The sequence below is a fragment of the Myodes glareolus genome, chromosome 5 (assembly GCF_982192425.1).
Source record: "Myodes glareolus chromosome 5, mMyoGla1.1, whole genome shotgun sequence".
Classification (NCBI taxonomy): Eukaryota; Metazoa; Chordata; class Mammalia; order Rodentia; family Cricetidae; genus Myodes; species Myodes glareolus.
Window position 1 is genome coordinate 14,596,510 of NC_142030.1, and position 60,948 is coordinate 14,657,457.

The 60,948-nt window shown below is 43.3% G+C and overlaps 1 protein-coding gene, 1 non-coding gene and 1 pseudogene across 2 annotated transcripts; 1 reads left to right on the forward strand and 2 right to left on the reverse strand.

Moving 5' to 3' along the window:
* Positions 1–587: 587 nt before the first annotated feature.
* Acbd3 (acyl-CoA binding domain containing 3) lies at positions 588–30,695 on the reverse strand. The gene is made up of 8 exons (XM_085687619.2): positions 30,377–30,695; positions 22,310–22,451; positions 21,340–21,480; positions 18,375–18,533; positions 16,344–16,518; positions 8,959–9,145; positions 7,050–7,334; positions 588–2,585 (listed from the first exon to the last, which is right to left on the reverse strand). Exons 1-8 carry the CDS (start codon positions 30,657–30,659, stop codon positions 2,374–2,376), a joined length of 1,584 nt encoding a protein of 527 aa, XP_085543745.2. The 5' UTR covers positions 30,660–30,695; the 3' UTR covers positions 588–2,373.
* A 5,774-nt stretch (positions 30,696–36,469) lies between these two features.
* On the forward strand, positions 36,470–36,706 carry LOC125401939 (large ribosomal subunit protein eL39 pseudogene; annotated as a pseudogene).
* A 5,023-nt stretch (positions 36,707–41,729) lies between these two features.
* LOC125402019 (U6 spliceosomal RNA) lies at positions 41,730–41,836 on the reverse strand. Its single transcript, XR_007232520.1, has one exon. It is a non-coding gene; the product is annotated as a U6 spliceosomal RNA (small nuclear RNA).
* Positions 41,837–60,948: the final 19,112 nt, after the last annotated feature.

Genomic DNA, 60,948 nt, shown 5'->3' on the forward strand with positions numbered 1-60,948 from the left:
ACAACCATTTGTTATCTGGGGCAGCTGCTTCTCTTCCATGAGATGGTGGTTCAGACTCTGAAGCATGGCCTCCAAAGTAAGCCGAGATCACAACAGCTTCCTTGTTCTTGGGTTTGATTTCAAGGTACACCACATGGCACAGGGATCAAGACAATCATCTCATTCAGTCTCTCCAAATTTCAAAAGAAAAATTAAACAAAAATCAATAAACAGAAACTAAAAACAAACTCTGGACCTTGCATTCAGTGTGATCTTAAGCTCTGTAACCATCTGTCCCAATCAGAGGCTACACACCCCAGGAGCCATTATAAAATAGACCATCACCCCATGCCACAGCAAAGGTCACACAGGGCAGCTCTGGAAAGTAACTTTATAACCTGGTCATCTGCAGGCTGAAATTCCAACATGACTTGTCAAGTCTGGACAATTTAAAATCTATTATAACTCACAGGGAAAACCAGCTAATCAGAAAGAGTTTGGTATTTTTCAACTCGTTAAACAGAAAAAAGCATCTAAGGCATTTCTTCTTATTTTATCTGACTGAAAAGAGACAGTTAAATGCTTCAGGGAATAGAAACATCAACAAGTTACAGATAAACATTTTAATTGATTAAATATATTACTTTCAAGATCTTTTGAAATCGCACTTATACGGTACTAATCAACAGCCAAAGGCGATAAAAAAGTTTAGAACCAACTGTTCGGATATGAACACGTGACAGAAACTGCTACGTAAAGTGATATACACTGCTCCCAAGAACAATATTTTTAGAAGATAATTTATCTTAACATGTGCAAGGACAAAATTGTAATCAAAGGCTGAAAGAAATATATATTAGTGCCTGCTTTTTAAAAGTTTATTTTACATTTTAAATACAGTACTTTTTCATTTAAAAAAATCCTAACTCTGTGGTTTCTATATATACATAAGAGCTGTGGGGCAGCCTAATGAATATTCTGGATGTAACAGCATAGACATTTGACTACTTCCAAATCAAAATCCAAAAACACAGATTAAGCACTGGTTAGGAGAAAACAATCCAGTTTCTTAACAACCAAAAGAGAACAGAATTAAATACCTATAAAACCAGGTATTAAAAACAAAGAAATGCAGCATATGAAAACCTCAAATATCCTGAATGTAGTGAACTGTGAACACTGCGGCTAGCCAACAGGATCGTGGTGGAAGTGGTCTGTGATGTTAAAATTAAACCTAAGGTTTCTTTTTTTGTGACAAATGACGCAAGGCAGACACTTCTTTGCCACTACCTATCTACACCGCCTTCCCTCTGGGTACTTAACCACTTTCACAAATTGGAAATAATAAATGTGGACTTCTTTTCCTAAGAAAACCAAAGACGTACCTTTCCCCACCAGTAAGATATAACACAGATTAAAGCTCTAACATTTAAGCACAGGCTATGCATTTTCCATTTTCTCTAGTGTGTAATTCCAAACTGGGATCGTGAAATTTGTGCCCTAATAATAAATAGAAAGAAATCTGAACTGTCCCTGGCAGTGATTTTCTATTAATGCAATGGTACTCCTCAAATGCTGAATTGCATTAAAGTGATTTTGCATATTTTAATTCAGTAGGTGTCAATTTGGGTTCATAAAACTCCTGGCTGTATGTTTTTTACAGAAAACATTTCAATTTGAGATGTTTCATAAAGCTGTATCAAAACAAAATTAACTAGTTGTGTTACCAGTAGTGTGAATAGCAAATGGAAGAAAAGGCCTGAGAGTCTGAGGGACCTGGTATAGAAGGATACTGAGGTGTTTATCTGTCTTTACATGTCAATTACCTACTGAGTTTGAATGTTCTAAGTTTAAGATTCTCAGAAAATAATTCTCTGTAACATAACTAATTAAACAGCTGTATAGAAAGCAAAAATAACCTGGGTCACTCAGGTAAGACCAAGTTGAGGCCATTTCTTTTTCTACTATAATCTGTGAAGTCTTGAGTTTTAAAGTTTCACGTTGTTGAGCTTCATTCAGTCAAAGCTGATGTAGACTACAAGAGAAGCAATCCCAACAGAGCTGTAACTGTGGGCTCTGGGAGAACACAGAGCTGACAGCAAAGGACTAACCAGCAGCCAGATCTGGTCGACGCTAGGCCATTTATTGTGGAGACTGAGTATTCACCTCTCTGCTGGTCAACACCCAAGGCCTAGATGAGTCTTCAGAGCCGCTTTTAACCTCACAGCGTCAATGCTAAAGAGTCTCAGGAAATCCTGGTTCCCGGCAAGAGTTCATAAACCATCGCAACAAGATCAAGAGGGTAAACACCGACTCCAATGCCACACAAAAGTCAAAAGAATCTAAATGTCATCTTCTGCCCAATCTTAGACTCCAGGCTCTGTAACATCTGCTTTATCTAGTATAATAGACTCTGTAGTAGACTGACTTGGACCTCCACAAAGAGTAGGAGTTATCAAACTTGAGGAGATAGACTCCCCTCCCTGGATATTGGTGGCTGCCTGCATACACTTCCTCATGACAGTCCCGCCGGTACACAGGCACAATCTCATCCAGCAGAGGTTTGTTGGCATTCTTTTTGGCTTTCTCTTCAGAAGTAACATTTTCTGTGAGAGAGTGAGAAAAAGACACAAGTCAAACGACAGACTCAGGAAAATCACCTCACTCATCAAGTATGAAACCACATTCTCTGAGAAATTGGCCACTAGGACTTAAGTCAGTCTCCAGCTCTGACCTCCACTGTGTACAGCTGCTGGGCTCTGGGAATCCAGGGTAGTGACAACCTGTACCCCAGCCCTTTGGTTACTACTGTTCACATTTCCCAGCCTTACTGTTCCTATTCCATAGCCATCCGAGTCCGAACTCCTACTTATATAAAACCAGCGTGCGCATGCAGCACCAGACAATGCTCTGCCAATTCTTTCACAATGAGCTAGGCAGACTACTGTTTCTGTATTATCTTCATATAGAACTCTCTGGTAGAGAAGGGTTCAGAGAGCGGTTTAACACAGAGATGATACAAGGGGATAAAATATCAGCTCTGAGCAGACTGTCACTGCTAATAGCTGTCTGGGCTATAATATCAGATTAGGGAAGAAACACATCTTGTAAGAATGAGGTAATTATGCCAAACTGTCTCAGTCTAAAATATTAAATATAAACAACCTCAAGGAAAATAGATCAAGAGCACGCCAGTACAGAAGACAAAAGACTACTAGGTTATAACATGAATAAATACAAATTTACCAACACCATTATCAATAATGGTTAAGATAAATACATTGGGGGCTGGAGAGATGGTTTAGCTGTTAAGAACACTGGCTGCTCTTCCAGAGGTCTTAAGTTCAATTCCCAGTAACCACATGGTGGCTCACAACCATCTCTAATAAAATCTGGTGCCCTCTTCTAGCATGCAGGAATACATGCTGGCAAAACACTACATACATAACAAATAAATAATAAACAAAAATAAAATAAAAGCTGAAAAAAAAGGGCAGGAGACCCAGACATAGTGACTCATATCTGTAATTCCAGCACAAGGGAAACTGAGGCAGGCCTGGTCTACAAAGTGAGTTCCAGGAATGGTATACGGGTAGGCAATGCCACTTTCTCTTTGGGGGACACAAAGTAGAGCTAAGGCCAGGGATTTCAACTATCTTTTACCAGTTTGGTTGGTTGTTTGATTTTTGAGACAGGGTTTCTCTGTGTAGCTTTGGAGCCTTTGCTGGAACTCGCTCTGAAGACCAGACAGGCCTCTACTAGTTACTTATCTAATCTTAAAATTTCCTTATATTTCAATTTTTATTTATGTATACGTGCCCTGCTTGTCAGAATGTGTACCATATATAAGCAGGTGTGTGAGGCCAGAAGGTGGTGTCAGAATCCCTGAAATTGAAGCTGCAGGCAGTTCTGAGCCACATCAGTGTTGGGAACTGAACCTGAGCCCTCTGCAAGAGCAGGAAGTGCCTGAGCCACCCATTACGCCAGCCCTTTAACCAGTTACTGTCCCAATGTCAATAGTTCCCAAACTTATCAGCTAGGGGTTCAGAACAGAAAGTAGGAAGTAATTTTCTTTTTAAAAAATCTCTAATGGGCAAAGGAAAAGAACATCAACCACGAAACCCCAGAGCAATTTTATTTTCTTCCTTCTTACGTTTTAAAAAATATTATTTATTTTATGCACAGACTTTTGACCTGTATGTATATATGTACAGAGCATGCAAGCCTGGCACCCACAGAGGACAGAAGAGGACACTGGTTCTTCTGGAACTAGAGTTATGAGCACTTTTAAACAACCATGTGGACGCTGGGGTCAAGCCTGAGTTCTCTGCAAAAGGGAATGCTGTTAATGCCATCTCTCCAGCCCTTTCTCCTTAGCTTTGTGAGACATAGTCTCTTTTAGCCCAGGCAGAACTAGAATCACTATATAGCCCAAGCTAGCCTCAAACATATAATGAATGATCTTCCAACCTCAGTTTCCTCAGTGCTGAGATTACAGTGAGAGCAATCACATCTGGCCAGAGCCAAGAAAAGACTTTGTCTCTTTTCCACTATGGTTTCTGCAGTGCTGGGGACTTGTTCACACGGAACACAAGCCCTACCACTGAAAATACCCCTCAGCGAGACTCTTATACAGTGGTCACAAAACTCTTTCAGAAAAACTCAAACTCTTGTTTTTTCTTTTTCTTTGGGGGGGGGGTGTTGAGATATGGTTTCTCCATGTAGCCCTGGCTGTCCTGGAATTCACTCTGTAGACCAGGCTGGCCTCCAACTCACTAGACCCAAAAATCTTAAACACTGAGCTTTCTTTCCAGCCCAACATAAAAGACATTTAATCGAAGGCATTGCTGTGGTAAAGCAAATTTTATTTGGGTCTCCTTTATGAGTGCTGTATCTTTAATTTTTGTTATTTTATTATTATTTTTGTTTCTTTGAGACAGGGTTTCTCTGTGTAGCCCTGGTTGTCCTGGAACTAACTCTGTAGACCAGTTTGGTCTCAAACTCACAGAAATCTGCCTGCCTCTGTCCCCTGAATGCTGGAATTAAAGGTATGGGCCACTACTGCCTTATTTAAAAGAAAAAAAAAAAAAGGCTTTTCAAGACAGGGTTTCTCTGTAGCTTTGGAGCCTGTTCTGGAACTAGCTCTTGTAGACTGAACTTACAGAGACCCGCCTGCCTCTGCCTCTCGCCTGCCTCTGCCTCTCGGGTGCTGGGATTAAAGGTGTGCGCCACCACTGCCCGGCTTAAAAAAAAAATCTTAGAAACAACATAATGCCAAGGTAGAGGTGGTGCACATTTCTTTGAGTTCGAGGCCAGCCTGCTTTACATGATGAGTTCTAGAGTAACCAGGGCAACATGGTGACACCTAGCCTTAAAAACAAAAACAAACAAACAAAACAAAAAACAAACAAACAAACAAAAAACCAAGACAAAGCAGCAAATGCTTTGATATTCACCAGGTCAAACCTGGACCTGTGATATAAATAAAGACTTGAATCTTCTGGGATAACTGTCAGTCTGAAGGAGGTACAGAATTTCCTGGGACACTCTTAGGGTTCATACAGAAAATGGTACAGAACAAAACAGACTGACTAGTATAAATTGTTAAACTATGTAATAAATGACTTTCAAGAAATGCTTATGGTCTAACTGCTCTATATGTTCCCATATGTGACCTCAATGGTGTCAAAGTGTGCAATGTGATTAAGAGCAGTCTATTTTAATTAATTAATTAATTTTTATTTTATGTGCACTGGTGTTTTGCTTGCATGTATGTCTGTGTGAATGTGTGGGATCCCCTGGTATTGGAGTTACAGACAGTTGTGAGCTGTTAAGCTTGAACCTTGAACTTGGATCCTCTGTGAAAGAAGTCAGGGCTCTTCACCGCTAAGCCAACTCTCCAGCCCCAAGAATGATCTATTTTTAAAGTCATATGGACTCATGTCCATTCCATGTACTTCCACGAATAGTTTCAAACCAATTTTAATACAACTGTCATGAAACACTACAGTACTCTTAACGAGAACAAGGACTACTCCCGAGTCACCCAACAGATCAGATAGTCTTGAGAGATGGAACCAGAGATCTTCCACTCTCACGGGCTGGGCATTACAGTCCCTGTGTCCATCTACATCTGGTCAAAAGGACATGCTTACTTGTCTTGTATGTTACATGTCCTGGCTTTTCCAGCTAACAAAATTAAGGAGAGCAGCTTTTCAAAGATCAATCCATCATTTAACTTATTTCTTAAACCAAGATGGTCACTAAGGTCTTTCAAAACTCCCAGTTCTGTCTACTGAGACGAAACAAGAAGTCACTCTTGTGACAGTGTTTCCAGAGGGAAGAGCAGCTGAAGTGTGCGTAAGGGGGCACTCAGCTGAGTTTTCTTTACTCACAACTGTTCTACCCAGAGTTTGGGAAGTTCAAGGCCATCCTTGACTACAGAGTAACTAAGTCAGTGCTGGCTGTGTGGAACCCTGTCTCACCCCTTCTCAAAACAAACAAAAAAGGAAACACAGGAGAGGAAAAGCCAGCTGTGGTTGCTCACGCCTATAATCTCAGCACTTGGGACTAAAATGGGAGGACCTGTCTCTAAAACAAACAAAAATGCTATTATCAAAAAATAAATTCAAATAAATTCCTTTGTTGACAAGAATTCTTACGTGGTCTTTCAAATATTTTCAAAATGGGGCATGGCGGCATTCCACTGGCGGAGTCCCAGCTACTGGGAATGCTGAGGCAGAGGAATGGTTGAGACCACCAATTCAAGAACAACTCGGGCAACAAAGCAAGATCCTGTTTTAAACAAAATATACAACAAATCTCAAAATGATTTCATACATTCAGCTTGTCAATGCATAAAGGCTGTAAGTAAAACACTACCCAGAAAGTAGTAAAATAACAAACTGCCAAACAGATTTTCCTAGCATTTAGAGAAATTCATGCTCAGAGCCTTCTTCGTGAGAGACTGGTCTTTCAGTGAATATCCCACTACTGAATGGAACATCCCCATCCTGAAGTATTCGGCAGGAAGTATACTCAGTAGCTACTGCATATGGACAAAGCCCTACCTTCTTCCTCCTCATCATCGTCACTGGACTCGCTGACATGCACACTGACGGCAGCATTTGGAGAGTCTGTCCATTCAAAATAAACCCCAAACCCAATGTCATAACTGTCTGTAGCAAATTCCCAGAAGAGGTATGATCCTTCTTCATGAGTGGGGACTCGAACAGTGACCACTTCTCCTCGGCGTACTGTAATCACAGAATCTGCATCCTGCCGAATCTTCTCTTTGAAGTCTTTGATCTGTGGTCTTGTCCACATGGATGGAGCGGCAATCACTGGAAGAGATTCTAAAGGCAACAGGATTTACAAAAGCTGAAGAGAAAATGTTCTTACATCTGCATAGGGCTACCTGTGTTCTGACACCAATGGCACACAGCTCAACCAAGGATGGAGGGAAATAGAAAAGTCTCTCAGGTTATTATGGGACCCAACAGGTACTCAGAGGTTATCATACCTTATAAGTATGTTTTCCTAACAGTCTACTCCCTCACACCCTGAGACAGGGTTTCTCTGTGTAGCTTTGGAGCCTGTTCTGGAACTTGCTCAGTAGACTAGGCTGGCCTTGAACTCACAGAGATCTACTTGCTTCAGCTGGGATTAAAGGCATGCGCCACCACGGCCTGGCTTAACATTCTACTTTCATTTCAGTCTATCTGTTGAAAAGTCTTAGTTTCTGAGCATCCTGAGGCTCTAAGGGCATTTCTGAAAAGAGCCTATGAGAAAGAGAAAATCCTGGACAATCTCAGAACCACCCGGAAAGGACAAACGTTTTGTTACTGAGCAATACTCATGTGTACTGCAGGACTCAGCAGGCTTTCCAGTTAAGTTAGTCAAATTTACTAACAAAAAGATTTCCTTCCATTTGTAAACACTGGGAGGGCTGGGGATGTAGCTCAATTGAGAGTGCTTGCCTGGTACTCACAAATCCCTGGGTTCAATCACTAGCACTTCATAAACTAGGATCTGGAGTTCAAAGTCATCTCCAGCTACGTAGTGAGTTTAAGGCCACCCTGAGCTGTCTCAAAACAGTAATTGTGGTGGCGCATGCCTTCAATCCCAACACCAACTTTGCGGCACAGGTAGACACATCTCTCTGAGCTGGAGGCCAGCCAGGGCTACACAGTGAGCCTGTCTCAGAAACCAAACCAAAACAAACAAAGTCCAATGAGATGCTTGAGCAGGTATAGATACTTGCCACCAAACTTGGTAACTTTAGGTTATTCATCAGACTCCACATGGCAGAGAGAGAGAACAAAAATTTCTAAGTTCTCTTCTGACCTCATTGTATACACACACATACACAGAATAAATAAACCAGGTGAAACAAATACTGGTATAAACTCTTGGTAAGACCAAAGAAGGTCTTTCTCAAAGCTGTTTCTCTGTTACTTGTTCTAAAAGGTCAAGGAAGAGCAGAATGGGTTTCAGAAATCTTCCTTGTCTAACTATGCTTATACCCAGCACGGCACTCAGAGGCTGAAGTGAAAAAACGAACCAAAACAAAACATTTGAATCTCTCCCACCCTCACCTGCTTAAAATTAAAATCAGAAAAAAATTTTACTTCAAGGAAACGAATGGTCACAGAATATTCACAAAAATGGAAGCTGTAACTGGTGAATATGACAGATGTCTACAGCAACAGATCTCTGCCAGGATGACAGGCATGTACCGTCACACCCAGTTTTATGTGGAGCTTCAAACTGAACCCAGGGCTTTGTGAGTGTTAAGCAACTATCATCTATCCCAAGCCCTGATCTTCTGTCTATGTCAACAGAAGCATCAGATTCAGATTTGGACTCTCATACACATTAAGTGCTCTCAAAAGCTAGTCAGCCTCTCTTCCTGATTTCTGCTTTCCATGAGGTCTAGGGAATAACATCTGATGGACAAACACATATGCTAAACTATACCTTTTGGTCCATTTTCCAAGGCTTCTTCTGCCACTTCTGGCTCAATTTCTTTCTCAGAACTGACAGTGTGGGTTTTGGTCTGTCCATTAACTGACATCATATCACCGGCTCCAGCTGCATTCGCTTTTGACGATGCAGGTAATGAAGCCCCAGCCACTGCTACTTCCTGCTGCTTCTGTAATGCTGCCTAAAATTGAGAAAAAATTAAAATACTCTCATCAGAAAGGCTAACATTTGCCTCGACATGAAGTCTGATGTCATACATTTGCTCTACACTAAAGCATTCTAAGAAATTACTAATCAACTTTTGCCAGTTTTTATCATATCTATAATAAATATTAGTATAATACCAACTGATATCTAAACATGATTAAACTATCAATCACAGATAAAATTACTAAAGGCAGCCGGGCGGTGGTGGCGCATGCCTTTAATCCCAGCACTCGGGAGGCAGAGGCAGGCTGATCTCTGTGAGTTCGAGGCCAGCCTGGTCTACAAGAGCTAGTTCCAGGACAGGCTCCAAAGCGACAGAGAAACCCTGTCTCGAAAAACCAAAACCAAAAAAACAAAATTACTAAAGGCAAAATTTAGTATAGTAACATGCCACTGCCTCCTGAGTGTTGAGATTAAGGGCATATGCCACCATGCCCAACAGTGATGTGTGTGTGTGTGTGTGTGTGTGTGTATACACTTAAAACTGCGTAGTTTTAAGGAAACTCTCCTTTCCTTCCTTGGATTTATTTATTAATTATATATACAGTGCTCTGCCTACATGTATGCCTGCAGGCCAGAAGAGGGCACCATGTGGTGGCTGGGTATTGAACTCAGGACCTCTGGAAGAGCAGCCAGTGCTCTTAACCACTGAGCCATCTCTCCAGTCCCCCTCCCTCTTTCTTTTTAAATTCAACTATACACAGTGCATAATGGCACATGTCATTAACCCCAACACTCAGGCAGATCTCTGTGAGTTTGAGGCTAGCCTAGTCTACATAGGGAATGCCAGGCCAACCAGGGCTATAAACTGAAACCCTGTCTTTCAAACTACAAAACTGGGCACGCTAAGAACGCCTGTACCCAGCACAGCAGTCAGGCTGAAGTGGAAAGCAACAATAGCAGCAGCAGTAGCAACAACAAACCAACCACTGAACCGCCCCACTTTCAACTACTGAAAATTAAAATTAGGAAAATCATACTTCAAAGAAACAAACGACCACAGAAGATTCAGAGACAGAAGCTGTGTAATTGCTGAATACGACAGCTGTCTACAGCAACAAACTAACCCTCATATATGGACAACTATTCTAATAAGGGTGAAAATAAATATTCACAGAAAGAGCATGAACACAAATTTAATTTTTTTTTAAATTTAGATTTTAGGGTTTTAAGAGACCAAACCCAGTACTATTAGCTTCAGCAGGTGCTCTGCTCATTCACTGAATCATACCCTCAGGCTCTAACTAAAATTTAATAAAACTGTCAATCACACTGCAAAAAACACAGGTCTAAAATAATGAAGGGAGCCGGGCGGTGGTGGCACATGCCTTTAATCCCAGCACTTGGGAGGCAGAGACAGGTGGATCTTTGTGAGTTCAAGGCCAGCCTGATCTACAAATGCTAGTTCCAGGACAGGCTCCAAAACTACAGAGAAACCCTGTCTCAAGGGGAAAAAAAAAAAAAGTAAGAAGGGTTACAATAATGAAGTTAGAGGTCAAAGTATTTACTCACTTAATATTTTATACTAGCCTAGGTACAGTAGTACATGTAAAAATCCCAGCACATAGGAGAATGAAGCCTCCTTGAGCTTGAAGCTAGACTGATCTACATATCAAGGCAGGGAAAGAGAAAGCACAAAGAAAAGAAATTTGCTAGGCCATGGCATGGGTCATTAACTCCAGATACTCAGAACGTTGACGCAGGAAGATTGCAAGTTCACGAACAGGCTGAGATACTGAATAAGTTCTATGCCTGCACGGCACTTTAGTGAGACCCTGTCTTTAAGGTATAAAGAAGGCTGAGAAGATAGATCTCCGTGGTACAGCACTTGCCTAGAACTCAGCTTTTTAAACTGTGTTACAAACCCATAATGGGGCCACATAACTGAAAAAATCTGGCAAGAGTACAAGGTTTCCGAACGCACAAGGACTACAAATTCATTCCAAATCAAAGTATAATAAATCCAAGGTGTTTCCGACAGTGCTCAACTCCTCTGCATCAAGACAACTTCCACACAGCCTTGGTTCTGAATACACAACACATACACTCTTGCCCATGGTTGCCTTGACACACAATACCAATGAACGCTGCCTCATACACCTTGGCTCAAATCCAAGATTATTTTATGCTATAAATTGCAGTGTTTTTATTGCACAAAGTTTTCTGAACTATGGAGAACAAAGACACCTACTTTACTGCTGTCACTCCTCAGCATGTGGACTATTAAACTAGTATGTATTAGATCGTAAAAGCTGGAGAGATGGTACAGTGGCTAACAGCGTTGACTACTCTTAGAAAAGACCTAGGTTCAGTTCTCAGCATTCACACAGGGCTTGCAACCATCCACAACTTAAGTTTCAGGGTTCTTATGACCTCTTCTGGCCTATGCAGGAAGCAGGAATGTATATACGCATAGACATACATTCAGGTAAAACACCCATACACATAAAATAAATAAATCTTCCAGAAAAAAATTGTTTACTGAGGGCTGGAAAGCTGATTCACCATACAACAATCTAGAATCTGCTAGGAATAAAGTCTCAACAAAACACTGCTTATATCAGATTGGGCTGTGGGAATGTCTGTGAGAAGCTGTCTTTATTTCATCAGTTGATGTGACCCAGCCCATTGTGGGCAGCACTACTCCTGAGGCAGGGTCCTGAACGGTGTGAGTTGAAAAACCCAGCAGAAAGCAACATTCTTTTATTTTTTTTAAGATTAATTATTATTTTATGTATACAGTGCTCTATCTGCATGTACACATGCATACCAGAAGAAGGCATCAGATCTCATTATAGATGGTTGTGAGCCACCATGTGGTTGTTGGGAATTGAACTCAAGACCACAGGAAGAGCTTCCAATGCTCTTAACTGCTGAGTCACCTCTCTAGCCCTGAAAGCAATAACGATGCACTCACTGCTCCTGCTCTTGACTGTGGAGGTGGCATGCCCAGCCGCCTCCAGCTCCTGTCGCTGTGACTTTCCCAAAGGGAATTGTGAGCTAAAACAAGCCCCTGCTCTCTCAATTAAATTTTCTCAGGGTATTTTATCACAGCAACAGGAACAAATCTAGGGTAACAAATAAGGGTGTTTGCTACCCAACTGGCTGACCTAAGTCTGAACTCTGGAACCCACATGATAGAAGGAGAAAACTGGCTCCAGCAGGTTCTTCTCTGATGTCTATATGCATACTATGGCAAGTGTAACCCTATCCTATACACATAAAATAAATAACATATATTTTTTAAATGTCCTGAATCAGAATGGAGAGTTAGTTGGGCACATGTCTTTAGTCCCAGTATTCAGGAAGCAAAGTAGGAGAATCTCTGAGTTCCAGGCCAGCCTGGTTTACAGACTGAGTTCCAGGAGATCTAGGGTTACACAGAGAAACACTATCTCAAAAACAAAACAAAACAAAACACCCTAATAAGTAAATTGTGTCTTTAAAAAAAGATTTATTTCCTTTTTAACTATATAGGTATGTGAGTATACACATGTAGTCTGGATGCCTGCAGAAGTCAAGACAGGGTACTGGATCTGCTGAATCTGGAGTTATAGGCAGTTTGTGAGCCACCTGATCTAGGGGTTGGGAACTACAAAATCAGTACATGCTCTTATCCAGTGAGCCATTCCTCTAACCTGCTACTAACTTTTTGAGGAACTTAAACGTGCATCATAATATACATGCAGAAAGATGTACAAACACAGTGACTACTAGCATGCACACAATCCTGCACTCACTCTCCACCACAAGTATGGTGATCTAAGCCTGTAATCCCAAAACTAAGATGTGGAGGAAGAACGGTAAGATGTTCAATGTCAGTCTTGGCTGCACAGTAAATTTGAGGCAAGCCTAGGCTACATGAGACCCAATTTCAATTAGAAGTGTGCAAATCATAAATTTAAAGCTCAATCAACTTTCATATATCAAACATATCTATTTAACCATCATCCAAAATGAGAAATTATTTATACCCAAGGTATTTATACCCCTCTAGTTCCTTCCTCTAGACACCTCCTCCAACAGTATTTTCAGACTTTATAGATATGCTTTGCCTACTTTAAAACCGCACACACATGCGTGCGCGCGCACACACACACACACACACACATCTCATTGTATAATTTGTACTTTAAGAAAAAGTCTACCTTTTCCTTAAAGAAGCTGGGCAATGGTGGCATAGGCCCTTGATCTCAGTACTTGGGAGACAGAGGCAGGTGGATCTCTGCAAGTTCGAGGCCAGCCTGGTCTACAGAGCTAGTTCCAGGACAGTCAGGGCTACACTGAAAAACCCTATCTCAAAAAAAAAAAAAAAAAAAAAAAAAAAACCCAAAACTTTCCCTAAAATAAATGTATTTATTTTTATTAAAAAGACAGGGTCACACTATGCAACCTTGGCTAGCCTGAAACTCAAGAGAAAGATTCACCTGCCTCTGTCTCTCAAGTGCTGGGTTTAAAGCCACACATCATGTCTGGCCCCTCAATGCTAATTTTGTAAGGCCTATCTATTAGGGGCACAAATAAGGGTATTTGTTTTTAATGCTGTGGTATACTGCACTGTGAAAATATAAAATTTTCCCCTACAACTACTCATTGGCATTTGGGGATATATGGGGAGAAGTCCTGAATGACTGGTGCTGACTTTGCTGTGGATGAGAAATGCACTGAATTTCCATGCTGCTGCTGGAGTGCCTCCATCTGAGAGCACAGCACTCAATCCCAGCTTTACATTACTGATGTGGGTCTCTTCTTACTCCCACAGCCTTCGTCAGGTCAAGGACAAAGCAGGTGACAGCATAAGGACTTTGTAAACACTTAGCCTCTGCCAGAATGCCAAGGATTGATGCTACTCTTTTAACAGAAATATTAAATCATACATTTACAAGATTACCAAGAGAGACATGCATGTTGACCTATCTATGCAGGTAATTCATATAAGAAATCATTTCTAAGGAAAAACATCTCTTTCTGCTGCTATATAAAACACGATATATTTCTTTGTGTGTTTGGTTTTCAAGACAGAGATTCTCTGTGTATCCTTGGCTGTCTTGGAATTAGCTCTTGTAGACCAGGCTAGCCTCAAACTCACAGAGATCCACCTGCCTCTGCCTTCTAAGTGCTGAAATAAAAGATATATGATACCATCACCCAGTCAAAACACAAGATATTAAAATATACTCTAAGGCTTAGACTCTAAATCACTTCTAAGGTTAGTTTAAAAAAAAAAAAGCACCAGCTATCACAAATAAATACAATCAAAACAAGTCAGCACATTCAAAACATTACATGATGGTAGAAGACATTCTTGAAATCATTTCTTGAAACTCTACAGTAAAATCAATAAACTTCCTTTTCTGGATTCTACTGCCCAGGACTCTTATCTAATACACAGAGTAGGCTGCAATTATTTACATAGCGCTCTCTCCCGCGCGCGCGCGCTCTCTCGCTCTCTCTCTCTCTCTCTCAATGCTTTGGGAAAAGTTTTAAAAAGCACAGGAAGATCTGGGTATGGCAGTGCATGCTTTGTAATCCCAGCACCTGGGAGGTAGTGTGTCTCAGTCTCAGCCACACAAGACCCTGCCTTAAGAACAAAAGCAGAAAGGTGCAGAACAGACACCAGCACAGCAGTTTACCAAAGTTCACACTTTAGGAGTAAAATTCTTTCTTCCTCCCTCTTATGTAAAATTCATTAGTAACTGTTAAAAAAAAAAAAAAAAGAACTTACGTGGATATGAAGCTGTAAGACTGAGTTCTCAGGTAGCCTACTGTACCCATCTATTCCCAGAAGCAACCAATTAGAGTTTGATCATACTAACTCTGAGACTTCTAATTCCATTATTCCATTTCTTGGATTTATCCTACCAGAATGACTTTCTCCACATAAAGTGATAGTGGCCTATGAACAGGACAGTATGTAACAGCAAACCTATTATTTCACTGCCTATTAAGTGGAAAAAAAAAAAAACTGGGGGGAGGGAGGAGGGTAAAATACTAAAGTAGAAACAGGCTATAGAAGAGGCAGAAGCATCTCTCAAAAAATGCTTATTAAACTATGGTTTAGTATGTTTCTGATCCTCTCATGGGTTATAAACAATCTTTAGGGCCTTTTAACATCTCAATGATTTCTAAAAATAGGAGAGATAGGTTATTTCATTTAAAAATATTTTATCTTCCTAAAAAATATTATTATATAATATTTATTATTATGTAATTAATAACGTGTGTATGCTGATTTTGTCTGTCAAAAACTGTCACGGCCCAATATGGTAAGCATTTATAAGTTAATTAATTTACCTTCCTACTCTCCCTGGTGCCCCCTCCATCTCTCTCCCTTTTCCACTTGGAAATAGGGTCCTTCTAAAGTTGCCCAGATTAGTCTGAACTCTCAGTCACCTGGGTAACTGGTATTACAGGTTTGTACCACCAGACCTAGTTATTCTCTTCCTTTTATAATCCTGTGAGATCAGGAACCTTGCTCTTGTGTCTTATATTCACAGAACTTGAGAAAAAGCAGGAAATCAGAGCAATAGTAACATGTCAGAAAATCCAATGATAATGGCAGAGTCAGGACAGAATCCAAGTACCATGTCTTTCACTTAAACTGCATTCTATATGGTTGTGAGCCGAGCCTTTAACAGCGGAGCCATCTCTCCGACCCAAGCTTTCTAAATGTTGAAGCAAATATTTAGAAATGGAATGCTGGAGAAGTATATGCTGTCATGAGTTATAATAGATCTGGCCCAGTTTTGAAGAACCAGCCTATGGACTCATGGGAGGGAAGTAAATCCCTTAAAGCTGTCTGACCTTGACACTGCATGTTCTGCCTAAAGGATGTTCTTACACTAGGGCTAGCTACCCAAGCCCTTACAGTTTCAGGGGCACTACTTCAGTCCATACCAGACTCATTGTTATGACACTAGACCTAGACAACTCTCACACAATAATATAAACATAAACATCCTATAAAAATATAAAAGTACATCCTTGGAGGTTCAAGATCCTGTATTTTCTCTTGTGACTGCCAGTATAATGCTAAATAGACTGCCTAAAAGATAAACCGAAGAGTTACTTTATACCTTAGAGGGTAGCTAATGCAAAATTCATTTGCAACTGATAGGAAAGAAACCGGGTTCCATGGAAACACAACACCTTCTCTAAAGCTGCTGTCATACCTGTTGCTGTGCAAGCTGAACTTGATACAACTGTTGCATGTACTGCTGATAGTGCTGCTCCTGCAGCTGGCGGATGAGAATCTGCTGCTGCTCGTAGTTCCCTGGATACTGCTGGGCTGCATACTGCTGGAATTGCACGGCAGTCTGCGAGTTTAAAGCTGCCATTATCTGCTGCCTAAAAACATTAATAAATACATGCCAGTCTGACAACAGGAGACTGTTTATAACGAAATAAAATGTCCTGCTCATTCTTATAGTTTATAACTTAAAAAAAGACTAAACTAATAACGTTTAACAAATAGCATGTGCTCCAGGCACAGAATTTTCAAGGAAAAAACTGACCTCTAACTTTTAGGTTTTTTCAGAAAAGTTGGAATGGAGAATAAATACCAAGCACATCACCACCATCAACAGCATCATTAATTATTAACACTTACTGTGCTCTTTTGACGTGATCCGCAATGTTCAAAGCATTTACACGTAGTCTTTGATGACACTATGAGGTTGTTTAGCAATTGCTCAAGACTCAGCTGCAGCTAGATTTGAGAGCCAGGACTCAAATCTAGCTAGTCTAGCTCCAGAGACTGCACCAATTCACCATGATGATGTGAGATGACGGACTGCCATTTGGGCACGGATGGGTGTTTGACTCTGGTAATGGTTTCCCTACTTCAACAGCCCAGAGCAGCACAAGGCAGGAGGTCAGCTAATATAGACTCTGTTAAGGATGAATAAAACTAGTGACAACCCAACAGTCTGTAGCATCTGACCTAAAGGTGCCTTTATTAAGACTCACTGAAGACAGTAACAGCAGGGCATGCTGCTTAGTTTAGTGATCTTTCTCTTCCTCCCTCCCTCTCTCCATGGGGTCGTATTATACAGAGCCCGGGCTGACCTTCCCTCAGCCTCTCAAGTGCTGGGATCACAGCTGAACAGTGGTGCACCTTGTTTGGACACATCAATTTCTACTAAATCATTATTACAATTATCTTTACTTTCTTCAGAGAAAACTACATGTTTCAAAACTGTTTTGTGACCACTTACCAAAGACCTCAAATCTATTTAAGAAATAAGCAGGTAAATAAAGCAAAAACTTCAGATACTGACTAAAGCATGGCACTGGGTCCACCTAAGGTATTCAATTCCAAATTCAAAACTTTGTTCCAAAGTAGAATGAGGCCATAGATCACTTTGAAGCTAGCTACCATTGAAGGTTTTTCTGAGAAGTTAGCTAGAAACCATGAAGAGAACTCAATGTATCTCAAGTTTTCCGGCTTAACTTTTCTGTATCCCTGGATCCCTAGGCCTTCTCTCCCGTGCTTGTTTACCTCTCTGTATCTACACCTGCCCTTTGAAAAGTCAGGCCTTTCTAAGACAGCTGCTTTCAGCCTTTACTGAATAAAGCAGTTTCAGCTCCCATGTCCTGTATAGGGACTGGGAACAGCAATCTGATATACATGGATTAGCTAGGCTCTAAGTCCTCAGAATTTTTAACTGGGCCTCAGATTCTAGCCAGCCTCTCAGATACACACACACACACACAAGATGACAAAAATTCCCAGGTAAGACAGCCTTGTAAAGACAAAGAACAGAAACTGCAGAAAGCAGAGAAAACGAAGAGACAGACTAAGAAGACAAGAGACTATGAGAACTTCAAGACCCTGGACTCAAGACAGAGCAGCTGAGCAACCTCACTTGCTGCTTCTAGTCTCTAGGTTTTACAAGCGAACCCCAAATTTCTTCAACACATTATTCTTTGATAAAACAAAAGTCACAGCCAGGCGATGGAGGCACACGCCTTTAATCCCAGCACTCAGGAGGCAGAGGCAGGTGGATCTCTTGGAATTTGAGGTCAGCCTGGTCTACAGATCATCCAGGACAGATTCCAAAGCTATAAGGAGAAACCCTGTCTCGAAAAACCAAAACCAAACAAACAAAAATCAAGAGTCACTGTTAAAAATGAAAAGGAGCTAACACGAGTCTACCTCCCAGGCACACAGTCACAAGAACATTCTAAAACACACAACTCACTTTTGCTGTTCCAGTCGAAGCCTTTCTTCTTCTATTCGCCTCCTCTCCTCTTCCTCCCGTCTAAGCCTCTCCTCCTCTTCACGCTTCCGTCTCTCTTCTTCCTTTTGCAGACGCTCTCGTTCTTCCTCTTCACGCTGCCTTCGCTCCTCCTCCGCCTTTCTACAAGGTACAAAACAAAGAGAATTAACTCTGCACAGTGAATCTTATATTTAAATAACTTAAATTTCACTTCCCAGTGAAAAATAAAGACAAAAATCTGTTCAGAGAATAGGAATCTATCAAAAATTCAAACACAAACATCCATATGATAGAAACTTAAAATGAAGTCAATCTCACAACATACATGACTACATCAAGAATAATTATTAGCTGGGTACTTTCATAGTCTTTAATAACAAAACAAATAAAAGCAAGAATCAAAAAACGCAACTTTGAAAGGCGTTACATCTAATTCAACAATGTACTAAAATATATAAATCAACTTTCTGTGCTATTTCATTTTCATTAAGTATTAAGTCAGCCTGGCACGGTGATTTTCAGTACTGCAGAGGCAGAGGCAGGAGTTCTAAGCTAACCAGAAATACACAGTGAAACCCTCTCTTTAAAAAGGAATTGGGTTCCCAGCTCTTAGGAGGCAAAGGCAGGTGGATCTCAGTGAGTTCAAGGCTAGCCTGGTCTACAGAGAGAGTGCTAGGACAGGCTCCAAAGTAACAGAGAAACCCTGTGTAGAAAAACAAAACAAAGCAAAAACAAGCAACAACAACAACAACAACAATAAAAAAGGGATTGGACCATGGTGCATTTAATCCCAGAACTTGGGAGACAGAGAAAGGCAATCTTTGAGTTTGAGCCCAGTCTGGTGTACAGAGAATTCTAGGACAACCAGAGCTAAACATAGTTTAGAAACCCTGCTTTGAAAAAAAAGAAAAAAAAACAAAAACAAACAATAAAAAAAAAACAAAAAATAAAAAGTGATGAGGCGGGGAGGGCAAGAGAGGTGGCTCTGCAGTTAAGAACACAGAATGCTTTTTAAGAGAACAGATTTGTTTCTCAGCACCCACACCTCTAGCTCCAGAGGACCTGATGCCCTTTTCTGTCTTCTGGGAGCACCTGTGCTCATGTGTACATATCCAGACATACACACACATAATTAAACCTAAGAATAAATGGTTTGGGATTCCCCTCTGTATGCTGTGAATATTATTGATTGAGAGAAAGGAGGTGAAGTAAGAAAGAAGCCATGGAGCCCCCACTAGAGACAGACATGCTGAAACTTTGCTGATAGGCCACGACCTTGTGGTGATGCACAGGTTAATGGAAATGGGTTAAATTAAGCTGTAAGAGTTAGTAAATGAGCAAATAGAGCTCATGGGCCAAGCAATGATTTATATAATATAATCTCTGTGTGATTATTTCGGTTCTAAACTGCCAGGTGGCCGGGAAAGAAACAAGCCTCCTTCCCAACAACAAATCTTAAGAGAGTCAAACTGGGGTCTGGAGAGATGGGTCAATGGTTAATGGCTGCTCTTCAGAGAACCAGAGTTCAAACCCACCCCAACTTGGCAGCTTACAACTGTCTGTTACTCCAATTATAGGTGCTACGATGCTACTTTCTGGCTTCTAAGGACATTGTACACACATAGTCAATACAGGCAAAATACACATACACCTTAAAAAAAAAAAAAGACCCTGAAATTTAAATATTTTCATTAGGGTACAAAGTATCTTAACTTTGGTTACCTATCTAAGAAATGCAATTTATATCACTGGGTTTGTTTGCTATTTCAGGCAAGGTGTCACTATGTTGTAGTAAGGAGGTCTCCCACACCACTATGTATCTCTAGCTGGCCTGGAACTTGCTATGCAGACCAGATTTGTCTTGAATTTTGAGTAATCTTCTGCCTCTGCCTTCCAAATACCAGAATTACAGGCCAAGGACCATCAAACAGGGACTTAATTCTCTCATTCTCAGGCTATTTTTCTCTTAATTTTTTAGTTTAATTTTTATTTTATGGATATGGGTATTTTGCTTAAATGTGCATCTGCGAACCACTTGCATGCCTGGCACTCACGGAAGCCAGGAGAGGGTAGAACTGGAGTTACATTACAGATGGCTTTGAGTCTCATCCACATGGGTGTTGGAAATTGAACCCAGGACTTCTGGAAGAGCAGTCAGCACTGTTAACCACTAAACCATCTCTCTCCAACCCCCTCAATCAATATTTCTAATTCAGGATGAGTAGGGAATCAGAGACCCAGCTGTTTCTAAAGCCTACCAATCTGAGGAACATCAGCGCTAATCTTTATTGTACAGATTTCATTACCGAGGACATTAAGATGGTCAAAGTAGTAAAACAAAATCCTCAAAATAACGGGGGTGGGAGGTGGAGGCACCGGTGGGGTGCCACCATGCCAAGCCAAGATCTAATAACAACAGAGAATCTCAGACATATAAACAGTGAGCTCAGCAGCATCTACTCCAAAAGTTGGAAATAATTACTAAGCCATCTAGGATCCAAAGGCAACACGTATGTCTGTGTAAGCCCTCCATGCAGCACAGCTTAAAATCATGACATGGAAGAAGACAGAAGCAATAGTATGTCAGACCAGAGACAAGGGAGGAAGGAATGGATGGGTTTATGGTTGAGCTTGTTAAAAAGCTTATTGTAGTAAGACAAAGGCAGCCAGGGGTGGTAGTACACATGTGTAATCCCAGCACTCAGGGGGCTAGCTTGGCCTACATAGTAACACTCTGCCTCTAAGGAAAACAAAAGATGCTGCTGTAGATGGGAGGCTCACTTTAAGGGCACAACCAGAAGGAAGCAACCCTGCTTCCTTCAAACTTATATAAAAATATGCTCCTACCAAGAGTGCTGAAAAACTGCCAGAAGAAGTGTAAGTGAGGACCTAGAACAAAGCAAAAGCATCAGTGCACAGGGCCCACTACCACGCCCTATAACATCACCTTCTTTTCTCTTCTTCCTCCTTCTCTATCCTGTGGGAAGCAACATAGGCCGAAAAGAGAGGACAACACCTATTTAGAAGCTTCACAAACTCTACCATGGCATCCTCCTTGGACGTGTTCCCCAGGGCTGCCCATTCTCTCCTGCAAAGAATAAAAGAAACAGTAACCTTCCCTTAGGAAAATGAGAATCTTATTTAATTAAATCTATATGAAAAATACTCAACTACAATTAAAATGAAATATGCTTTTACTAGAATCAGAAAGTTCAGAATGTCAAGTTTCAATAAACCTATACTGATATATTAAATAAGATGCCAAAACAATTCAAAATATAAAAGGACTTTGATTATTCACACTTGTTAAAAAGCAATCCATATTTTATTTTCTTTACATATTTTAGCTTGAATCAAACAAAATTACTCCATTTTGTGGCACAATTTCTGTATGTCTAGATAAGAGAATCATAGCATGTGCCCTTGGAGGATGGAAGAGGGCATCAGATACCCAAAAACTGGAATTATAAATGGCTTTGATTTTTTTGTTTTGTTTTGTTTTTCAAGACAGGGTGTCTCTGTATAACAGTCCTGGCCGTCCTGGAACTCGTTTTGTAGACCAGGTTGGCCTTGAACTCACAGAGATGCACCTGCCTCTGCCTCCCAAGTGCTAAGATTAAAAGCATGTACCACCACCATCCGGCGATGGTTTGATTCTTAACAGCTGATTAACAGCTAAGCCATCTCTCCAGACCCAGTAGTATGTGTTTAAAGTTGCTGTTTTTAATTATTATTTAGGAAGTGTTAGATAAAACTGTACTTGTATTATGTTCATAACCAGATTAGTAAACTTCTTCCACTAATGGGGAAATGAATGTTTCAGTTGCAATGCTAAGCTAACTATTTACACCTTAAGCAATTCACATTATGCCTCTAACATCATTATTACATTTATTAAATAAGAACACACTTGTTACCTCCTATCATTCCCCAACACATCAAAGAATCCAACCTCAGGGCAAGTGTCTGGGTTATATGGGCCCAAGAGAACCTGCTTGTGCAGCGCCACAAACTTCAGTTTTTCTTCATAAGTTGGATGAAAAGCCTTGCCATCTTTTACTGAAAGAGAACAAATTTAAAAAAAAAATAATTGGTACTGGCAAAATACACCATTTTCAGCACTGGAAAGACACTGGTTTGTTTGCTACAGTCAGTAACTGCCTATAACAGATAAAAGCAGTATATTAAGACTGTTATTTTTTACTGAATTTTAATAGTCAGAGCCGAAAACAGAAATCCTTTATAGAATATTTTCTCTTCTTCCTCTCCCTCTCCATTTTTTCCTTTTATTTTTTCCTCTTAAGTCAGGGTGGTTTCTAGTTCTTTATGCCACCACACCTAGTTTGACTTATTTCTTTGTTGAACAACTATCATTTATACTAAAGTTACCACAGAAAAACACATCTATCAAACTACTTACAGGCATGTAGACAGTATTATCTGAACATTTAGCCATACATTAAAAAAATATACAATGATAATTTTTAAATGTTCCCCCAAGACAGGGTTTTTCTGTGTAACCTTTGCTGTCCTGGAACTCACTCTGAGAGCTGAGACTTAAAGGCGTGCACCACCACCATCTGGTTCAAAAGCTTATTTTTATTGCTGTTTCTTCGTTTGTGAAATAGGGTTTCATTATGTAGCACTGGCTGGCCTGGACTCACCATGCAGAACCAGGCTGGCTAGAACTCAAGAGATTTGTTTGTTTCTGCCTCCCAGATAAAAATAATTTTTAAAATTGATTAAAAACAAAAAACAAAACTCATTTGAATCACTTTGAATAGGATCATGCATTAACAAATTTTATATACTTTAGAAGGGAATGTTTAAAGTATAACCGCTCTAATGAGGTGGTATGTTTTGGCAGGGGCTTTGGAATCAGATGGACTGGGTTTAACTCTTAGACATTTCTAAGCCATTGGATGAGTTAATTTCTTAGTTGAGTCATCAATAAAATGAAGGTTATACTGCACTTTCAGAAGTTAATAGTACATTATTATTAATACCAATTGTGTGATTCTTTTTCCTTATCATTGGCTCTGGTAGGCTTCCATATAAAAAATAAGAAAGAAGACAGCCAGACGTGGTGGTGCGTGCCTTTAATCCCAGCACTCGGGAGGCAGAGGTAGGTGGATCCAGTTTGAGGCCAGCCCAGTCTATAAAGTTCTAGGAGAGTCACGACTACACAGAGAAACCCTACCCAAAAAACCTGATAGTTCAGCGGAGTCCATATCAAGATGACATAAACTTAAAAAAAAAAATAACAAAAAACCAGGGGCTGGTGCAATGGTGCAGAGGATAATTTTAGGCCCCACCACAAGGCCTGATGACCCAAGTTTAATCCTTGACATGGTGGAAGGAGAGACATGATCCTTGCAAGTTGTCCCCTGACCTCCCCATGTATGCCACGACAATTTTCTAGGCTAGTTACCCTTGGCTTCGTCAATCCTACTTCATAAAAACTATAAACATTGACTTCAAGTTATAGCAACCATTATGTTAGCAGTGGTAGGGGTCTGAGTCCCCACTTGATGTAGTCACTCTCTCCCGAGAGTTTCATCTCATCACTGACTCTGTAAGATGAGCCTCAAACAGGACAATATGGAGAGTTCATCTGACCTGTGCAGAGAACAGAGGCCCCACAGGTACCACATATTTCCACCAAAGCAGCTCAAGGTCAAAGCTTTTCTTTTACAGCTAAATCACTATTGACTCACTAAAAGTATACTGAACAAAGCCTGTCAGGATGATTAGAACTAAAACTGTATCTCCAGCCAGGTATGGAGCTGGAGCACGACTTTAATCCCAGCACGTAAGAGGCAGAAGCAGGCGGATCTCTGTGTGTTTAGGCAAGCACATGCCTTTAATCCCAGCACTCGGGAGACAGAGGCAGGCAGATCTCTGTGAGTTGGAGGCCAGCCTGGTCTACAAGAGCTGTTCCAGGACAGGCTCCAAAGCTACAGAGAAATCCTGTCTCAGAAAAAGAATACACACACACACACACACACACACACACACACACACACACACACACACTTCTCTGCCCATACTGGGCGTAATCAGTAGCAATGTTAGTTTAACTAACCTTGGCTACAGAGTAAGACTCCGTCTCCAAAATAAAACAAATTTTAGCAGGGTATGGCAGGACATGCCTTTAATTCTAGAGCTTGGGAGGCAAAAGCAGGCAGATTTCTGTGTTTGAGGCCAATCTGGCTTACATAGGGAGTTCCAGGACAGCCAGAGCTATCTAGAGAGACCCTGTCTTTAAAAAACAAAACAAAACAAAACTTTTTTTTAACATATGTTTATTTATGGGGGTTGAGGGGTTGTCAGAGGAAAACCTGTGGGACTTGGTTCCTTTCTTCTATGGTGTGTTCTGTGTAGAGGTAACAAAACTCTGGCAGCAGCACCTTCATCCGCTGAACCATTTTACTTGTCTTTCATTCAAAATTTCAATACAACAGAAATGCAATTCAAAAATTCAGAGAGTTCTCATACTTATTTTTTCAGTTACGAACATTTATAATTTTGCCAGGTGTAGCACTGGAAAGGAAGAGACAGGTGGATCTCTATGAATTGAGGTCACTATATATCAAGTTCCAGAACAGCTAGAGCTACATAATAGAGATCTTATCTCAAAAATAAATAAATAAATAAGAATAAAGATGTACTGTGTATTAGTGTTTGCCTGTATGTATGTACGTACCACATTTGTGCCTTACACCCGACAAAGGTCGAAAGGGTACTGTATCCCCTGGAACTGGAGTTAGATGATTGAGAATCACTATGTAGGTGCTGGGAACCAAACCCAGGTCCTCTGCAAGAGCAACAAGTGCTCTTAACTACTATGCCATCTGTCCAGCCTCACTCACACTTACCTCTTTTAATACATTTAAAACTTTCCTTAAGGTGATAATGCTTTAAAAGCAAACTTGGGGGCTGGAGAAATGGCTTCCAGAGGACTCAAGTTTGGTTCTCAGCATCCACACGGCAGCTCACAACCACCTGCACCTCCAGTTCCAGGGGATCTGCTGCCTTCATCTGACCTCTGCAGGTACCAGGCACACATACATACAGACATATAAATAAAATAAATCTAAAATAAACAAAACCAACTTGGATCTTTCCACTAGTTCTTAATATTTTCATGCCAAAAACTATTAAAGGGACAAAGTAACTAGACAGCCCTTTTGAATCATTTTCCTCAGTGTATTTTATCAGAAAGCAGGGTCCTATCTATTTTTACCTCCTGCAGTGGAAGACCTGTCTGAAGCCATACCAAGATCCAGCCTTGCTTCTTATGAGGGAATGATGGGAGTGGTCTGGGCCAGGTTCCTTTCTAAGCTCTGCAGATAACTGCAAGTCTCATGGGAGGAGTAGGTAAAATAGTGTGTAGACAACCTTCACCTGACATCTAGTAAACATCTGCACATAACTACTGGCAACCACTAGTGTGAAATCAGAAATGAATGCAACCAGTCTACTAGACAAATGTAATACAGCCATTAAAATATCTAAAAAAAAAAATCTAGCCCCTGAATAACTCAACAAAAACAAAACCTAATTCCCCAAGTTAACTCCATCAGAGAAGCATAGAGCTTTGGAATTCTTTAGGACCTTAACATAAAAAGCTAAGAAAGACCAGGTTAATCTTGCTAAAACTGAATTAAGAGCAATTTGCTCTTAAAAAAAAAAAAGACAAAAAAAAAAAAACCCTTCACTGGCTCTTCATCTAACAGAAAGGCTAAACTGTGTACAACTTCATCGTGTCCTTCCAGAAATTTCAAATGTCTCCTCTCCCCATTAAGCTATCTCCTATCTGTCATGTTCCAAACACACAAGCCCGCCACCCCTCTCCCCGTCCCCTCTGCTTCCTCCACCTGTGCTGCAGTTATCAACTAGCTCTTTAAGTCTCCTTTCTGACTCCACGCTCCTGAAGGGCAAAGAGGTCTGCACCATCCACACAGCAGTAATTCTAATAGTAAACCTTATCCATAAGGGCACAAAAATCCCTGGCGGTTAGACAGCAAAACGCTAATCTACAGAACATTATAAGGGACATTTTCATCTATATGTACACACCCCATGCCCGGGGGCAGAACTCAGGGTCTTACTATGTATGCTATGTTACAGTTACCGAACAAGCACTTATCACTGCTACACCCCCAGCCTACATCATTTCACTTTCACTTCATTAAAAAATTAAGAGAGGTGGGTGTAGTAGGAGGGTGGAGAGATGGCTTAGCAGTTAAGAGCACTGACTGTCCGTCCAGAGAACCCACATGGTACCTCATAGCTGCTTGTAACTCCAGTTTCAGGGGATCCAACACCTTCATACAGACATATATGTAGGCAAAACATGAATGCACATGAAATAAAAATAAATAGATTTTTAAAAAATAAAGAGAGGAGTTGACATAGTAAGCTATTGGCTATGATCATCATTATGACATGTACGGAACACAAAACAGACTTCCAGACTCCAGGCTACACTATTGTCATTGCTTTCCTTCCTTCCTTCCTTCCTTCCTTCCTTCCTTCCTTCCTTCCTTCCTTCCTTCCTTCCTCTCTCTCTCTCTCTCTTTTTCTTTCTTTCTTTTGGTGTGTGTGTGGGTCTATGCAGCTAAGAATGACCTTATACTTCAGTGTCACCTTGCTGGGCGGTGATGGCATATGCCTTTAAACCCAGCACTTGGGAGGCAGAAACAGGCAGATCTCAGTGAGTTTGAGGCCAGAATGATTTACAGAGCAAGTTCTAGGACAGGTTCCAAAGCTACAGAGAAACCCTGTCTCAAAAAAAAAAAAAAAAAAAAAAAACTAAACAAACTTCAGATCCACCTCCTGAGAGCTGTGATTACAGACTTGCACAACCACACCTGGCTTGTATGGTACTGGTGACAGAACCCAGGTCGTAAAACTAGACAGGCAAGCACTCGACAGACTGAGCTACATCCCAGACCCTTTCAGCTATTTTCAATGGAATAGATAATCTTGCTTTCAAGATTCATATTTAATCCATAGAAGATAAAATGTAATTTAAAAACATTGTGAGCCAGGTGGTTATGCACACACCTTAAATCCCAACACTAGGGAAGCAGAGGCAGAGGCAAGTAGATCTCTGTGAGTTCAAGGCCAGTCTGGTCTACACAGTGAGTTCTAGGATAGCCAGAGCTATCCTAAAACTTACAAAAAGAAGCCCTGTCTTGAAAAACCAAAAAGTAAGAGACTAGTTTACAGCAACCGCCAAACTTATTTTGTAGGAGAAAAACATACATTAAAATGAAGACCTGAGTTGGGGGAGATAGCTCAGTGGGTAAGGCACTTGACGGACAAGCATGAAGTTCAAGACAGATGTGGTAGTGCATCTACAAATTCAGTGTTTCTCCAGTGAGAGGCTGAGACAGAAATCTCTCCAGGAACTATGGGGGTGGGCTGCTACACACTGCACCAAAGGACCAAAATCCAAGGCTGTCCTGTGACCTCCACACACCGAGGTATGCACACCTACAAAAACAAAGGCCTTACTTATGGACTCACCCCACTTTCTGTTAATTATTCTATATCCTTTTCCCTCTTCCAATTAGTGCCCTTCCACTGCCAGCCCTTTGTTGTTATCTCAAATAATAATCCACACAGAGAAGTGCTTTGAACTGCTCAACAGCTATTCTACAATTCTGAGTAGTTAAGTAAGAAACTGAGCAAACTATCCCTATCAATGCACTTTCTTCTACAAGGTGACAGGTAACTCAGGCACCTCAAATACGGACTCTCTGAAGACCCTTGCGACTCAAAAGGCAATTTAAAATAGTCTGTTCAGACCACTAACTTTTAAATGTGAGGCAGCTAGTGTTACCTAATCCAGCTTCTTTATATAGAACTTGATTGTAGCAAAGTTAGTTTTCTAGGAATTTATATAGCAATTGAGTCTGACCCAAAACAATGCTAAATTTGCTGCCCATTATGCAATTTTTTTAAAATTAATTAACTAATCTGTTTGTTTAGATTTTTGCTTTGTTTTGTTTTTGAGACAGGCTCTCACTATGTAGCTCTGGCTGTCCCAGAACTCACTGTGTAGACCAGACTGACCTCAAATTCACAGAGATCCACCTGCCTCTGCCTCCCAAGTTCCGAGATTAAAGGTGTTAACACCATGCTCAGTATCTTAATCTCTTGAAGCAGATATTGCTATTTTCAAGTAAGATGGGCTCAGATGAAATTACCCATTTTTTTTTGTTACCTATGCAGCAAAATCAAGGATTAGAAATTGGTTCTTCCTGGGTCTGGAGCCCTACTTTAGTAGTTTAGAATGGCAGAGCTCTTCCCAAGGACTCCCATTCAACTCCCAGCACACAAGTCGGTCAGTCTTTTTTTTTTTTCTCTCTCTCTCTCTCACATACACAATTAAGTTTAAGGGGGAAGAAAAGCCTAGAGTTGATTCTTTTTGCAGTTTATGTTACTGAAAAGCAAGTTCCAAAAATTAACTTGTTTTTCGAGACAGGGTTTCTCTGTGTAACCCTGGCTGTCCTGGACTCGCTTAGTAGATAGGGACAGCTTCAAATTCAGAGAGCCTCCTACCTCTACATCCAGGGTGCTGGGATAAAAGTGTTCGCCACCACTGCCTAGCCCAAAAATTAACTTTTAAGGGCAAGTATACCTATGTTAACTGCACAGAAACAAGTAGGTTCACATTTACTTACAACAAACTCCAAATTTAAGAGACAGTAATTCTAAACTCATTACCAAATCCTCAAGCCAGCTAGAACACAGCAGGGGCAACGAACAGTTCAAGGATGAGCTTTTTACATTAAAAACAAAAAAATTACAATGACTGCAGAATAACCACTAGTTCTGGAAATTTTCACAGAATTTCACGAGTTTGCACAATTAAAGCCATTTAAAAATAAAATATGTTAACATGGATCACTACAATGAACAACCCAACTTCAGCCTGTAAAATATGTAATCTGAAACTACTATCTCTGAGGAAACTGTCTTAAATATGCTGTTCTGGAATGCATGTGGAGTCTAGCAACCACTTTTAAAGTTTCATTTGCTCTTCTCTCTCTCTCTCTCTCTCTCTCTCTCTCTCTCGGCTTTCCCACTCAAAACCTAAATATCTTTATGAATCCAACTATTGAGTCAAGCTCTTTCCCACCAACCAAATCTTTGAGTGGTATCTCCATTATTAACTACATGAACAACCCAGTTTTTTTTTTTTAAAAAAAAAAAAAAGAAAGAAAAAAAAGGGAAGAAAACCACCACACACTGGAATTTGGCTTTAAAAAAGTTAATTGTGGGGGGTGGAAGAAAAGGAGGGAGAGAGAAAGAGAGGGAAAAAAAGGGAGAGGAGGGGGAGACGGGAATGAGAGAGGGAGAAAGTGGGAATGTACTTTTGGGCCTTATTCTTCAAAATTCACTTACAAGGTAAAACTTCATAACCATTTAGAAGTTACCAGGACATACAAGCAAAAGGGCATAAACGAACTTAGTATTTTACTTCCTTCTTCGTCCCATCCCTACCGCCGAATGATCATGTCCTGTCTGTCCTATACAGGCTCCCGGTTTCCAAGGCTAGAAAAAGGTATGTGTGGGGCCCACAATTTTATCCCACTAGGATTTAAAAAAAAAATCGGGTTGATGTGGCGAGCCACGGGAAACGGCAAACCGGTGGAGAAAGAGCAACAAAAAGGAGAAACCCATCCCAGAACGGGAGCCCTGGGAGCGCGCGCTCCTTCTGCCACTCTAGCTCTCGGAAATCAGAGAACTTAAACCAGGTAACAGCGCCCCAGCAACCGCAGGCGACGCCGGCTGCTAAGCCAGGCTTCCGGGCCCCTCAGGGGTGTGACAAGGGGACCAGACCCGCAGTGACAGACTCCGGGTGCCGCCAAGGACAGAGGCGCGCTCCGGTCACCCCGGCCTAGCTCGGGTGGGTGGGGCGGGCCCGGGCGGTCCGCGGCCCCGCAGAGACGAGGGAACCCGCTCACTTTTGAAGAAGCGCAGCGCCAGGCCGAACAGCTCCTCCAGGCCGAAGCCCCAGTGCTGCTCCATCCGCCGTGCCTCCTCGGCCGCGCCCTCAGCCGCCGCCGCCACCCCGGGCTCCGGCTGCTGCCCCGCGGCGCCTGGGCCCCGTCCAGCCCCGGGGGGCGAGGGCGGCGACTGCAGCAGCGGAGCACCCTCTGCGCCGGGCCGCTCCTCCGAGTCCGGGCTCAGCGTGAGGCCGTCGAGCGACACTTCGAGCTGCGGCTCTACGTTCAGCTGCGCCGCCATCTCCGCTCCGAGCGCCTCCTCGGCGGGCACAGGCGGCGGCCACGTATCGACTTCCTGCTGACCTCTCACCTCCGCTCGCCGACACCGGAACTTCCGCTGCCGAGGCGGCTCGGGTGTGAAGGGGGCCTGGTGCCCCGCCCTCGGGTGAGTGAGTCGCGCTCCTGTCGTCTTGTGCTCGCTGGCTCGCTCCGGACTACGTGTCCTCTTCCGATCGGGGCCTCACGCCCCTCTCCGTGCTCAGCCCTCCCTTGCACCGGCGTTCCCATGGGGCCCATCCTTCTGTCCGCCCGCGTTGTTCGGGAACGCGGGAGGTGAACGCACGTCGTGACTCGAGCGGTGGCGGAGCGCGCTACCGACCCTTTAGGGAAAGTCTGCAAAGAGTCGCTCTCGGCAAGGCTCTCTGCACGCCCGTTTCAGTTAGTCTCCACAGAGACTCTGAGGAGATGCAGGGCAAATGACAGACCATTTTTATTTTTAAGTAGAAAACAGGGTATTCCTCCCCCAGAGGCTTTGTTCTCACTTTTCCCTTAGTCAGTCTCGCTCTGCTAAGGGAGGGAGTGTTTGCCTACGTGTTTGCTCTGTAACTCTGGCAGGCCTTGAACTCACTCTTTAGCTCAGGTTGGACTTTTGTCTAGCCTCCCACTTCAACCTCCCAAGTGTTCTGACTGCAGGTGCACACCTCTGGAACCAGCACTAAGGATAGCTGAGACCAATTCAGCTACCTGTGTCACAAACGCGTAGGGCCAAAGGACGGAGCCAGTGCGGGTACAAGAAAGTAGATGGTAGTTATGGAGAAACCGTCTTGAGAGTACATAGCAGTCACTTGGTTTTTAGTGGGTTTTTGTTTTGTTTTGTTTTGTTGTTGTTTTTCTTTTTTGAGGAGTGGAGTGGGGGTGTTTCAAGACAGTGTTTCTCTGTGTAACAGCCCTGGCTGCCCTAGAACTCAGATCCACCTCCGAGTGTTGGGATTAAAGGTGTGTGTGCCCAGTTGGTTTTGTTTCTGAGACAGGGTCTAGAGCTGCATAGCTCTGGCTGTCCTGGAACTCACTATAGGCCAGACTATACTGGCCTCGAACCAGAAATCCGCCTGCCTCTGCCTTCAGGGTGCTGACATTAAAGGTGTGCCCGGCCTTCTAGGGGTTGGTCCCTAGCAGAGTCTTCCAGTCATTAAAAGTGAAAAATCGCAAGCATTTCCTATACCATTCCCTGGACAAACCCTAGGAATGTTCTACTGAGTGGATAACTGAGGGGCAACACACTTGGTGTCAGTTCCGCTCAATATTTAAGGACTACCTTGTATATCAGGAACTGTGGAAAATGCAAACGTGAGGAGATGTGGTGTCCAGCCCCAAGGCATCATGGTTCAGGGGCTGAGCCCAGAACAGAGCACTGAGGTAGGGCCAGGCTACTGGAAGGTCCTTCTGCCTCAGTGACCTTGAATGAGTCCCCCTAACCGTTTCCTCCCTTGTAAGATGGAAACAATGGACTCATGAACCTGATAGAAAAGTAAGCAATCCAGTGACTACGGGCTAACCGTCCTTACTGGTCCGAGCTGGTGCTGTGAGGAGGTCTTGAGACGTACTCTTAAGTTCACAGCCATTCCTGTCCTGTGTGACAAGACACGGTCCAAGCTGTTACCTATCACAGGCCATGTAAAATGACAGATTGATGATGTTATCAAGTGACATCGGTCACTTCTCTCAGTCTCTGCACTGTTGCTTCATACCACAGAGTGGGTGGTTTATAAAGAGCAGGCAGGCCTTTATTTCTCACGGCTTTGACGGCTGAGATGATCAAGATCAAGACACTGCTGTCTAGAAAGCTGGTTGTTGGGTGACCACTTCCTCCAAGATGAAGACAATCCATCCTGCAGGAAGGCCAGCAACTCAAAACAGCTTCAGGAGCCCCTGACACTAACCAGATTCATTAGGCCCCGTCCTGTCAGAGTAAACTATTAGAGCTGACGTCCCCCTCAGTCCACAGGAGAGCTGCATGGTAAAGAAGACTCTTAGACAGACCCAGCATGGAGGAAGACTCTGAGAGCAGGCCAGCTGCCTGGAAGCAGCAGAAACCAGCCATCCTGCCTGGAAGAGGTTTGGACCAACTGAGACACCCTGGAGGGACCCTCTCTCTTCAACTGTCGAGCTGCCTGCAGGCTGTGTGGTGTGCTCCAGGTTCTCAGCTTCGTGAGCTGTCACCCGTGCTGTGGTGGGCCTTGGTGATGCAGCTGTCTTTGAGTCATTTCTGCTCCTGGAAGTAGCGTCAATAAAGCTTAGGGTTTGCCAACTTGGACTTTGGTGGTATCTGTACTTCGGTCCATTGTGGGCTCCATATCTGGGGTGAGTAGACCTGTGTGATGCATCTTACCAGGAAAGGTTTGTCACACAACAGTGATAAGGGCCCACTTTCTGGTTCCTAGGCATCCATGTTCTTGCTATATTCTGCCATGGCAGGAAGAACAGGACAGCTCTTAGGGACCTCTAAATAAGGATGATTATCTCATGCGGGTGATGCCCTTGTGGCCAATCACCTCCTCACTCTTCCTCACAGTACCATTACATGGGGGTAGATTTTAACATGAACTTTGGGGGACATGACATTTGGTCTACAACACCACAGCAGGTGACTCTGTGTGTGTGTGTGTGTGTGTGTGTGTGTGTGTGTGTGTGTATGGGCACTGTGACAAATGACTGCCCTCCAGCATGTGGAAATGAAGGTAGAAGGGTCAAGAGTTTAAGGTCAGGCTGAAGAGATATCTCAGTGTTTGAGAGTACTGTCTGTTCTCCCAGAGGACCCAGGTTCAATTCCCAGCACCAATGTGACTGTTCACAACTGTCTGTAATTCCAGTACCAGGGCTCCTGACATCCTCACACAGACATACATGGAAGCAAAATACCAATGAATGTAAAATTGTTAAAAGTTTCCAGTCATCCTCTGCTGCAAACTGAGTTTAAGGCTGACCTGGGCTCCCTGAAACCTTGTTACGTGCGTGCGCGCACACACACACACACACACACGCACACGCAGGAACCATCGTCTCTATCTAGAAGAGAGAGAACTCGTTTTTTCCCTGGTCTTATCATGCAGTGTTAGTAGAATTGGGCTATCTCTTCAAATGTTCCAGAAACTCTGCAGGGTAAGTGAGAAGATGTTATCTCCAGTAGCTGGCTCATTCCTCTCAGCCCACTGGCACAGAATATCTTCTCTTATTTTGAGACAGCTTTCCTATGTATCTCAAACTGGCCTCAAACTCACTATGTAGCCCAGGCTGGTCTCAAGCTTAGGCAATCCTCCTGCCTCAGCTTACTGAGTGCCAGTGTTACAGGTGTGTGCTACCACACCACACTTGTCATCTCTTCCCTTCCTTTCTCTTTTTCTCCCTCCCTTCCTGCTTGCTTTCTGAGACAGTCACATGTAGCCCGGTCTGGTTTAAAACTTTATGTTTACTGAAGCATGACATGGAACTATTTTTTTAGTCTTCTGTGCATGACATGGAACATGTCGGGGATCAGGGAACCACTTGTTCTCTCCTTCCACCATGTGGGGCTTAGTGATCCAACTCTGCTTGTCAGGCTTGGCAGCAAAAGCCTTTGCTCACTGACCCGTGTTATTGGCCCAGCACGAAACACCTGGTCCTCCTTCCTCTACCTCCAGGTCTTGAATTGCAGAAAAATTTAGAAGATACTCAGTTTTTCTCTTTTTGGAAACGTTATCCTGGCTTCAAACTTCTGGGCTGAAGTCATCCTCCTGCCTCTGCCTCCCCAGTAGCTGGGACTACAGATGTCTACCACTCCACTTGACTCAAAACATTCTTTTTGACCCAGCAGTGGTGACCTTTAATCCCAGCACTCAGGAGGCAGAGTCTAGCAGATCTCTGTGCATTCAAGACCAGCCTGGTCTACAAAGAGAGTTCCAGAACAGCCAGGCTGTTTGTTTCACAGAGAAACCCTGTCTCCAAAAACTAACAAAAACACTTAAGGATTTATTTTGTTGCTTATTTGTGGAAGTGTGGGGTGGGTGCCTGAGGAGGCCAGAAAAGGCTGTTGGCTCCTTCAGTTTGCTACAGCTGGAGCTGCAGGCCGTTGTGAGCTGTCTGATGTGGTTGCTTGGAATTGGATCTGGTCCTCTGCAAGAGCATTAAGTGCTTTTAAGCCATCTCTCCAACCTCTGAAAACATTCTTAAGACATGATCCACTAAGACGTTTTTGATATGTTTTCATGTTCAAATGTAAAAGTGATGACATTGTGGTACACGTATTTAATCCCAGCATTGTGAGGCAGAGGCAAGTGAATCTCTGGGAGTTCAAGATTGTTCAACTACAATACAAGTTCAACTGGTATTGGTCTACATACTAGTTCTAGTCCGGCCAGGGCTACAGTAAAACCCTATCTCAAACAAATGACAACAACAACAACAAAAAATCACAAAAGGAAGAGGAGAAAGGGAGGGAGTAGAGGGAAAGGGGAGGGGAAGGTGGGGTGAAGATGGCTAAAGGCCTCCCTACGGATTCGGTCAAGACTGCCCAAGGCCGAAGTTTAAGTTTCAAGGTCCCTCTGCGCCACCTGCTGCCCAGTAGCGGTAGTACTGCATCAGCGGGTTAGATTGGGGCTCTTAGGGTTACTCCACCCACTGCAGGTGGAAAAAGATAGCGAAGCCTGCAAGGGGAGGTGAAGCTCTAAGCTGTGACTGCCTGGAGTCAGACAAGCACAGCCGAGGACTGGTCAGCCCCAGGTAGAAGTCTGCAGAGGACAAAAATGTTCTCAATAAGAACTAAAGTTCAGCAGGGTGGTGGTGGCAGAGGCAGGCAGATCTCTGGGAGTTTGAGGCTTGCCTGGTCTACAGAGAGAGTTCAGGACAGCCAGGGCTACACACAGAAACCCTGTCTCAAAGAACACAAAATATTAAAAATAAAAAAATTCAAAACTAAAGTTCAACAGTACATGGTCATATGATTTAAGCTGCATTGTATGTGTTCATGTTTATATGTGCATGTACATATATGTATCTGAGTATGTATGTGCGTGTCCATGTGTTTGCATGTAGTATGTGTGCATATGTGTGTATGTAGCATGCATAGGTATGTGTGAGCTGTACTCCTGGAAGCCAGAGAAGAACATTAAGTGCCTTCTCTTATTACTTACACCTTTGAGTCAGGGTCTAAGTCTGAACTTGGATAAACTGGTGGCCCGGAAGTCCCAGTGTCTTTCTGCATCAGTTCCCCACAGCACCTGCAGGGGCGCTGCGAACTGGAATTACAGATGAGTGCATGGCTACACGCAGATTTTTTTTTTTTTTTAAAGACAGGTCTCACTGTGCAGCCCTGGCTGGCCATAACTCTCTACTTAGACCAGGCTGGCCTTGAACTCACTCACACGAACTCCGCCTTTGTCTGCACTCAAGTGCTGGGATTAAAGGCATGGACCACCATGTCTGGTGCTCAGGTTTTTGTTTGTTTGTTTTGTTTTTTTAACATGGTGATGGAATCCAAACTCTGACCCAAAAGAACCATCTCTCCTGAATAAAAACATTCTCGTTCTGGAGGTACTTGAAATTAATCCAAAGCTTCACACATGTGAAGCTAGTGCTCTCCCATTAGCTACTGTGCCAGCCCTTTAACAAGAGCCTTCTTCAAGGGGCTCTGTCCTTGCAAGGTCGGGGTCTATACACAGTGCCCTTCTGGATACACACACACACACACACACACACACACTCACACACACACCCATGCCACACCACCAGTGGGAGCTCTCAGAACATAAGTCATGGCTAGTTGTTTTATTTCACATTTACTTTGACATGCTTGACCTAACTTCTTACTCAAAAAGTTCTCTCACGCTCCTTGCCTTTCCTCCGCCATAGTGCGCTGTTTGCCTGCCTCAGCTTCTTGCCATGTCTTCTCACAAGACTTTCAGAATGAAGCGATTCCTGGCCAAGAAACAAAAGCAAAATCTTCCTATTCCTCAGTGGATTCGGATGAAAACTGGCAACAAAATCAGGTACAACTCTTAGAGAAGACACTGGAGGAGAAGGAAGCTGGGTCTGTGAGGAGTCAACAATGGCAAGACAGTTATGCTGAGCTGTGGTCCTGGATGAGTGTTAAAAGATGGAGTTCAATATTTTCAACCTGATCATGTTTAAGTTGGGAGTGGTTTCTCCAGTAATAAAATGTAGAGTCTTAAAAAAAAATCTCTCACACAGGGTGTGGTAGCACAAACCTGACCTATCCTCTTATCCCTTTGTAAGAGCTCTGAGATTATAGACATCCTCTGGGCTTCCTGCAGATGGTGGGGATTTGAACTTAGGTACACAATTGTAGACAGTGCTTTTACCCATTGTGCCATCTTCAGCCCCACGTAGCACACATCTGCCATCTCAGGCAGGAGGATAAGGAGTCCAAGGTCACCTTGGCTATAGAGTGAGTGTGAGGCCAGTCTGGGCTACCTGAGCACAAAGCCCTGTCTCAAACAAAACAGAACAAATCTCTAGATAGGTGTTAGAGCCTCATTTTATACAAGTGAAAATGGAAAGTCAGGGAAATCTATAACAACAGAACTTAGCAGAAAGGGGGACCAATTTGCGCAGCTCTAGAGGCAGTCCCACCACTATCCTAGCTGTGTGATCTTGGGCGTGATACATAACCACTCCATCCCTCAGTTTCTACATCTACAAAATAGAATGCTGTCCACAGAAGCTAATCAGAACACGGGACAAACAGTACTTAACACATGCAGCCCCACTTAGAAGAATGAGCAGCTCTGAGGACTACTGTGGGATATGCTTCTGTACCCTGTAAAGATTTGTCACTCAGGCTGGGTCGTGGTGGCGCACGCCTTTAATCCCAGCACTTGGGAGGCAGAGGCAGGTGGATGTCTGTGGGTTTGAGGCCAGCCTCGTCTACAAGAACCAGTTCCAGGACAGGCTCCAAAGCTACAGAAAAACCGTGTTGAAAAACAAAAACAAAAACAAAAATTTGTCACTCATATTAGTTTAATAAAACACTAATTGACTAGTAGCCAGACAGGAAGTATAGGCGGGGCAACCAGACTAAGAGAATTCTGGAAAGAGGATAGGCAGAGATGTAGTCACCAACCAGATGCAGAAGAAGCAAGATGAGAATGCCTCACTGGGAAAAGGTACCAAGCCATGTGGCTAAACATAGATAAGAACTATGGGTTCATTTAGGTTGTAAGAGCTAGTAAATAATAAACCTGAGCTAATAGGCCAAACAGTTTTATCATTAATATAAGCCTCTGTGTGTTTCTTTGGGACTAAATGGCTGAGGGACTGGACAGGACAGAAACTTCCATCTACAGAGAACTTTCCCTCAGTGTCAGTACATTTATGATTATGATTTTACAGAAACCTCTCAGAGTCTTGAGTCAACAAGAGGATGAGAAAGATCCTAAAACCAAATCTCCAGACCCAAACACCCTAGCTCCTGCTCTGGGTGTCAGATTCTGCAGGAATGGCCCCAGGCCCTGTGAGAGAAAGCAGGCTTTTGTCATGAACAATGGTGATGTCCTTCTTCCCAGTGCTGACAAGGCAGAAGCAGAGGCAGGTGTATTTCTGTGAGTTCAAGGTTAGCCTGCTCTACACACAGCAAGTTTCAGGGCAGCCAGAGCTACATAGTGACATTCTGCCTTTAAAAACAAACGAGGCGTTGGCCTTTAATCCCAGCACTTGGGAGGCAGAGGCAGGGAGAATCTATGTGAGTTCAAGGCCAGCCTGATCTACAAGAGCTAGTTCCAGGACAGACTCCAAAGCTACAGAGAAACCCTGTCTCAAAAAACCAAACAGAAACAAAAATGAGGCTAGGTGGTGGTTGTACACACTTTTAATCCCAGCACTTGGGAGGCAAACACAGGTGGATCTTTGTGAGTCTGAGGCCAGTCTGGTCTACAGAGCTAGTTCTAGGCCAGCTAGGGCTGTTACACTGAGAAACCCTATTTCAAAAAACCAACCAACCAACCAAATCAATCAATTAATTAATCAAAATTAAAAAAAAACATGTCAGAGTTGGGGGTGGTGGCACATGCCATTAATCCCAGCATTTGGGAGGCAGAGGCAGGTGAGTCTCTGTGAGTTCAAGGCCAGCCTGGTCTACAGAGGGAGTTTGAGGACAGGCCCCAAAGCTACAGAGAAACCTTGTCTCGAAAAACAAAAAAACAAAACGAGAGAGAGAGAGAGAGAGAGAGAGAGAGAGAGAGAGAGAGAGAGAAGCAAGCACAAGCATTCCTATTTCTCTAGCATGTGCTATATACTTTGTATTTTTAAAAAAGATCTTATTTTTTATTTATGTATATGTATGTATACCTGCATGAGTTTATGTTCACCAAATAAGTGTGGATGCTGTTGGAGACCAGAAGAGGGCATTAGATCCTTTGGCACTGGAATTATACGAAGTTGTGACCTGTTTGACATACGTGCTAGGAGTTGGTCCTCTGCAAGAGGAAATGCCCATAACCCCTGAGCCATCTCTCCAGCCCCACGCTTCATATTTTACCTAAGTCTTTTTACTCTACATGTAAAATTTTTGGCACAGAAGGTATTTCAACATAGGAAAATACAAAAAAAAATATCCATAGGATTTTGCCACCTGAGAGCTTCCATCAATTATGGGTTCTATCAATGCCATTGCAGTGATTTTTGATGGGGCATTCAGCCAGCAGAGGTGCAGTTGAGAAACAGAGCCCACTCCTCTCTCTGCCTGGTGCTGCTCAGGGGAGGAATGATTCAAATCTCATCTCTTGGAGATTTTAATGCAGGTAGCTCTCAGAATTGTGCAAAGATAGAGACACATAATATAGAAACTAGTAAGTGCCATTCCTAAGAGCCACGCGACATGCATTATGTCATTGTGTTCCTTCAGCGGTGTTCTAATTGTTCTAAGTATGCATGGAGCCTGGAAAATCTCCAAATATGTAAAGGTGCAGTGTGGCTTTATAGGATCGTTGTTTTTGTTGCTGTTGCTGGGTTTTGTTTTTTGAGTCAAGGTCTTGCTATGTAGCCGGGCTGGCCTGGAATTCCATGTAGCACAGGTCCATTTCAAACTTACTTCAATCTTTATGATGCTGTCTCCTCGCGCTGGGATTCCAGGTGTGTGCCAACACACCCTGTTTACAGTATAAAGAGTTCTCTTGGGTTAAAACACGTAATTGGATTTAAGGAGACAGAAACATAAGGAACTGCATGTGGCTGGGAGATAGCTAGGATGGTGAAATGATTGCATACAGGCCTGAATTTGGTCCTAGAACCCATGTAAGAAGCTGGGTGTGGTGATGCACATGTGTAATCCCAGCCCCGGGAAGGTGGAGACAAGAGGATCTATGGGGCGCACTGGCCAGCCAGCCTGGCCTAATCAATAGGCCCCACACTCCAGGGAGAGACCCTGCCTCAAAGTATGGAAAACCAATCAAACAAAAACCCAAGATGAATGACTTCTGATGAATGGCATCTGAAGCTGACCTCTTCCCTCCAAATGGACACACGTTCACATACAATATATGGGACCAGAGATAGAGGTCTGATATGCTATTTTCTGCTTTTCTATACTATTTAATGCTGTCGTTTGTTTCCTTGTTTTGTTTTTGTTGGTGTTTTTGAGACAGAATCTCATTGTGTAGTCCAGTTTGGCTTCAAACTCACGCTCCTCTTGACTTCACCATCTGAGTTCTGGGATTACAGGTATACATCATGGCACTGGCGTTTGAGTGTTCCGATCTTACACCTTCATCCCCCAAATCCTTGCTGTCACTTTCTGCGGTTTCAGGTACTGGTGGTCACCTGCAGTTCAAAAATATTAAATGGAAAGATTCAAAAATAAATAATTCATAAGGTTTAAATTTCACACTATTCTTAGTAGCAAGATGGAATAGTGCTATCCGTTTGTCCTGCGGGATATGAATCATTTCCTTAGGAGGCACTTAACTCTCTGTTACTGGAGTCCTGACACAGTAGCGCTGTGTGGAGGGGCACTTGCACGGTAGCTCCTGCTGGTCTCCGTATCACCATCACCACACAGGCATTGCCTCATCTATTGTCAAAGGAAGAGTGAGCATGCCACAGTAAGACTGGGAGGGCACAGCTACGTAACTTTGATCACAACATATTGTTCTAATTGTTCTCTTTTTCCATTTTATAAAGTTTGTTACTAAAAAAAAAACCTTGCAGATAAATAAAAACATACTCGCCAAAATTCACTAGACCCAGTGTTTGAACTGTAGATTAGAATTGGCATTTGGAATGGAAGCTGTGAGGCTTCACGTGAAATTTCACACTTTCCCCTGGGCGATGGCGGTGCACATCTTAATCCCAGCACTCGGGTGGCAGAGGCAGGTGCATCTCTGTGAGTTCAGGGCCTCCCTGGTCTAGAAAACGAGTTCCAGGACAGCTAGAGCTATTACACAGGGAAACCCTGTCTTGAAAAACAAACAAACAAAAATTCTACACATTTGGTATTGAATATATTTTATGCCCTTATTCACCACCAAAACCAAACAGTCCATGATAGAATCAGAACTAGAAAATAAATTAGCTTTATATCCTGTAGTTGGTTATTTTTACTCTTTGGTTCTTTGGGGGCCGGCCACCTAGCTCCCAAATAAAAACACAGAGTCTTATTCTTAGTTAAGAATGCCTGGCCTTATCTAAGATTATTTCCAGCCAGCCTTTCTTAACTTAAATTATCTCATCTATCTTTTGCCTCTGGCTATTACCTTTCTCTATTTCTGTATATCTTTTCTTTCCTTCTTCCTCTGCGCTTGTCTTTGTGGCTGTCTGGCCTTGTGACTGGTCCTGGAATCTTCTCCTTCTTATCTCATTCCTCAATCTCTCCTCCTGTATTTTATTCTCTCTGCCTGCCAGCCCTGCCTATCCTTTCTCCTGCCTTACCATTGGCCATTCAGCTCTTTAGTAGACCAATCAGGTGTTTTAGACAGACAAAGTAACACAGCTTCACAGAGTTAAACAAATGCAACGTAAAGAATGAAACACATCTTTACATCATTAAACAAATATTCCACAGTATAAACAAATGTAACACATTTTTTGAACTAACATTCTTTTTGAAAAAAACATGGACCACTTCATGAATTTGCGTGTCATGCTTGCACAGGGGCCATGCTAATCCTCTCTGTATTGTTCCAATTTTAGTATATGTGCTGCCAAAGTGAGCACTTTAATATTCTACAACAATATCCTCTTTCATAACTCAGGTCCATCACCTGCATCTAGTCCTTCCTCATCCCTTTCTTGTTTTCTTTTCTTCATGTTATGCTGCAGTCACGTGTACATTTATTAACACACACACACACACACACACACATATATTAGTTAGATTCTGCAAATGAGAACATAGGAGTTTATTTCTTTCTGATATTGTGTGACCTTGCATAATATTTTTATTTTTTTAGATTTATTTTATGTATATGAGTATTTGTTTGTTTGTATGTATGTATGAACTGCCATGTGGGTGCTGGGGACCAAACGCAGGTCCTCTGAAAGGGAACAAGTGTTCTTAACCGCTGAACCCTCTCTGTATCCCCCAACCTTACACATATTATACATCCTAAGTTTATCCATTTTCCTACAAATTTTTAAACTTCATTTTCTTTTTTTAATATTTATTTATTTATTATGTATACAATATTCTGTCTGCGTGTATGTCTGCAGGCCAGAAGAGGGCACCAGACCTCATTACAGATGGTTGTGAGCCACCATGTAGTTGCCGGGAATTGAACTCAGGACCTTTGGAAGAGCAGGCAATGCTCTTAACCTCTGAGCCATCTCTCCAGCCCCTAAACTTCATTTTCTTTAGAGCTAAGCAGTAGTGTGTCTACACAGGAAAAAGCAGCACGTACAGAGTCTGGTTCTGCCTGAGAGCTCAGACATGTATCTGGATTCGAGTGTAAGGGTGGACGCTACACATGGATTGCTTTCTAAATGTCACTCACATCTGTCTGAGAAGGAAACATATAGCCAACTTTTTTGTATGTTACTGGTTATCAAACCTAGGGCCTCACCCATGCCAAGCAAGCTCTCTATCACTGAGCTACATCGCCAGCCCCTTATTGTATTTTTCATTTGGAGAAGAGTTCTCACTAAATTCCAAGACTGACCTTAAATCTACCTTATAGCTACAGTAGGTCTGGAACTTCTAATCTTTCTGCCTCTGTCTCCTGAAGATTTGGGATTACAGATTTGTAAAAATAACTACTAGGCCTAGCTTATTTTGATTTCAAATCACTTTTCTCCTTCCTTCTTTTCTTCCCTTCCCTCTCTTCCTTATCCTTTTACTTCTTTTTTTTTTATTTTCTTGGAGAAAGGGTTTCACTAAGTATCTGAGGTTGACCTGGAACTTGCTGTGTAGCCCAGGATAGCCTTGACGTTGAGATTCTCCTGTCTCAGACTCCCAAGTGCTGAGATTATAGGGATGCACCACCACATCTGGCTTCTAAACACCTTTTTGTTTTTAAAGTCTGTGGCAATGTTGCCTCCTAGTGTTTAACACATGACAGAGTCTAAGTAAACACTTGTCCAGTGGATGAGCAGATGTGGTGTATAGGTTAGGGCCCCTTTCTTACCTTTATTTTCCTTCTGAGAATATTTCTTAAATTCACTGCATCAGCCCCTCAAATATTCCACAGTTCTCACTGAGCAGGTTAAGTTGCCAAATTATCCTAAATGTAATTTTTGTAACTTTCCTCTCCTTCCAAAATCTCAACCATTTTCACCTATTCATTTAGAAAGATGTATTGGTGGTCTCTTTCTGTATGCACAGGACAAAGCAAGGAACTTAAAAAAAAAATTCCCAGGAGGAAACATTCATTCAACAAATGTTTGAACACCGTTTACAAACTCAAGAGCAATAATCTCAGCGCTTGAGGTGCTGAGACAGTAGAATTACCGTGAGTTTAAAGCCAGACAGGGCTACAGAACAAGCAAAGCAAAGAGAGAAAACAGTGTGGAGACCGTGGTATACCATGCTGTACCCCCAAACTAGGATGATCTTCAACTTGAGATCCTTCTGTCTTGTCTCCTGAATGCTGGGCTCTGCCTTGAACTCTCGGTGATTTGCTTGCCTTTGTCTCCCAAATGCTGGGACTAAAGGTGTGCACCTGGCTTCTTATCTTTCTTCCAAGTCTATGGCTGTGACGCCTCCTGCTTCCTGACACACGTTTGATGCTGAATAAACATTTTCTGTGGATTAAGCAAACATGATATGCAGGTCGTTTTCCTTCAGAGAACATTTCCTAAAGCCTCTTTACCAAGCTGATCACCTTTGGTAGCTCTTTCCCTACCTCAAGGAGACTCATCCATCCAAAAGCGTATTGATGCAGTGACTTTGGAAGTGCCCTGCTGGTGATAGAAAGGGGAAACATGGGGAAATGCCTAATAGAACTGTGAACGTTGGTGCCTGGCTCCTCCGAGTCCAGCGAAGAGTAGAGTGCTTGCATTTCTCCGTGGAAGCATCAAGGAAGCTTCTGCCACGGATGCATGGGACTAGCAGGGAGTGGTGTGTTTGTAGGTGTCACCTGAGTTTTGGTTTTTGTTTGGATTCTGTGGTGCTAGGAATGAAACCCAGCCTCTCACATGCGAGACAAGTACTGGACCACGGAGCTATGTACTCTGGCCCAGAGAGATGATCTTTTAAATTTCAAACAACCTCTAAGAAAAAGAAATTAGTTTATATGATTGACCCTTCACTAGAAATTTTAGTGTACATGAAAACACGGTGGGTGAGCCAGCCAGCGCACCATGATCAGCTGCCACCCCCAGGAAGAAGCGATCGCAGAGGAGCCAGGGAGAGAGGGAGGTGGAGGCTGATCTGGCTGCCCTCTCCCTGCGTATCTCTTAGCAGCAGGAAGTCAGATACCCAGGGAAATGTGTACAAGCCAGGCCAGTACGTTGGCTTCCCAGGTGTCAGACAGCAGGATTCCGGCTGGGGCAGATAGGAAGGCGCTAAACAGGGCCCTGCTTATAAAAGACCTTATAACAAGTCCTAAAAGCACAGTCTGGGTGTCAAGTTGCAGCTGTTCTTTTTTAGAAAAAGCAATATTGTTTAATTTTTCCTCTCTCTTTCTTTCCTTTTTCTTTTTTTTTCATTTTACTTCAGACAGGGTCTCACCAGGCCAGTCTTGAACTGACTATGTAGGCAAAGATGACCTCAAACTTCAATTTTTCTAATTTAACTTTTTTATAATTTATTTATTTTTATTTTATGTACTTTGGTGTTTTGCCTACATGTATATCTGTGTGAGGATGCCAGATCTCCTGGAACTGGAGCTACAGACAGTTGTGAGCTGTCATGTGGGTGCTGGGAATGGAGCCCAGATCTTTTTTATTCTCCCCTCCACACCTTATTTATCTTCTATTTAGTTTTTGAGGGGAAGTCTCCTAATGTAGCTCAAATGGAGCCCAAATCCGAATCTTCTTGCTTCAGCCTCCTCGGTGTCTGAGGTTGGAGGCATGCACCACCACACCCAGCTTAAATGCTTTTCTTAAAGCACATAAATGGACTTTCCCCCACTTACGCCTTTAAAAAATTGATTTTAATTTCAGTTTTTAACTTTGTGTGTATGAGAGAGTACGGGCTTGTTATATGTGAGTGTCATGCCTCCTGAGGTCAAAAAAAGAGTAGGGGAGTCCCTGAGACTGGAGAAAGAGCAGGTTTTCAGGTGTCTGATGTGAGGGCTGGGAATAGAACTCAAGTCCTTTCAACGACTGAGCCGTCTCTCCAGCCCCACAAATGCACTATACACCCTGCTAGGTAACTCACTCCTCATTTCACTTCTTGGAAGACCTCGTCCCATGAGAGTGTATTGAAAGACACAGTGTCTTTTTTGAATCTAAATGCTCTTTGAACTACCATATGCCAGTTTATTTCACAAGTCTCCAAGGGGGTTCTTACGCCCTGTGAAATAACCTGGCCTACAGCAAACAGGCATATGGACTCGTTTAAGTAGAGAGGACTCTCAGACACACCTGGAAGTGGGTATAGGCCATGTCACAAAAGGTGGTTGTGCTGGACGATGAAAAACAAAATCAGTGATGTGTGTTAGGGCAGGGACCCATCATGAAGTTAAGAAGACGGCTATGGAATCTCCTTAGGGCTTAGTAGACTTAGGAATGAATTGAAATGTATGTCCTGGCAATGCTGAAGCAAGTATGGGCATCCCGTATATGGCGGTTCTGTTGAACTTGTCCATATTGGGTTTCAGGGTCTAAACTGATGAGGACAACTCACCAGGTCTCTTCCTCAGCAGACTTAGAACTCAATGCCAAAGACAGCAGGGCAGGTATGGATGTGCAGCCATGGAGCAGGGTGGAGGCAGTGGGTGAACACTACCAGAGGTAGCAGCAAAGATCAAGGGGATTCTGATTAAACTGACCAAACAGGTTTCTTGCTAAAGAGGGACCAAAATGAAAGACACCATCTGGTGGATGGAGGAGAACTGAATATCATTTTCTTTTGCTGAGACAAAATGCCTGAAAAAAAAATCAGTTTATTAAAGAAAGTGAAGTTTTGGGGCTGGAGAGATGGCCTAGAAGTTAAGACCACTGACTGCTCTTCCAGAGGACCTGGGTTCAATTCCCAGCAACCACATGGCAGTTCACAACTGTCTATAACTCCATTCTAGGGGATCTGGCTCTCTTGCATGGACATATCTGTGGGCAAAACACCAATGCACATAAAATAATAATAAATTATAAAAGATAATTTATTTAAAAAAAAAGAAAAAAAAAGAAAGTGAAGTTTTAGCCAGGCATGGTGGCGCACACTTTTAGTACCAGTACTCAGGAGGCAGAGGCAGGTGGATCTCTTTGTTTACACTGTGAAGATGTGTCTTCGCCAACGCGCCTTCTGACTGGGTTTCTCTTTAGCTTTGGAGCCTGTCCTGGAACTAGCTCTTGTAGACCAGGTTGACCTCAAACTCAAGAGTGCTGGGATTAAAGGCCTGCCCCACCACCACCCAGCCTGATTGGTTTAATAAAGAGCAGAAGGGTCAACAGCTACGCAGAAGGTTGAGGTGGGACTTTGGTGCAAATCTCGGTGCACAGGAAATGCCAGGAGATGCAGAATAAGTCAGAAGTACAGAATGAAAGAAAGGTTAAAAAGCCACATGGTAGACTGTAGATCGAAAACTATGGGTTAATTTAAGATAAAGAGCTAGTTATGAACAAGCCTAAGCTATCAGCCAAGCTCTCATGATTAATATAAGTCTCTGTGTCATTATTCAGGAGTTGGCTGGTGGAACACACAAGGACTTATTACATATAACATCCAATGTGAGGGCATATATCTCCACATAGCATTCAAGAAAGCTTAAAAAAAGTTCCAAACATAAAACATAGAACCAAACATGGCTTCCTAGTTCCACAGTCTATCTGTCAGGCCATGACATACAGAGATGGAGCTCACAGCTGCTGCCTGAGGGCTTAAACAAGTAAGTGCCATGTGCAGAACTGTGGGTTTAAGGCTTGGCTCACCTGGTAAGAGAAGGGGGCAGACACACAGTAAAGCAATCCAGATGGAATGTAAAAAATGGGCATAGGCAGTCATAGAAAAAATAAACAGTTTAGAAATAATAAAGTCTTTAAAGAAAAATTAAAACAACATAAAAAGAATAAACTGCATAGGGATGTAAAGTACAGGGCATCTGGATCCTTCATGGTGCTTTGTTGACTTTTAACCTTTTAAATGATCATGAACAAAAACCAATAGCTGCTGAGACATTGGACAATGGAAACTTTAAATTAAACCAATATATATATATATATATATATATATATATATATATATATATGAATGTCTTAACTTCAGAATGGAAGTAAAAAAAATATGTTTCATTGGGGGAGAGCTTATGCCTTTGTTTCCACAAGAAACAGAAAGTTAGAGTTTTTCTCAAAATTAATAAAGATGAGATTTGATTGGGGGACACCTCCTGAAAGTCTTGGCTACAGACACGAAAAAAGAAACCAAGAAAGACTACAGACAGATGATGTCTATGCTGATCCCTCTACTATAGCGACGGCTCTGAGACTGGATGAGACATGATAACTCTTGTTGGCTACAGAGTCCTTATGACAGTTGATTATGCCATCAAAATGGACTTTTCAAGTTGACAGATGCCTTTAACCTGTTCAAACATAGAACAAAAATCATTTTTAGTTGACTTCTGCACACTGTGCACTCTGTACTTGTGGTAATGCAGATATGTATGTTAACTTTAAAAGTTTGTGTATTCAGAACAAAAGGAACAGACACCAATAAAGACAAGTAACCAAGGTGATTCAGCCTCTTAGAATGCCTCTGTTGCAGTTTTCTCAAAATTCTGCATCCAGAACAACTTCAAAGCTGCTGAGATAGTCCAGCCTCACAGACTGTTCAGCTAAGACTTCAGATAAGCTCTACACTTTCCCATTATACAGAGACTGGACAACCAATGTTACAACTAGTTTTCCCAGGAATTTACCATTATCTCAGTTTTCTCAGGGTCCCCAAAAGATGCTGTTGCCCAAAACAGTAGGAAGTAATTTTAATAATACAATGCCCACATTCTCAAGAGGTGGGGTGAGTGGTTTTTGGTCATTCAGTGGCTTATAAATGTTTATCTTCGTTTAAGGGGGTTGGTTGCAAATTGTTACTGGTCATGGTAAGGGAAAAAACTAAGCAAGGAAGGTTGGATTCAGGATCTCTTGCTGAAAAGAGAAAGGAGGGGTATGGGAATGATAGGATAAAAGGGTAGGTTATTGAATCAATTTTTAGACTAAAGTAACTATTAGTTCCAAATATTTTACATTGATATGGATTTTTGTATATTAATACAAATTTAAGGTTATTTTGTACAACATACTCTCATATATATATATATATACCTACTCTTTTTTATTTTTTTATATTTATTTATTTATTATGTATACAATATTCTGTCTGTGTGTATGCCTGCAGGCCAGAAGAGGGCACCAGACCCCATTACAGATGGTTGTGAGCCACCATGTGGTTGCTGGGAATTGAACTCAGGACCTTTGGAAGAGCAGGCAATGCTCTTAACCTCTGAGCCATCTCTCCAGCCCCCTACTCTTTTTTTAAATTTATTTATTAAAAATTTCCACCTCTTCCCCACCTCCCTTATATTCCTACACTTGTTTAATGTATTTATGTATATTGGTATAAATTTAAGGTTATTTTTGTTATACTGTATATATGTTTCTACTCTTGTTTAAGGTATTGTACCTATGTAGCTCACTAAAAATGTATAATTAAGAAATACAGATTAGGGTTGGAGAGATGACTCAGCGGTTAAGAGCACTGCCTGCTCTTCCAAAGGTTCTGAGTTCAATTCCCAGCAACCACATGGTGGCTCACAACCACCTGTAATAAGAACTGGTGCCTTCTTCTGGCCTGCAGGCATGCATGCAGGCAGACCACTATATACCTAATAAACAAATAAATCTTTAAAAAAAGAAAAGAAATACAGGTTAGGGGCTGGAGAGATGGCTCAGGGGTTAAGAGCACTGGCTGTTCCTCCAGAGGTCCTGAGTTCAACTCCCAGCAACCACATGGTGGCTCACAGTCATCCATAATGAGACCTGCAGGTATAAATCTTAAAAAAGCAAGAAATACAGGTTAGTAATTAGTCATATATAATAATCAAACTTGTAGCTATGTTATGTATGTTTTCCAAGTTAAACATAGATATATTTTGGATAGATAGGTGATATTCAAATGCTTCAAAGACCTACAGAATATAGCATTTAAGATGTTTAATAACTTAAGACTTTTCATGACAGTGAGACATATCTGCTCCTGGAAGCAGCAATCTAATACATAAAAGAATGATGGGCATCAAAGAACTGCCATATGGAGTTTGTTTTCATTGTGGCAAAGCTAGCCATTTGGGCAAGAAACTGCCTTTGCCTCAATTGCTAATAGTATATTGTATAAATTGGACAAGCAGGACACAAAGAAAAAAGACTGCTGAACTTTGCCAATACAAGGAGGTATAGTCCTTCAAAATTCCTGCTTCATAGAAAAGTCTGTTAAATAACATAGGCCTGTAGGCCAAAGATGGATGCCCCAGCATAGTTGAGGAAACTTGGGTGGCTGCTCAGGCAACCAGATGTCTCTGTTCCTATGGTTATGCGAGTTGTTTGCTCTGCACTTCCTGCTTACTTAGGTATTGTTATATCCTTCTCGGGTCTCTGATGAAAGTGAAGACAAGATAGTTATAGTTACAATTTTCCTTATTACCAGATTCAGAAAAGAAACTCACAAAAGAGGTATAAAGTGTATAAGGTTGAAAGACATAAAAATTTATCAAAAGAAACTGTTTTGAGGTTTAAAAAGATAGTTTTAGGATGACAATACAAGTTATGATAGAAAATGGTGTAGGTATAAAACTTTGGATTCATCAAGATAGGATAGATAATAGAGTATTTTCTTCTAAATTGCCAAATACAAATGGACTGGATGTTGTAAATGTAATTCTTACCTGATAACTGTTCTTATTATATATAATTTTACTGTATTAGAGTTAAACCCTTTCCTTTTTATTTAGACAAAAAGGGGAAAATGTTGTGGAATATTTGTTTACACTGTGAAGATGAGTCTTTGCCAAGACACCTTCTGGTTGGTTTAATAAAGAACTGAATGGCCAATAGCTAGGAAGGAAGAGGTTAGGAGGGATTTCCAAAACAGAGAGGACTCTGGGAAGAAAGTCAGAGTTGCCAGTGAGATATGGAGAGAAAATGGGAGGTATAGGATGGAAAAGAGGTAGCACAGAATAGATCAAAAAAATACAATTTAATTTAAATTATAAGAGTTAGTAGAAACAAGTCTATGGTAAAGACTAAACTTTCATAATAATAGTCCTGGTGTCATTATTTGGGAGCTGGTGGTGGGACGGAGAAAGACTCACTACAGATCTCTGAGTTTGGGGCCAGCATGGTCTACATGTGAGTTCTAAGGCACAAATGTCTCAAAGGAAAAAAAAATGAAGTTTCTTTTGGGTCAGAGTTACAGTTCATAATCACTGGTTCCCGTGTTCCTTTTCTTTTCTTTTTTTTTTTTAAATTTTACTTTCTGTATATGGGCATTTTGCCCACAGGCACATATATGTGCACCATGTGCATGCCTGGTGTCCATACCTGGACTGAACTGGGGTTGCAGTCAGTTGTGAGCCACCATGTAAGTGCTGGGAGTTGAACTGTGACCCTCTAGAGGAACACCTAGGGCTCCTAACCACTGAGCCATCTCTCTAGCCTGTGGTGAAGTAGGACCTCATGGTGTAAGAGTAAGATGGAGCAAGGCTACTTCCCTCATGGCCACTGTGGAGTGTGGGGAGAGGAAAACAAAGGAAGGAGGAGGAGGAGAAAGAACAAACTATAGTCCTACGGGCATGCCCCTCTAGTTCTCCCCTCTTCAACTCGGTTCTATCTCCTACGTTTCCATTGCCTCCTAACCACCTGTCAAATTATGAACCAATCGAGCTGGGTGGTGTTGGTGCACACCTGTAATTTCTAGCACTGGGAGGCAGAGATAGGTGGATCTCTGTGAATTCGAGGCCAGCCTGGTCTACAAGAGCTAGTTCCAGGACAGGCTCCAAAACTACAGAGGAACCCTGTCTTGCCCGTCTCGACCAGCAAGGAAGATGCAACACTTGACTCTTCTTTCTGTGGTTTAATCAGGAACGTTGAACAATCTTCTGACCCTGGGGAAAGCCAGCCCACAGCTTAAATAGCCTCTGGGTAGCCAACCCCAGCATGCCACGTGGGAAATGCAGATAGGTCCAGAAACGCGGAAGCAAGCCAGATCCTTAGCCTTAGCCATGTATGGAGTTGTCTACGACCGAGAGCACTCACCATTGGGGAGGAGGAAGGCAGAAACCAGCGCCATCTTTAAGGCGTGGCACTACGCAGCTCTCTACAGAACCCTGTCTCAAAAAACAAAAACAAAAATTATGAACCAGTCAATGGATTCATCCATTGATGCGGTCAGAACCTTGTGATTCAGCCACTTCCCAGGAGACTCTCCTCTAGACATTGCTGTACTGGGGGCCCAGGCTGTCAACACACAGGCCCTAGAGGTCATTTCAGATCCACACCAAAACAAATATCCAAGATGTTCAGACATCAAGGGTTGGAGGTTTTTTGCTAAAGCGACTTTACAGTATTCTGTGAAGGGGAATTTTACAAGGAAGTGCAAGTGCACAGATGAGCCTGAGAAAATGCTCTAAAATCTAGGTGAAAAATAAATAATAGATACCTTGGAAAGGGGGCTGGAGAGAGCTTAGCAGTCAAGAGTGTTTGTTGCTTTTCAGAGTACCTGGATTTAGTTCCTAGTGCTTTCAGTAGATGGTTCATAACTGCCTGTAACTCCAGCTTTAGAGGATCTGAAATCCTCTTCTGGTCTTCAGTGGTACCTGTACACATGTGGCTTACAGTCTCTCTCTCTCTCTCTCTCACACACACACACACACACACGAGTAAGGGCATTGGAGTATCATGATAGTGAAATTAGACTGTGGTGTAGTATAAGGCAGACCTGAGTTCAAGTTCAGCCTTGCATACTAAACAGCTTAGATAATCAAGTTTGAGGTAAACTGTCTAGCCCCATCCCCAGGGTGTCAATATCTTCATTTGAAAAATAGTGATCCCCACTGTTTTAGGTATGGTAGTTAGAATAAGCAAATCTGTAGAGCCAGGAAGTACTTATTGATGGTTCCTGGGAGGAATGGGAGTCACTGGCTAGTGGAGGCCCGCGCTAGGGCTAACAGTACTATTTTGATTCTCGATAGACCTAACGGCTGTGCAGTGTGAATGGACCAAATGCCACGGTGTTGTATACTTTGGAACAATGACTGCTGGGGTAATGCGATGGCTCAGTGGGACAAGGTACTTACTTCCCAGCCAGAGGTCGGGAGTTTGATCCCTGGAGCCCAAGTTGAAGTAGAAGGAGAGAGACATCTCCACAGAGCTGTCCTTTGACAGCCTCGCATGGTGTGCCCCCTCCACATACGTCATGTGCACAATAATAATGAAAAACAAAGTTTTCTTTAATGGGGACTAAGTCTTGTTTAGGAGGGCTGAGAGAAGGTGGGGAGGAGGATACGCTGGCCACTGCCAGGCCGCTGACCAGCAGGGAGCGTGTGTTTGTTCTGTCCCTAGACTGGTTGTCTGAAGACAGGGTTGTTCCCTCAACATTCCCCTCATTTGGGGTTCTCGGAAAGGACACGGATTGGTTCCTAACGCTCCTGTGTGACAGCAGGGAGGAAGAGTTCTGAGGCGAGTAGCTCCGGCTTTCCCTCACCCCTGAAGCCAGAGTCCAAAAAGGGAGTAGAGCTTGGAAGTGTGAGGGGATCCTCCCCACATATCAAGTTGGGAGGAATGGCCCATGGTAAGAGTGGACTATGGCTGCTCAGTCACACAGCCTCTTGGGAAACACGTTCCGCACCCCTCTGCTTCCTCCTTTCAACAGGTTCAGTCCATGGGCTCTGTCAGGAGTTGTCCCAAGTCAACACCTGTTTCTAAGTGTGTGTGTATGTGTGTGTGTGTGTGTGTGTGTGTGTGTGTGTGAGAGAGAGAGAGAGAGAGAGAGAGAGAGAGAGAGAGAGAGAGAGAAGGAGAGGGGATGCTAAGACCCTTAAGCAGCATTATAACTGGGTCCATGTGAAGGGGTGGTTGGTGGAAAGCCATGGAAAGGATCAGTGGACGATCAGCCTGTGTCTCCCTACAGAGGGGGAGAACAGTGTTGCATGGACAGCTGAGGGCTGCTTCCTACTGCACGTTAGACAACATTCAACAGGGAAGAACTCAGGGCCTTCCCAAAACCCAAGAACACTGTGGAGGAGGACAAGCATCATCCTAACAACAGGAGAGACTGAGTATCAAGGAAAACCCAATAGGAGTTTGGTCACCTGAATCCTCCATCCCAGCACTAGCAATGTCTATGGGCTTCAAGCTCATCTCTCTTCTGGGGGAACCTCTGGGTCTGCAGGCATGGCAGGTCCCTTCTCGCCACCTGGGTCCCCAGGGTGAGGTTTCAATGAGATCTGGACCAGGTTTGGTCCAGTGCCTTATTCAGAGCTAAGGAAGGCTGATAGGAAAGGGAGAAGGGGCAGCCTTCAGGCTTTAAACCCCTCCTGTTCAAGACACTCCTGGAAAACGGTGTGATGAGATCATCTACTTCTCTCTCTCTCTCTCTCTCTCTCTCTTTTTCTTAAATACAGGTTTTCATTGTGTGTCCAGTCTACTCTTGAACCCCCAGCTCCTTTAATCCACTTGTCTCAGCCTTATCGTACCTCAGACTACTAAACGGTATCAAGGAAGGCATATGGAGGCCAGAGGACCATTTTCAGGAGTTAGCTCTCACTTCCTGTCTTGTCTGAGGCAGGGTCTCTCTTGTTTCTGCCACTTGGGAAGGTACTCCAGGCTAACTGGCCCATGAGTTCGTTTTCCTCTCTCTGTCTCTCACCTGGGAGTGCTGAGGTTATTGTTATCCGGCTTTGCACGTGGCTTTCATAGCTCAGGTTGCCAGGGTTATGATTGCAATGCAAGGACTTGACCCACGGAGCCACCTGCCTAGCCAAGCGCTAGGGTTGTTTGTTTAATAATCCATCAAAGGGGATGAATGAATCTGGACTCAGAACTCGTAGAAAGATTGCATACATGGCTTTCAGGGCTGTCTTGCTTTGCCTTTTAATGTATAGTTTAGAGATGGTTAGAAATAACCACTGTTTTCTAGGGCTGAGTGTGTGGTTCTGTAGTAAAAACTTTGCCCATCATGTTGTGCGTGCGCGTGCACACACACCCCCTCCCAGGTGTCCCATCATTCCAGCATGACTCTGAGTTGGGGGACAGCTGTGCTCAGTCTCCTCTTGGTCTGGAAACCAAGTCTTATGAATGAATATGGGGCTCAGTCAAGACCACCTTTCTGGTCCCCAGGCCTTGGACTCAGGCCCCCTTCCCAGGGAAATGGCAGATTTTATCCCTGATAAAGGCCCCTCCGGGCTTCAGCACCCTCACGCCCTAGGTGTGGCTGATGGCATGCTAATTCTCTGCCGGCACCTCTCCAGGTGGCTTAGCAACTACCCGTCAGCTGGCCACTTCCTCCAACCAGGGCCCCCAAGAGCCTTTCATCCGACCACAGCCTTTCATCTGGGCCTTTTAAAGTAAGTGAGAAGTTTCGGCTGCCGAAGCCCCCAGGGAGGAAGGCAGGGAAACAGGTACACTCTCCCTAAGATTTTAAGAGGGGCTGTCCATTGAGGCAGGCTGCAGAGCTGCCAACCCTTGGCTGGGTGAGAGACATCTGCAGGGGCTGAGAGAAGCCCTCTGTGCCTTCTAGGACCTGGAACTTCCTTTGCAGATCCACCAGCCTCTGCCTCCTGAGCACTGGGAATAAAGGCAGGAGCCACCATTACCCAGTCCGGGTCTCATTTTCAGATGAGTTCTTTTGGCACTCAGTCTGACTGAGTGGGTCCTTCAGTCTCTACCTTTGCACCCTCATGAGTTTGAGGCCCCAGATCTTCAGATAACCACCGCCTCAACATCCACCACCAAAGCTGTCTGAGATCCTCTAAGGTCTGCCCACCAGGAGCTCACGGACAGATGGAAGCCAAAACCAGCTCACATGAAAAAAGAAAAAAAAGAGAAAAAACCAATCCACCTACTTTGCAAAGACATGTATATGAGATGTGACAGACTTGAGTGGTCTGGGCGGGTTCCTTGCCAGGGATCTGGCCAGGTGGCAGTCAGGGTAGGCGAAAACAGAACCAAAGTAAATGTGAATCCCTCCTCTAGGTTTCGTCAGTCTGCAGCCTCACACACAGAGGACTGATGATGGACACCATAAGCTGGATGCTGTAACATGTGAAGGTCAGGGAAGGTCAGGGAAGCCAGACAGCATAGAAAGTCCCAAAGGCAAGCTTCTCCGCTCCTCCAGGGTATGTGCTGCAGGTGGGACAATGACCTGTTCTCAGGAAAAGGGTTTCTTCTGAGAGTGCACGCCCCTTCACGGCCATGTGGGACTGAACCCCAAGCAAGGTCAAGAACTCTGGTGACTGAATAGATAGATGGTGGGGGATCATTGGGATGGAGCAGGCTCCAGACTAGGAAAGGATACCCCCACACAGGAGAGGATGGAGCTGTAGCCTGATAGCTGGGAGAAACCTTTCGAGTGGGGTGAATGTTCCCAGGAGGTCCATCAGGCCTTCCTTACCTGAGCCCTGGTTGACTCTGTCCCCCAGGCCTCCTAGAGCCCCAAGAAACAAATTCACACCTGTCCTCAAGCCATGGGCTTCTTTTTTTATTTATTTTGTTTTTCCAAACAGGGTTTCACTGTGTGTAGCTCTGTCTGTCCTGGAACTCACTCTGTAGACCAGGCCTTGATCTCACAGATATCCACCTCCCTCTGCCTCCTGAGTGCTGGGATTAAAGGTGTGCGCCACCACCACCAGCACCATGTGTTCTTTTAAACCTAATTCTTATCCTAGGTTTCCCAGGTTGTATCTTTGGATCAAGACAGGAGGCCCCAAAGGCCACAGCCCAGATAAGGCTTGCTGGAGTGAGCTGACACTGTTCACCCACCTGATTCTGTGGCTGATAACTCATAGCAGGCCTTGCTTTGGTAGTACAGCGTCTTCCCAATTACCTGTGGGTCCGGGTTCCTTTCACTGGCATGTCCCTGTCCTTTCAGATCCAGACTATACCCAAGATCACAAGAGTTTCAGGGACAATTGCTGTTGCCAATGCTTCAAAAGTGTGTAAGGAAAGTTACAAGTGTGCCCGCCCTCACTCGGGCCCGTCTCCCCTGAAGACTTCATGAGGGGTTGTGCACTCAGCTTTTGTGTGTGTGCAGCAGTGATGGCAGGGTGGGGTGGGGTAGTGGGTGTTTCGAGAGAGAGTTTCCCTGTGTAGCCCTGGCTGTCCTGGAACTTGCCTTTTAGACCAGGCTGGACAGGAACTCAGAGATCCACTTGCCTCTGCCTCCTGTGTGCTGGGATTAAATGCATGAACCACCACGCTTGGCTCAGAAATTTCTTTCAGTTAACATATTAAATAAATATTGAGAGTCTTAGTACAGTTTTTGTAGCATACTAGGTGCCCTGGGGACATGATATGTTGCTGCTGGAATGTGATTTGTCATGGGGCGAGAGATACAGTTCAGTGGTAGAGAACCCATCTAGCAGCTATGACGTCCTGGGTTCAATTCTTAGTGCTGCAATAAACAGATGAGAGATAAACAGGATGTCTGATGTCCTGGACATTGAATTGTGTTTCAAAAAACAAAACAAAAGTCAGATGTGGTGACACATACTTATCATCCCAACACTCTGAAACAGGGGGATGACTTGTCATGGTCACCAATAGCCTGGGCAACATTGCCGGCCCCTGTCTCAAAAACTCAAGAAAGGGCCAGCAAGATAACTCAGCAGGTACATGTGCAGGCCTCAAAGGCTGACGAACTGAGTCTGATCCCTTGGGTCCACGTGATGAAAGGAAGGCAAGAACTGATTCTGGAGAATTGTCCTCTGAGCTTGGTTTGCACACTGTGGGACACCACACACACACACACACACACACACACACACCACAGCGTTCTGAGCAGCTCCTCTGCTAGGCCTTCTCGAGGTAATTCTCGTGGAGGAAATGTAACAATACACAAAATTGCTAGAGACAGCCCAGAAGTCAGCTCCGAGTCCCCAGTTACTCATCCTGGACAGCGCAGGTGGGGAAGATGGTTTCCTGGAGGGATAGCTATCCCTGGGGCAGTGGAAGAAGAACCCGCTGTGCCTTCTGCAGGTGAGCAACTTACTCCTTCCACGTCCCAGGGATGCAGAGCCCTGGTCCCCAGTCTCCGTTCAGGGCCCCACTGGCTACTCACCGTTGTTACTGCACAGGCCTGGCACACACGTATCTGCACCCTGGTGTCTGTCCATCTGCTATTGCTCCTCACAACCCACCTACCCACTCTGCTTCCAGGCTCAGCCTCTGTCTTCCCTACCTCCTAGAGTCTCCCTCCCCCCTCCACAGGCAGAGTGTGCTCCCTACCAGCCAATTCCAGTGCTCTTGGGAATGGTGCTCCCTGGGACACAGTAAATGAAGGCTTTAGTGCTGTGATTTTAACAAAACTCTGCTCCTAACCGAGGCCATTGGAGACACTGCCTTCCTCCTGTTTCTAGCCAGCCTGGAGAACGGAATCATCCCCCAATCCCCTACCCCGCATTTTATTTTCCTTGTCTCCACTTATTTCAAATGCACTGCCTTTTTGTTGTTGCAATACTTGGGGATGGAACCCAGGTCCCCACATATGGTAGGTAAGTGTTCTCCCATTCTCACAGCCCAGCACTGCCTCCTTCTCCCCTTTTTCCTCTCCTCCTCTCTCCCTCTTTCTCCTTCTCTGTTCTTCCTGCTTCTTATGGCTCTGAGAACTTAAGCCGGGGTCTCATATATGCTAGGCAAGTGATTCCAGGCCAAATCGGTTAATTCTTTAAAAACAAAATTTCTTGTTGTTATTACATTGTGTGTGTGTGTGTGTGTGTGTGTGTGCCCACGCGCGCATGCCCACACGCGCTCATCCCATCTGTAGAAGTCAGAGGACAGTGTACAGGAAGTGTCCTTGGCAGCAAACTTTTCTACCCGCTGAGCCGTCTGCCCGTTCCCAGATTATTTCTTAAGAGTGTCTCCTCCTCCATAGCTTGCTACTGTTTCTCATTTTTTTCTGGACCTAAATTTTCCAGGCCAAAATATTTGCTATTTCAATCTTAGAATGGTCTGTTTCTCCATGGAGTACTTTTTTTCTTTTAGTGGGAAATGGTAGCTAGCAACCAACATCTCAGTGTTAATGAGCTTAATTAATTCTCCAGGCAAACAAGTTAAAAAGAGGCTGGTCTGTGGTGCTGTTTGTAAAAGTGAGGAGATGAAGAGAGAGTATATTTGGGGCTCCTAATAGGAGAGGATTGAGTCGGGGTCCACAGATCTCCAAGAAGGAGGTGAGTCCCATGGGCTGCACAGGTGTGGTTAAAGCCATCCAGCCCCTCAAGGGCTCAGTAGACGTGTTCCAGAAAGTTATGTCTGAAAGTCGGACAATGGATTCGAGGACCAAATATTCTTTCTTGCTGATGCTTTGGCCAGGGTCTTGCTGATGACAGGGGTGCTCCAGTACACCTGACTTCAGGTATCTTGATATCCTTTCAGATCTTCGTTTCCAGGGCTTTCTTTCTCGGGTGTTTTCCACCTTATTGGTTAGTTGCATAAATCAGTTCATGAAAGACTCCCCCAGAGGAGCCCTTCCTACCCAGAAGCACTGGCACAAATCACTGCGAGAAGAAAAGATGCCATTCCTTTTGAAGAGTCCCCATGCCAGGATCAAAAGTGATGCTGTGATAGTCATATGAATTTATACCTTCCGCCCGGAGAACACAGAAAGGCTCCTAATGGCTTGCCACGTTATGCCTTTTGGAAAGACACCGTTTCTGTCTATTCTAACCACTGACTGTGAAATAAACTTCAGAAACTGAAGGTGGGGAGCTGAGTAGAGGAAATCAAAGTGAGGCCAGGATCAAAGGGACAAAGAGCCCCCGAGATCTCAAGGGGGAAGTAGAGCCATTGACTCCCCTGGGCTGCCTTTTCCTGGTTTCCCCTTTAATAAACACCCTGGGTTCCTCCACCAGGTCCTGGGCAGCCCAGAGAGAGAGGCCCAACTCCAACTACAAAGAGAGCAGGGGAAGAAAGCACTTAGCACTTGGGGAGGGAAGACAGGCCTCTGATATTTGGGTGTTGGGGATGGAAAAAGTCGGGTGGGGGGGTTGTGGAAGATGCTGAAGGGACAGCAACAATGGTCTTGTCTGTCCCAGCCTGCTGTGGCTCTGGGTGGCCAAGGCTTCCCCCATGCACAGGTGTGTCTGAGAATTGCCTTTATATCACCCAGGCCTCACCTGTGTCTGTTTCAACAGACGTTATCAACACCAAATAGAGTACTGGCCCGAAGCATTTAGCACATCATATGAGCTGACTCTGGGCTTGGAGTGGGCACATCCAGACCTTAATCTCAGCTATGGCTGTCTGAGCTAGCCTTGAACTTCAATCTACTACTCAGTAACTAGGGCACTGGCCTGTTGCTGCCTAATAAGGTCCTTTAAGCTTATTAGCTTCACAGTGTATCTATTTATGAAAAAACTCTCTCTCTCTCTCTCTCTCTCTCTCTCTCTCTCTCTCTCTTCTCTCTCTCTCTCTCTCTCTCTCTCTCTCCTCTCTCTCTCTCTCTCTCTCTCTCTCTCTCTCTCTCTCTCTCTCCTCTCAGCTGGCTTCTTGATCCCTTCAGGTACAGCAATGCAGCCATCACTGCAGCTGGAGGACAGCAGCTCCTAGGTGACAGAGACCGGTGTCTCTCACCTCCCAAGAAGACTGGGGTCTAATGTTACCATGGAGTCACATCTGAAAGTCAGTTTGGCTACACCATCTCTTCAGATTTCTGGGCTTTGATCTGGATTGTGGCGTATTTCTTCAAGAGTAAGATGGGGATGCACACACCTTTTCTATAAAAGAACATACATAATAAGTACAGGCTAGCATGGCCATAATTGTTTTTGTTCTTTAAACAATTCATTTTAAATAATGGATTAAGAGTGGATGGTGGGCTAGGCATGTAATTCAGTGGTAAGGACCTTGTTGGCATGTGCAAGGCCCTGGATTTGATCCTCAACATCACAGGAAAATAAAAGAATAAAAGTAAGTATGAAATTTCATGTTTAGGACACTGAGGCAGGTAGATCTCAAATTCAAGGCCAGCCTGGGCTACATAGTGAGACCCAGTCTCTAAATACATAAACAAATGCTGGAAGATGGAGCCAGTTGTTATGGTGCTTGCCTGGTGCAGACAGGCCTTATGTTTGATCTCCAGCATTGCATAAAATCAGGCATCGTGTGCAATGCCTGTAACGAAAGCTTTCTGGAGTGGAGGTGGGAAGATCAGAGGTTCAAAGTCACCCTTGGCTCCATGAAGAGTTTGAGACTAGGTAGCCTGGGATACACAAGAACCTCATATATGTATGGGGTAGAAGAAGGCAGAGAAAAATTTAAAAAATCTGATTTTCTATTCCATATTCTGAGTCTAAAAATCTGGCAAAGAAATAAAAGAGGAAATTAAAAAAGAGAGGTTGGAAGGGTATGTATGTGCATGTATGTGTGCACATGCTTGAGTATGAATGTGTGTGCTCGTGAGCATGTGTGCACATATATGTGCGTACATATGTGTTTGTGTGTTAGAGAGAGCGAGAGAGCGAGAGAGC

What these genes read in the sequence shown, in the direction of transcription:
- Acbd3 (XM_085687619.2), bottom strand. Translation starts at nt 30,659, where the DNA reads ATGGCGGCGCAGCTGAACGTAGAGCCGCAGCTCGAAGTGTCGCTCGAC. An exon ending in CTTCGACTGGAACAGCAAAA is followed by an intron (nt 16,519 to 18,374) that starts GTGAGTTGTGTG and finishes TAATGTTTTTAG; the next exon opens with GCAGCAGATAATGGCAGCTT. An exon ending in CTTGGAAAATGGACCAAAAG is followed by an intron (nt 7,335 to 8,958) that starts GTATAGTTTAGC and finishes TGTTGCCTTTAG; the next exon opens with AATCTCTTCCAGTGATTGCC.